The sequence below is a fragment of the Castor canadensis genome, chromosome 1, assembly GCF_047511655.1.
Source record: "Castor canadensis chromosome 1, mCasCan1.hap1v2, whole genome shotgun sequence".
Lineage (NCBI taxonomy): Eukaryota > Metazoa > Chordata > Mammalia > Rodentia > Castoridae > Castor > Castor canadensis.
The window spans coordinates 190,858,175-190,930,263 of NC_133386.1; the positions used below are offsets into that span (position 1 = coordinate 190,858,175).

At 36.5% G+C, this 72,089-nt stretch overlaps 2 protein-coding genes and 1 pseudogene across 2 annotated transcripts; all 3 read right to left on the reverse strand.

Annotated features, from left to right (window-relative positions):
- Window positions 1-28,371: 28,371 nt before the first annotated feature.
- LOC109676024 (olfactory receptor 5AR1-like) lies at window positions 28,372-29,311 on the reverse strand. Its single transcript, XM_020152560.1, is given in 2 exon segments — window positions 28,372-28,803; window positions 28,805-29,311. Coding segments are annotated over 2 exon segments (939 nt in total).
- Window positions 29,312-41,361: 12,050 nt separating this feature from the next.
- LOC109676789 (olfactory receptor 5W2-like) lies at window positions 41,362-42,295 on the reverse strand (annotated as a pseudogene).
- Window positions 42,296-51,606: 9,311 nt separating this feature from the next.
- On the reverse strand, window positions 51,607-55,926 carry LOC109676382 (olfactory receptor-like protein OLF2). Its single transcript, XM_074056203.1, has 2 exons — window positions 55,888-55,926; window positions 51,607-52,530 (listed from the first exon to the last, which is right to left on the reverse strand). The coding sequence occupies exons 1-2, from the start codon at window positions 55,924-55,926 to the stop codon at window positions 51,607-51,609; spliced, it is 963 nt and encodes a 320-aa protein (XP_073912304.1).
- Window positions 55,927-72,089: the final 16,163 nt, after the last annotated feature.

A 72,089-nucleotide genomic window follows, 5' to 3' on the forward strand; every position in this document is an offset into this window, starting at 1 on the left:
TAGCATCCCCAATCCACGTTAAATGGAAAAACAAGGAGGGCTTCCGTGCTGCAAGATGTCAGTTCCTAACCTGCTTGGAGACCACCAGGTGAGCAAATAAGTGGCATGCAGTACTCCCTGGGACAAATCAGAAATGAGACAAAGATGCTCACTATCCTCACTCCTATTCAACATAGGAAGAGCAATTAGGCAAGAAGAGGGAATAAAAGGAATACAAATAGGTAAAGAAACTATCAAAATATCCTTATTTGCAGATAATATGATCCTATACCTTACAGACCCAAAAAACTCTACTCAAAACCTTCTTGACACCATCAACAGCTATAGCAAGTTAGCAGAATATAAAATCAACATAGAAAAATCATTAGCATTTCTATACACTAATAATGAACAAACTGAGAAAGAATATATGAAAACAATTCCATTTACAATAGCCTCAAAGTAAATAAAATACCTAGGAGTAAACTTAACAAAGGATGTGAATGACCTCTACTAGGATAACTATAAACTCGTGAAGAAAGAGATTGAGGACGACTGTAGAAAGTGGAGATCTCCCATGTGCATAGATTGGTAGAATCAACATAATAAAAATGGCTATAGTCCCAAAAGCAATCTACATGTTTAATGCAATTCTTATAAAAATCCCAATGACATTCATCAAAGAGATTGAAAAATCTACTGTTAAATTTATTTGGAAACACAAGAGACCACGAATAGCCAAGGCAATAGTCAGTAAAAAGAACAACTCTGGAGGTATCACAATTACTGACTTCAAAGTATATTACAAAGCAATAGCAATAAAAACAGCATGGTACTGGCACAAAAACACACATGAAGACCAGTGGAACAGAATAGAGGACCCAGATGTGAAGCCACACAACTATAACCAATTTGTCTTTGACAAAGGCACTAAAAATATACCATGGAGAATAGCAGCCACTTCAACAAAAACTGCTGGGAAACTGGTTAGCAATCTGCAAAAAACTGAAACTAGATCCATGTTTATCACCCTATACCAGTATTAACTCAAATGGATCAAAGACCTTAATATCAGACTCCCAACTCTAAAATTGGTAAAGGAAAGAGTAGGAAATTCTTTGAAAGTAATAGGTATAGGCAAGGACTTTCTCAATGGAAACTCAGAAGCTCAGCAACTAAGAGATAGCACGGACAAATGGGACTTCATAAAACTAAAAAGATTCAGCTCAACAAAAGAAATGGTCTCTAAACTGAAGAGAACACCAACAGAGTGGAAGAAAATATTTGCCAGCTACACATCAGACAAAGGACTGATAACCAGGATATATAGGGAACTTAAAAAACTAAATTCTCCCCAAATTAATGAACCAATAAAGAAATGGGCAAGTGAACTAAACAGAACTTTCTCAAAAGAAGAAATTCAAATAGCCAAAAACACATGAAAAAAATGCTCACCATCTCTGACCATTAAGGAATGAAAACAACACTAAGATTCCACCTCACCCCTGTTAGAATACCCATCATTAGAAACACCAACAACAACAGGTGTTGGTGAGGATGTGGGGAAAAAGGAACCCTTATACACTGCTTGTGGGAATGTAAACTAGTACAACCATTCTGGAAAAAAATTTGGAGACTTTTTAAAAATCTAAACATAGATCTGCCATATGATCTATCAATATCATTCTTGGGGACATACCCAAAGAATATGACACAGGTTACTCCAAAGGCACTGCACATCCATGTTTATTGCATACTACTCACAATAGCCAAGTTATGGAAATATCCAAGATGCCCCACTATTGAGGAATGGATCAACAACATGTGGTATTTATACACAATGGAATATTACTCAGCCATGAAGAAGAATGAAATCTTATCATTTGCTGGTAAATGGATGGAACTGGAGAACATCACCCTGAGCAAATTTATACAGGCCCAGAAGATCAAAAGTCATACGTTCTCCCTCATATGTGGACATTAGATCAAGGGCAAACACAACAAGGGGATTAGACTTTTATCACATGATGAAGCGAGAGCACACAAGGGAGGTATGAGGATAGGCAAGAAAACAAAAAAAACAAGATAGCAGTTGATGTCCTCAATGCAAAGAAACTAATGCAGAAACTTTAAAATGACAGAGGGCAATAGAAGGTGACCACAAACTAGAGAAAAAGTTAGTTTGAGAAGAATTAATTTAGAAGGCAACACACATGCACAGGAAAGCAATGCGAGTCAACTCCTTGTATAGCTATCCTTATCTCAACTAGCAAAAATCCCTGGTCCTTATTATTGGTTATACTCTCTCTTCAACAAAATTAGAGGTAAGGAAAAAATAGATAGGGGGTAAGGGGAAGAGAGAAGTGGTGGGGGAAAGACCCAAACATTTTATGCACATATGAATAAAAGAAATTTTTTAAAAAAGGGGTTATTTAGTTGTGTTTCATGTAGATATCTGAAGTCCATCAACCGTATACCTTCACCTTTATATTCTTCTTTCATCTCCCCCACTCCCATTGGTACCCCTTCACACACACTGTGCCTATTTTTCAGTCCTGATTTTCATAATTAATATTTAAGTTGATGTTCAAGGGGTGTCTCCATATGTGCCCTCTGTGGTTGTGTTTTACTTTGGTCTGTTCAATGCCTTTGAATACTCTCCCTTACCCTTTTACCTCCCTCCTCTTGATTTTCAGCAATTTTCAGTACACATTCTTATATCCTCTACCTTTACATTTTGTGGTATGTGATATTACTGATGCTGTATCTTTTTTTTTCTTTCCCTGAGTTCCATAGAGTAGTTACACTGTTACAAACATGTCCTACATCTGAGTTTGTATATGATCATGTGTGTTTTTGTGTATATGTTTATCTTTGTATCTATCCTTCCCATATGAGGAAAAACATGCATCCTTTGTTTCTGATCCTGGCTAGCTTCACTTAGCATGGTGTCCTCCATTTGCATCCGTTTACCTTCAAACCCCATATCATTATTCATTTTGGCTGAGTAATACCCCATTATGTATGTGTACCACAATTTCATGATACATTGATCAGTTGTACAGCATCTGGATTGTTTCCAGAGCTTAGCTCTTATGAATAGGGCTGCAATGAACATCAGTGTACAGGTGTCTCCACTGTGTTCTGTTTTATGTTCTTTTAGATAGGTTCCCTGGAGTGATATCACTGGATCATGTGGCATTTCTATCTAGTTTTTTGAGGAATCTTCATACTTCTTTTCATAGTAGTTACACTAACTTGCATTCCCACCAGCAGTGTATAAAGTTTCCTGTTTCACCACATCCTCACCAGCATTCATTGTTCTTACCCTTGATTATGGCCTTTTAATTGGGTAAGATGAAATCTAAGTGTAGTTTTGATTTTCATCTCTTTTATAACCATTGAACACTTCTTCATGTATTTACTGGCCATCTGTATCTCCTCCTTTGAGAATTCCCTGTTTAATTCATCTGCCCATTTCTTCATTGGGATGTTGAATCTTTGGGAGCTGGATTTTTTGATTTCCCTATAGATTCTTGTTATTAGGCCCTTATCAGATGAGTAGTTGGTAAAGATTTTTTTTCCATTCTGTGGACTTTTCTTGATTCTGGTGACCGTTTCCTTTACTGAGCAGATGCTCTTTGGTTTGATGAAGTCCCATTTGTCCATTGTTTCTCTTGGATGCTGAGACTTTTGAATTCTGTTTAGGAAGTTGTTCCCTATACCTATCTGTTCCAGTGTATTTCCTACTGCTTCTTGGAGTTGTTTCAAAGTTATATGTTTTTAAAGTATTCCCATATGGTCTTCTGAAATTCAGTGGTGTTTGTTGTAATATTCCCATCCTCATCTCTGATTTTATCAATTAAGATTTTCTCCTTTTATTTTTCAGTTAATTTGGCCAGAGGTTTTTGAATGTTTTTTTCAAGAACCAGTCTTTAGTTTCATTGATTCATAGTTATATTTTTTCATTCTCAAATTCATGAATTTATACCATGATTTTTATCTCTTTCCATCTGTTCCTAGCTTTTCTATGTTCATCAGTTCCTTTTTTGAGCTTTATTCCTTTCCTACCTCTAGTATTCTTCCATGTGAATCATTCCTTTGAGTATGCTTTGTAATTACAGAATTCATGGACTTGAAATGTTTTAGCTTGTCCTTGTCTAGAAAGGTCTTTGTTTCCCCACCCAGGTTGAAGGACTGTGTTCTGGAGGTTTCATTCCAGGGATGCAAGGGTGGTACAACATAAGCAAATCAAAAGATGTAATACAACACATAAACAAAACAAAGAAAAAAGCAACATCATCATATGAATAGATGCAGAAAAAGCCTGCAACAAAATTCAACATCCTTTCATGGTAAAAGCTCTGAGAAAACTGTAATTAGAAGGAATATTCCTCAACATAATAAGTGCTATATATGGCAAACCTAAAATGAATGTCATACTAAATGGAGAAAAACTGAAACCATTTCTTTTAAAATCAGAAATGAGGAAAGGGTGTCTACTCTTCCCACTCTTATTCAACAAACTGCTGGAATTCCCTTCCAGAGCAATAAGACAGGAGAAAGAAATACAAGGGATTTGAATAGGAAAGAAAGAAGTCAAATTGTCCCTATTTGTAGACGATATGATCCTATACCTGAAAGATCCTAAAAATTCAACCTAATAACTCTTCGATCTCATAAACGTATTCAGAAAAGTAGGAATATATAAAATCAATACACAAAGATATGTAACATTTTTGTACACAAACTATCAACAATCTGAAAAAGAGATCAGGGAAACAACACCTTTCAGAATAGCTTCAAAAAATTAAAATATCCAGAAATAAATATAATGAAGGATGTGATTGATCTACACAATGAAAATTATAAGTCACTAAAGAAAAATATATCAGTGAAGACATCAGAAGATGCAAGGACATTACCATATTCATGGATAAGCAGAATAAATACTGTGAATATAACTATATCACCAAAAATGTTCTATACATTCAATGCAATCCCTATCAAAATTCCAATTACATTATTTGATAGAACAATAATGTTCCCATTTTGTGAATCAGACAAAATGGCAGCCCTGACCTTAAACAAATTCCTGTGCTCTAAGACAGCCCCACCCCTACCAGAGACTACTGCACCTGAACTAACTTCCTTACCCTCCCCTTTCTATAAAAGCCACTGCTTGCCCATGCTCAGGGATGCACCATCTTTTCCCCAGCCAGCCTGGCAGTTTGGGCCTGCCATTAAACTTTGCTGTATTGACGTGAGTTTTCTCATGAGCTTTCTTTGAGAGCGATGTTTTTCCTAACATTTGTTGGTGAAACCCAGGATCGGGTTGAGTTCCCGTCACTGACCTTGCTCTCCCGGCTTTCCTCTAGGATCTGAGCTGCTTTACTGGGACCCCTGATCCTAGAAAGTGCCACTCTCTCACTAGCTCACAGGGAAGTTCCTCCACCCCAGTGTGCCTCCAACCGCCATCCACCACCAGCCAATCTTCCCTTAAGGTCCTCTCTCCCTCGGTGAGTCCTCCTCGTACGCTGAGCTGTGGTCTCTCTCTCATTTCCTTGAAAACCCTATTGCTAGGTTGCAGCTCATTCTCTTCCCAGGGAACTGGGTTCCCCACTTGGGACTGTGGACATCCCCGTGGTCAAGATGTTCCCTCTGGGGGTTGTTTTCCACATTTCTCTCTCTCTCTCTCCCTCCTGAGGACCTGATATTTCGGGGATGCCCGCCATATCTCTCCTCACATCAGGCCTTCACCATGGGAATTGGACCATCCCAAATTCCTTCAGACTCCCCAATGGGATGTCTCCTGGCCAAACTTGGGCCCCTCCGCCTAACGCCTGATCTTAAGCCACGAAAGCTCATTTTTCTCTGTAATTGGGCCTGGACCCAATATCCATTGGACAATGCCTCCAAATGGCCAATTAACAGCACTTTCAATCCCAATATTTTAAGGGATTTATGCAAGCTCTGTGAGCGCACTGGTAAATGGAAGGAAATTTCCTACGTCCAATCCTATCTCTATCTCTGCATCAAACCCTCCTTCTGTACTTTCTGTCACCCTGCACAGATTCTATTAGCCTGTAAACCAGTTTCTAAATCAGCCAATTCCTCTCCCAAACCTCCTCCTTCCCCATGTAAGCAGACTTCTTGCACTGCTTACCATAGCTATCTACTCCTATCTTCCTGAAAAACTTTCCCAGTCATGGAGTTACACAAGCCACTGCTTGCCAATTCTGGCCTCAATGTGGTTCCAGCTCTGGAGAGCTCATGCTCCCTTCCTGTTTGCTGAGACAAAGCCCCAGATTTATTTGGCAACCAGAGAGTGGAGGTTTCATTTTGCTGAAAGCCTGCCAGTGCCAATCAATGGAAGCAACCTAGAGACACAGGTGATGGCTAATCCCTCAGGCCTGTGTCATGCCTCCAGGCTCTGCCTTCCCCTCCCTTACCTAAGGTGTCAGCACAACTATCTGCCTCCTCCATGGTCCCACCATGTGTCTTTTGTCTCTGTCTGCTTTCCCCTCCCTGGGCTTACTGGGACCCTGCCTCCCATGAAAAACCTGTAGCATGGTACCTTATGACTTAAGTTATTCCAAGTAGTTTGCCAGGCCTCTCAGTCTAAAGTAACTGTAAATCAGCAGCGTTACAAAAGCGTTTACAAAAAACTGTAGCTGCCACGCTTATGCTCTAACTCCGTCCCCACAAGGGGAGGAGGGGAAGCAAACAGGCGCACCTGTGCATTGAACAAATTAATACAGCTAGCCATGTCTTTATGTCTGGGACCTTACTAACAGGAGAGAAAAAGATAAGAGACACCATGGCCTCATGCTGCTCTCAGAGAGGGCCCCACCTGACTGGGGCCTGTATCCTGAACTTGCTACCGTGGTGGACAGGAGGGGCACTTCTGCAGAGAATGCTTAAGGGGGGACAGCCCGGGAGACAGCCCTGCCCCCAACCGGGACCCTGCCCTCTGCAAGGTAACCACTGGAGGTCTAAGTGCCCCTGTCACCAGATGGAAGACAAGGTGCCACCTTCCTATGGATTGATGGGTCCAAGCCTCCTGGCCACACTCCACTTCTTGGTATCAATGTTGAGGAGCCATATGGCAGAAAAACAAAAGGTCATTTTCCTCATAGACAGTGGAGACCGTTTCTCTGTTTTACCTTTTTCTCCTGGTCCCTGGTCCAATGACAAAGTTATCATTCGGGGCACATCTGCCTAGCCCCTAGAACACTAATTTACCTGGCCTCTGGCCTGCTCTTGGGGAGACCTCTTCTTCTGTCACTCTTTCCTCATAGTACTTAAAACTCTAGTGTCCCTGCTGGGACAGGATTTGCTATCTCAATTAAAAGCTCAAATTCTCCTCCCCCCAGGCAGCTATCTCTGCTGCCACCTCCTTCAGGAACAAAGAGATTCCACAGTGTGAACTGATGAGACTAGTGTAGGGTGAGCCAGGACCGCCCTCCCTATTCGAATAAGGCTTAAAAATCCCTCACAGTTTCCACACCTAAAACAATATCCCCTCAAGCCTGATGAGGACTTATGCTTATTCCTAATAAATTTAAAATTCTTATAAAAGTTAATTTTAAAATACAAGTTACAAAGTAAACAACTGGATAGGTAATAAATATACTTTTTCAGAAGTTAAAGGAATTGCAAAGAAGGCAAGTTAAAGTTGAATACAATCTAAGAGTTACCTAAAAGAGTTTTAGGGTCATGTCAAACTAAAATCAAATCTTCTATGTCTATAAAATAACAAGGTTATCTTAATATTGTTCTGCTCTGAGTAACATCTACAAAAACCATTACAGAGAAAGATTTTATCAAAGAAATTATTTGTGTTTTCTGCTGATCTTGGCAAGTTTTTAAGTACTACTAAGTCAGAGTTCATTTATATATTTGCTTATGTGTCTTAAATGACCACCTTGTAACAGTGTTATGTTATACTTTATCTAAATATGGTACAAACATTTAAAAAGTTAAAAGTGTCAATTTATATAAAACAATGAGAATGCCAGAATTTATGTCTCTTATGATACTCACTCTATAAAAAACAAAAAACAAATGACAAATAATGTGAATAAACATGGTACAAGAGATCTATATAGACATTTCTTATAGAAAAAGACATGAAAATTTCCAGTATTTCAAGTATTTGAAAAAAAAAGTTTAACATCATTAATCTTTGGAGAAAAGCGTATCACATTCGACTCTCCATTTTTCCTTTCATTTGGGATTTCTTATGCTTCCAAAAGCCTTTTACATGCCCAACTAGGGATGTCCAATATAACTTCTTTGTGTAGAAAGCTTTCTTCTCCCTAACACCGCTCCATTGCTTCTTATACTAATTGTTTGTGTCTGAAATTGAATGTTATCATTTGATGTGGGGAGCAGATTATGAGAAGCCTATGAGAACTTGACATTAGCATACCTATGCTCAATAATCTGCAGGCTGAGTTTTGCACAGCCCCAGATACAAAAGAGAGTGAGGGCAAAATGCAGCAAAGCTGCTTTTTCTAAGATGTTTACATTCAGAGAGTAGCCTCACAGGTCTCTCCTGTTACAATGTCATGCCTGGGTCCAGGAACTGTGGCTTCACCTCCTTGTTTGCTACTGTATATAAAAGACTCACTGAAAGAGGATGCAGGGGGCTGCTCAGAAAGCTGGCTTCTTGTGAGGTGGCTGATGCAAATGAGCCTCAGGATAGCTGCCTGCTTGCGAGGGGGTTTGATGCTTGTGAGGTTGGCTATTGCTGCTGATGATGCTGGCTGCTGCTGTTATATGTCTGTAAGTCTAAGGACTGAGAGTTTAAAGAATAGAAAAGAAGTAAGATTTTAAAGAATAGAGAAAAGATGTAAGGTTTTAACGAATAGAGAAAAGAAGCAAAGTAAAAGAAGAGAAGTAAAAAAGAAGTAATGAGGCTGTCTTGCATCTCCATCTGAGTGGCCAGGAAACCTGACCCCAACTTTGTGCATGTTCTGTATTCTATCTTTTGTCTTTTCTGCATCTCTAGTCTCCCTCAATTAGGTCAGTAAGACAAGAGCTCACATGGCTCAAGAGAATTTAATACAATATTTTCTCCTTTTCAGTATGTATTTAGTCATTTCCCTTGCACATATTTGTCCTGCATTTTGACCCTTCACTCATTAATCTATGTCTCATATTCTTAGGCTTCATTTACATTTTTGAGAATTACTTCCAGTAATGGATATGATGGATGCAAAATAATCTCATTTCTGTCAAAAATAATAACTGTAATTCACAAATTTTTTTCCATTCATTTGATTTCCATGTAATTATGTGAAACTATACTTTATATGTACAAATCCTAATCATATTAAAAACCTCCCTCAAATACTAACACCAGTGTATTTTTCTATAAAGTCCCCTTTAATCTGTGTCTGAAACTCTATTCATGAAGCAGAATAGTAGTACTGTGATGTATTTTAATACCTCACTCTTATAAATAAAGAATCCTCGGGAAAAAAAGATTCTAGTTATTATCAACAATTACTTTGTCCAGATATCCAAACAATTCTCAAAAGACATTTGTTGTTTTCCATTTTGTAGACATTTTCTTGCACTCTGTAATAGAGAAGCATAGTTACATGTGAACGGTGGGTAATGAAAACCCATTCTCAGTCCCTTGTCTTATAAACTGTAGCAGGAGGTGCTAGACAGAGACCTTCTTCCTTATTGCATTCTTATACTTCCCTATTAGTTTCAAAGGTTCTATATAGCTTCAATAATAGCTTTGTATCTCATTGTCAGTAGGATGTAGATCTACTGGAGGCAGAGGGACAATGGTCTGCATAAGCAATAAGCCTGAACACTAAGACAGCAATATGGCAAGCTCACCTTTCTCACCTTCAAAGCTGCAGCTGTTCAGGTTTATAAAGAAAATTCGAACCAAATTTCAGAGATGCAGGTATAGTAGGTGGCACAAGAGGTCATAAAGGATTATGACTTCCTATGTAATATTCACATGATATCTTCACAGCAGATGAAATGTATATAAAAGTTATTACAAAGTTCAAATGTCCACCATCTCATATACTCATAGGCATTTTTTGAACTTCAATGCTTATTCCACTTCCCTCAAATACTTCACAATCTTTAATGTTTTTTTTTTCCCTATTTTTTGACATACCAGTTAAATCTGCTGACCTGTGATTAGATAGGACTTGTAGTCCTTTGGGAGTCCAACTGAAGTAAAAATCTCAAAACATATTCTACTCAAACATCTTGTAGCATGTTATGGATATTACCCTCTAATATGAATATGCATGAAAAGTGGTGTTGAAGTTAGTTAAACAAAAATGATATCTGAAAAATAATTTTGTGATCAATATATACGTGTCCAAGTCTTGGCATGAAATCATTTAAATTTCTCTTGCAGTCATCATAGTTATAAAAATAATGATTTATTTTTCAATATATGAATATTTAAAAATATATAAAAGTACAATTAGGAGATAAAAGGTCAGGTAGAGATGAATCAACTCAGGTTGTAACACACTCATGCATGGAAGCAATACTAGGAATCTCTCTGTAGAGCTATCCTTATTTCAACTAGCAAAAACACTTTGTGTTTCTTATTATTGCTTATGTCTTCTCTTCAACAAAATTGGACAAAAGGGCAGAACAGGTTCTGCCTGGAATCAAGGAGGGTGAGGGGGAGCAGGAGGAGGGGGGAAAAATGACCCAAACAATGTATGCACATATGAATATATGAATAAAGAAAAACATTTTGAGAAAAAAATGAGAAATTGCATCTGACCATCAAAATAAGCCAGTGAAATTCATTTATTGTATTTCTTGCAATAGCACAATTTATGCATAAATTTTAAAATAGTTATTTGTAAAATAATTAAAATAAGTGTTTGAATTAAGTTTCACCATCTCATTGGTTACAATATGCTTTTAGTTCAAAGATGATAATTAAAGAAATAGTCAATAATTGTCAGATAAAGCAGGAAACAATTTTATGACCTGTTCCAGAAATACCAATGTCTTTATTGGATGCAAAACCCACAGAACAAGCATTCAGCATGGTCTTATTATTGACCTAGGTTATGTTATCTCTGTGCTTCGTGCCTAGGTGTTGAATACTTGGTCTCTCAGGAATAGTGACAGGTATGAAAAAAAATATTATTTAATGTCTGACTTTCTATTTATTGAAAAAGATGTGCTGAATATTTTTCCATTCCTTTCTGCTTTAATGCAGATTTGTATCACAATAGCACCAGTAAAATCACAGTAATTATACATCACTCACTGCTTCCAACTCAACAATCCCTGAGTAGCATTTTTAATCCTGTAAAATGAAAAACTAATACATGCTACACAATATCATAGACATACATGATTTAGTATTGTTCCTGAAACATACTCATAAATAAAAAATTACTAAAGATAGCAAAAATGAGCAAGTAGCACACTGCCTAGAGATAACTATAGTTATTATAAATAATGTTGGATTACTAATTTCTAAATAAAAATGAGGTCAAAATAATATATTTTGTATATAATAAATTTTATGATTATAGACAATGCATCTCTTTTTGTTATAATAATTTTTGAATCTATCCTTTTAAGGCAGTTTGGCTTATATGCAATTTGTGTATCATAAAATGTCTGGATATGAGGGAAATCATGTTTGCACAATTGATCATATCCAATGAATTTTTGAAGAAAATCCTACAAAATAATTCATGTGAGTAAGTAGATTTGGTCTTAATCAATTTTAGACTTATTACATGTAGGCAAGCTTCATATATTATCTAAATATCATATATTTTTACACTACATCATCTATCCTGAATTGTCCTAACCGATCTTATTCCATGTTGCAGAATTTGAAATGCAGAGGTGAAGAGTCAATTTGTATTATCTCATAAACATGAGGTTTTGGTGAATTCATAGAAGTTACTCAAAATAGATTTCTGAATGAAGTGCAATGGAATAGATTTTCTTAAAAAATAAATCACATCATCTCACAGAAAATTATAGTGTGTTATATGAAAGAAATGTTTGACACTTTACAAAATTAATGACCCACATTATCCTCAAAAATTATTGAATTCAACTTATAAATCAAAGTTAGATCCCAGCAATGATGGAAGTTACCATCATTGGAAGGGCTGCCACAATAGCAAGTAATCTGTTTATTTATAGCAAAATGGCTCTAGATCATTACTAATATTAACATTAATAGAATTTGATTGGGAGGGTATTGCATTGTACAAATTATAGAAACCAAAAATACATTAAATATATTGGCCCTGAAATTGTACAATTTGCCCACCGTGTTGTTGGCAATCTTCTGGATGTGCCTTTATGATGTGTGAGTCATGGAAATGCACACCCAAGCATAGGTTGCTAGGTGAAACCTAAATGTCTTCTGATAGTTCAAGAAAATGTGCAGTGATCATTTATATTTAACTGAACATACTTGAATCCTGTATGTGATAAATTTAATTGCCAAATAACCCCTATGTGAAGCATGTACAAACAAAAAACCAATAAGAAGTTCAAGAAATGTACCAATTTCTGCACTGATATTTCAAGTAGTTTCACTTTTCTTCTAAAACCCACTTAGAGTACACAGTCATAGGTGGTTTTTTTATTCATTAATTTGTTTGTCTTATGTGTCATAATGTATTATTTGCTAAGCTGTGTAAAAAGAGAATATTCATGAGGTGAATTTCAATAACAGTAATGTATTTTAATTATAATAAAAATTATTCTAAGTCACATATGAATGTATTTTCATGTTGCATTCTCAGGTTTGTATGATTACAATAGTAAAATCCCAAATGTACCTCTGTAGGAAATAGTGAGGAAGAGCTCAGTTGTAAGTAATTGCAAATAATTTTCCAATAGACTGAGTAATGTGTTGATTTCCCAAGAGTGTTTCTATTTTTTTTTTTTTTTTTTGCATTCTGAAACTGAATCATATTTAGGTACTTTTGTCTGGTTTCTTTCTAAACTGAAGAGTTGTTTTTCTTTCTTTAAAGTGTTTCTTTCTCTCCAGTAATGAGTCATTTCTTCAGGCTATCCTGCATTTACAAAGGATTAAAATTTTAACTTCATAAACATAGCTGCTCTTCCAGTACATGTAGCAAAATTCCCACTTTCCATGAATGGAAAATTGTGGTAGCAATATGTTGCTAAAAATTTGTTAACTTAAATAAAAAATGTGTTTTAATAGAGAAAGCCTTATTCTAATGAAGTGAAAGTGGTGATTTAAAGTAGAGTTAAAGGCATCAGAGAGAAACAATTGAGAAAAAATGAAGTAAAAAAACTTCTCTATCTAACTGCCATTTCTGGGGTCAGTAGTGACCAGAAACATGATAATCACAGACAACAGTCTACTGACAATGTCCTTCCTTCAGAAGGAGGATGCATGATCCTGGCCTTTACCAAATATGTTCAAGGAAATTTCCAAGGGAAACCAGGCTCACGAATTTCCATTATATAAACTAGTTGCTGTAATTCTAGTAATGAAATCTATCTTACTCAATGACTTACTCAATGAATTTCATGCTTCATTTATTTTGTCAGCATAGTTTGAAATTATACAGAGTAAAGGAAACTTCTAAACATACAAAAACTAATAACTAAATCCTGCAATTGCCTGAGCTCTGACATTAAATAGTGTTTCCTTTTGGGAAAACTTATAAAGGCATTTATAACTGAAAAGAAATAAACATTAAGTGGATATTCAGAAACCAACATAGACATATACCCAGAAACTAGAAGAAAAACCACAATATCGCTGGGATTACAAACATTGGGAGCAAATTCTAAAGTAAATTGACACTCAGGTCTGTATGTTTCAAAACCATAGAAAAGTAAGATCACATTTATTGCAGGGCTATTCTTAATAGCCAAGTTATGGAAACAACCAAAATGCCCCACTACTGACGAATGCATCAAGAAAATGTAGTATCTATACACAATGGAATTTTACTCAGCCATGAAGAAGAATGAAATCTTATCATTCACAAGTAAATGGATGGAACTGGAGAACATCATTCTAAGTGAGGTTAGCCAGGCTCAGAAGACAAAAAATCGTATGTTCTCCCTCATATGTGGACTTTAGATCTAGGGCAAATACAGCAATGTTGTTGGACTTGGGTCATATGATAAGGGGAGAGCACATATGGGAGGCATGGGGATAGGTAGCATGAAAGCATTTGATGTCCCCACTGCAGAGGAACTAATACAGAAACTTTAAGGCAACAGAGGTCAACATGAGAAGGGGATCAGGAACCAGTAAAGATCAGTTAGAGATAAATCAACTTGGGTTGTAACACATTTGTACATGAAAGCAATGCTAGGAAACTCTCTGTGTAGCTACCCTTATCTCAACTAACAAAAGTGCTTTGTGTTTCGGATTATGCCTATGTCTTCTCTTCAACAAAATTAGAGATAAAGGTAGAACAGGTTCTATCTGGAAGTGAGGCGGGTATGGGGAGGGGGGAGAAATGGCCCAAACAATGTATGCACATGTGAATAAATGAATAAAAAAAACCTCAAAATGCAAAAATAAAAAAAGGTCTTCCTGTTTCTGATCTTTAGTTTTTGAATTCACTCATTTTATCAGCTATTCCTCCTTATATTGTAAGAGTTCATACTTTAATTAGTTTTCTTGCTGTGCTACTTGCTGATAAACATACTTTATGCCATTTATTGAACTCAAAACAATATTATGATTTTCATAAGCCTAGAGTATAGACATGTATTACTTTATATTGTGTATAAAGTAAAAAATTGGATTTTTGGCTCTCAAGGAATGGTTATGTCCAGCTATAATATACTGCCAAATAAATTCAAAATTAAAGGCAATACTAATTCCTAATGCAATGTGTAAGATTTTTAGTTATTGTATATCCAGGAGTATGTGAGATTATGATTTTCAAGCATTTCTAGTTTAGTCTCTTTATGCAATCATAGTGCTGTGCTGATGTTTTACTTTTAATTTATCTGAGTACTGATGATCATGCACCCATGTGTGCAATGAAAATTTTTTATTTTAGAACAGGAGGTCAGTTAAAGAAGTTGTTTAAAGTACATGGCCTTTAGTATCTCACACATTGCCTGATATTATCATCATTATCATTTCAGGTCAAATCTGTCTAGAAAAAAAATGCAGTCCTTTTGAGTAAAAATGAAACTCTACACTATCTTTTACTGTTGGTGCTTTGTTTTTAAAAATATTGCATTAATGTGGCTAGGTTGACACAAATGTAGAATTATTGATATATTGAGACAAAAATCTGTCAAGTAGGCCAGGCCTTGGAAGCCAACCTGGGAAATAGCTCGAGAGACCCTATCTCCAAAACCCATCACAAAGAAAGTTCTGGAGGAGTGGTGCAGTGTGTAGGCCCTGCATTCAAAACCCATAATGACAAAAAAAAAAAAAAATCTTTCAAGTAGAAATTAATTTATAGGTAAGGTAGCATAAGTCTGTCTTTTACAGACAGGAGTTTGATGCCTATGGAGTGAGTCCATAAATATCATAGTGACTTATTGCTAAGCATCTGGCTCATAGAATGTTTATAGAGGGTGAAGTTCAGAGAAGTTATAAAAGTTACTATTTAATACTCTGAATTTGATATGTACCCCCCTCATACTGAGTCATTGATCAGTATCATTGCTATATCTGGAGAAATGTACATGCACAACCTCTCACCAGTGCAGATGTATCTGTACACAGTTTTATACAGGAGACCATTAGTTTTCACACTCCCATTGAGGAAATGATGGATGACAGAGAGGATGAAGTTAACACATTATAAGCACATATGTAAGTAACACAATTTTCCCCTTGTACAGCTATTATACACTAATGCAATTTTTAAAAAATTGCAAATGATCAGGTTGCATAAATTTCTGTACTGAGGATGCTTGATTCATTTTTCCTGTAATAATGTCCAACTTCTGTTAAAGGCATACTACCTTCCATTAAATCTAGAATATTCACTTTATCACTCTAATTAAGCACATTAGTCCCACTTGTCTTGACTTTGCTTCCCATTTTGAACATCCTTTGCTTTTGGGGAGGCATATTTTCACAAAATTATCCACAGGAAAACAGTTGGTATAGTACATGCAGATAACTCCAGACTGCATAATATGGATTCAGGAAATGAAAACTATGTTTTCTGAAATTCCTTTTGATTTCTTAAGACAAAATTTGGACAAGGCTTTGTCAAAACCATCTGTAATAAATGCATGAATAACACAGGCATACTTTACATATATCCAAAACACCATGACTATGTCATTATCATGTTTAGGTATTTCATTGCCAAAACTGAAGGAAAGGATTTAAGATATATTAACATGGGTTGTGTATGTAGTTCAGCTCTGCCACATTTATGCACCATGTTTGAAGTTCTGGTTTTGATATCCAACACCACAAAAAAGAAGAAAAAAACATACCAGAGAATTATGCATACAGTACTAAACTACTCTTCCAGTCATTGGTAATAACATATTTGGGCAATACACTTTTCCATCAATCACTGCTGAATGACTGGGAATGGTGTGGTATAAATAGATGAAGATTGGAAGGGAATCTCCAGTATTGAAGTGGAAAGGCTAGAATGGATCATTGCCTTGTTGTAGCATTTCCCTATCTATGAAGCATTCCAAGATGGAATGGACAGTTCCAGATATCTTCTCACATTCCTACATAGGTCACAAAGCTTCTAATCAATATTCTCAATAAGTGATCTTTCAACTTCTAATTGCAAAATTAAGAGAGATGAAGACTACAGTTGTATTTTTCCACTTTAGATGTCCCTATTTGTGCTTAGTATCCCACATATGTTGGGTTGAAGTTTTTTGCTCCTTAGTCCACAATCACTAGAAATGTCTAAGCAGCCAATAGGCAAATCAAATTAATCTGTGCTTAACAAAACTGTCCTGTGTCATATTAAGAGAAATGATATATTTGTATCTTTGAATTAGAAGCAATTCCCTAACATTTCAATTTACAGGTACTTAGGTAATATTTTAAGCAATGTTTTCTGCCATATTGTGGAGCAAGCTTTTTTTCTTGCTCCTTTGTTACACTAGCTTTCTCTTGCTCCTGGTTATTACTGAACCTAACTGGGGCTAACTGGGGGTGACTGGAGATTCAGAAAAGACACAGGATAGGCAGACAGATAGAAAGTGGATCAGGTGTGTTGGGCACTCAGGTGGAGATGCACAATCCTCATGGCTTTCTCTGTCTTTATTCTCTAAGGCCTTAGTCCTTTACAGTTCTTTAAATCCTTGCTTCTAAAGTCTTCTTTAAAACCTTGCTTAAAACCTCCTTTGAGAAGAATCAACTTAGATTGTAACACATTTGTACATGGAAACAATGCTAGAAATCTCTCTATATATATCTATCCTTATCTCAACTAGCAAAAATGCTTTGTCTTTCTTATTGTTGTTTATACTCTCTCTTCAACAAAATGCAGAATAGTTTCTACCTTGAGTGAGGGGGTGGGGGGGAGAGGGAAGGAGGTGGGGAGAAAGGGAAGGGGGGATAGGAAGGAGAAATGGCCCAAACATTGTATGCAGATATGAATAAATGAAAAAAAAAAACAAACCTCTTTCCTTAGACTTCCTCTGTTCTGTGTTTTCTCTTAAATGTTCTTTAGAGTAATCTCTCAGTCTTTGCCCCCAGACTTGCACTGTCTCTTTAGCTTTCTCTCTATATATATACATACATGTTTTATTGTAACTTTTTTTTAGTATTATTTTTCTCAAGTTCCTGATCCCCTTCTCCTACTGACCTCTGTCACTTTAAAGTTTCTGCATTAGTTCCTCTGCAGGTGCTTAGACTTGCAAACAACAACAGTCTCACCTAAAATCTGCATATGCATAACACTAAAATTCGCAGTCCTCAGACTTGCACTGTCCCATATTTGCTTTAGCTTTTCTTTGGCTTAGCTTTTCTAAAGCCTATGTATAAAATTCTCTTTAGCTTTCTTAAAATCTCAGCCCTCAGGCTTGCTAGCAATTCCCCTTTAGCAATCCTCTTTCAGCAGTTCTCCTTCAGCAATTCTTTTCCTTTCAAAAAGCCTCCCACAAAATGCCAAAAGCCCAAAAGCAAAAGCCTCAAGCAAAAGCCCCAAGACAAAATCCTGGGGCCCTCTTTCAATGAGTCTTTTATACCCAGTGGTAAACAGGGTGGAACTGAGGTTCTAGGAAAGAGGCATGACATTGTAACAGGTAAAACCTGCCTTCCTGCTTCTCTGAAAATAAACAGTTTAGAAGCAGCTGTTCTGCGTTTCCCTCTTCTGTGGCCAGGGCTGTGCCTATATTTGCCTACAGATAATCTTAGGAAAAACAGTTGAGCTGCACCTCAGCTTGCTTATGTCCAGTTCTCATAGGCTTCTCATAACCTGCTGTCCACAATATTGTTGCTCATAAGAAAGAATAAGGAAAGATCATGATTAAATTTAGTACATATGGCACAGGTGGAAAAACTTCAAGATTCTTTTCCAAAATTATCTTTCCTCTCCCCAGATTTTTTTTCTGTCAATTTTTCTATAAACTGTGAAGCTTTCCCACAAATTCCAGTTAGAAAATATGAGGATCCTCTTGATTTTTTCCTACTTTTTGGTATGTTTTCACAGGAGAACATTTAATGTCAAGTAGAATAGCCAAGACAGTCTATTTCTTTGGCTCATACAGTTTTAATGGATTATTGATTGTCATAGTTTCCTCAGTTCTTCATATGTATGGTCATATCAATATTTTCTCAACTAGCTTCTCCCAATATGTTGACATTATAAATTTGAACAGAATCAATGGAGTAGTCAAACATTGATTGTGTATTTAGACAAATGCTCTTTATTAAGTGCCTGTGTAGATACACTACTTACTAATCTGCATCATGGTTGTTGATGCTATATAATATATATTTAAAGACTATATCATACTCTAGTTAAGTATAATTTCATAGAATATAAACAAACACAATAGCATTGCATGGATTGATTTTCACTTTTTGGTTTTCCACTTTGTGTTTCAGTCATAATTCAGGATAGTACAAAACATGTTATTCTAGAGTAATGAACATTCACAGTCACATATTAGAAGTTATGATTTAATATATAGATCAATAAGTATATAATTATATTTTTTGGTTGTATTAGGGCTTGAACTGAGGCCTCATACTTGCTAGGCAAGTACTCTATCATGTTGGCAGTCCTTTTTTATTATCTTTATTGTTTGGATAAAGTCTTGTACTTTTAGCCGGAATTGATCTTGGACAATGATTCTCCATCATACACCATCCACATAGTAGGGTGCCACCACCCCTACAATGTTTCTTCAAATTAGACCATGCTACCATTTTTTTTTTTGCAGGGGCTGACCTTGAACTGTGATCTTCCTGGTCTTAACCTACTGAGTAGCTGGCATTACAGGCATGAACCATGATGCCTAAATGTAGACTAATTCTTCAGGAGAGTCTTGATGAATTACTAACATGAACCTTTAACCAGGTTTGAGACAGAGTTTGGGAGGAAAAACAGAGTGGAAGGTGCTAGAGAGAATATTAGCACAACAATGGACTTTACTGGGTCACTTACTTGAGATTTTGTTGTACTTTATTCATTCATTTCAAAACAGTACTGGGGTTTTGAACTCAGTGCCTCATGCTTGTCATGCAAGAGCTCTGTGTTTTTATCCATGTCCATAATGCATTGTTTTTGCTTTAATTATTTTTTTAGATAATTTTTCATTTTCCCAGGCTGTCCTAGGACTGTGATCTTCCTACCCCCACCTTCCAAATTAGTGGGGTTATACATGTGTGCCACCTTGCCTAGCACTGTATTTTAATTTTGAATGACATAAACAATCTTTCCAAGACAAAACAATGGTATAGACAACTAGAAATTCAGGAATAGAACTACTTTCAACCCAGGGTTTTTTTCTAAGAGAAAGGAATTCAGTTAATGTGGAGGAATTTGCCTCACACATTATTTGTTCTTCTTCTTCTAAACTTAAGAAAATTGTAAAATGAGACAATAGATTAGGGCTTCTTTTCTGGATATCCCAAAAATTATTATTCATAAGAAAGAAAATAATTTCATTCTGTAAAACATGTTCTTTAGCCTGTGTGTGCGTGTGTGTGTGTGTGTGTGTAAACTCATGAATGTGTCACTTTTAAAGAAATATTCAGGTTAAAAAAAAGGAATTTGATGGAGTTTTTGGTGTGTGTGTGTGTGTGTGTGTGTGTGTGTGTGTGTGTGTGTAAACTCAGGGCTCTCTGCTGGCTAAGCAAGTACTCTACCACTTAACTCATACCTCTAGTCCTACTGCTTTTGGTTGCTTTTTCATATAGGATCTCCAACTATCTTTGTGTAGATTGGCTTTAGACTGTTAATCCCCTGCCTCTGCCTCCCAAATAGCCAGAATAACAAGGATGAGTAATCATGCTCAGCTTGTACTTGAAAGAGAACCTCAATAACTTTTGGCATAACTGACCTCAAATTATAATCCTGTTTCCTTTCTTCTGTCCTTTTTTTGTCAGTACTGGAGTTTGAACTCAGGGCTTCATGCTTGCTATATATTCTCTTTTACTGCTTAAACCACTCTGACAGCCATTTTTTATGACAGTTTTTTTTTTCTTCAAAATAGGCTTTCTAATACTATTTGCCAGGGGCTGAGTTCAAAAAGCCATCCCACTGATCTCTGCCTCCAGAATATCTAGAATTACAGGTGTGAGGTACCAGTGCCCCACTGTTTCCTCTTTTTGATTAGCTGGAATTACAGTTGTTTGCCAGTGCACTCAGGAGTCCATAATTTTATAGATTATGATTGCTATTTAAATTTCTAAGCATGCGTGAAATACAACTTCCTTTTAAAAAACACCGTTAAAATCATCCATTTATACCAAAAATAATGTGTATGTGTTTATATTTAATTGAACAAAGAATCACTTGAGTTTTCATGCAGTTGCACATACGACGACACCATTTATTTAGCAAGGTGTTAAAAATATGTAATTTAATATGATCTCCCTAAGCTACATTTCATTGTATTTATCATAATTCAGTTTCTCAGGAGGGAAATTTTTATTAATATAACCTATATACCCTATATTCCAGTGAAAAGAAGACAATTCACCATTTTCCAATTACTTTATCTACTTTCTTATTTTTTCCATTATTTTCTTTGACTTGCTATTGCTTTTGGAAATGTCTTCTTGCCTCAGCCCCATTTTCTACTAATATTCATGTTACTATTAGGCTGCTATTCCTCATGACCAGTGCAGATATGTCCATTGACCTAACTGGGGGTGACTGAGGATTAAGAAAAAAACAAAAAGACAGACATAGAGAAAGCTGAGATCTGGTGGGCATGACACTCTTGATGAGAGATGTCAGCAACCCCCTCGGCCTCCAGGTGCATTTACTTACACAGCATGAGTGGGAAAGTGGAGTGGAATGAAGGTCCAGTTCTCATGGGTCCAGTCGAGTAGGCAGCAGGAGCAGGGCAGCTATGGTGTGTTGTTATTTAGTACAGACTGTACTGCCCAGGTCAGCATGCCCTGTTTTTCTTGCAAGGCAGCCTTGTTGAACCTTGCTTCCCCTTGGCTGGGTCCGTACCTATCAGCCAAGAGGCTTTTGACATAGCCGTGCTTATGTCAAGGCCTACTTCCACTGCCTCATCTCCCATAGTTATCAATGATGACAATAACTAAAAAAATTTCCCATGAAAAAAACGATGGACAGGTAGGTTCATAATTCTATTAGAAAAATACTTCACTGAGCCAATGAATAAATGCCATCAATTTAACATGAACCCTTGCACAGACTTGAAGCAGGGACATATTCCACCTTCTGCAATGGGGCCACACAGTCTTGATCTTAGGATTGGAGAATATGCAGGGACTCACCAAGGCCAATGTGGCTTCAGTCTTCCTTCTGCTCTTCAGTCCTGAGTACTAAACCTGAAAATGTGGATTCTAACAGTACACCTGAATCACATATTTCTGGTATGGGAGTAGCCCAGCTACTCCCATACTAAGTACATGCAGTGCTTCCATCATGGAAGTGCTATCATTCCCATATTCCAGATGATGAACTGAAACTTGGTCAGTAATTTTGTGCAAGGTTTAATAGCTACTGATCAAAAAGACTCAGTCCGTGAAATAAGTAATTCAGAATCTTTGCTCTGTTTTTTTATCAGTGGACTTCAAATAACTGAAGGGAGTTCCTTAGTTTATTATGGGGGAGCTTTATCTCAAAGTGAAAATCACAGGGCTTCTAACCACTTTACAAGGCTTCACCTTCACCTGGAAAAACAAAAATCTTATGTATTGTAGAGATAAACAAAAACACAAAAGGAAGTAGATGCTACTACTAATTAGATGTCTGACAAAACAAATTCATTCTCCACCAAACTTGTACATTGATGATAGATGAGAGAGATAAGTAAATTAAAGGTAAATCCCAGGTTTAGAGTTTTGCAGCCCATAGAATGGTGGTGATGGTAATTTAAATAATAGAGTGGACATACTGATGATTTAATTTCTAGAAAATAGACAATGTGTAGCTATTTACTATTGATGTGCTGTAGATTCAGAGCTATTGTTATATTTATTTAATCACTATTCTCTTTTTATTTTTTATTGTGTCTTGTCCAAATGGGTATGAATACTTAAATTTTGACTCTATCACAAGGTAGAAACTCTGAAGCACTTCAGATTATGAGGTTGGAGGATGGTACTGTGAAGACCATGCTTTTTCCCAAGATTTGTGATCATCACAAATTCCAGAGTACTTTTGCCGTGTTTTTTTTTTTTTTTCCTATCTACTCTATTACCATGATGGGAAATCAAAGGTGACTTTTACTAATCACAAACATTTCCCACTTTCACACCCCAGTGTACTTTTCTCTCTGCATGCTGTCCTTCAAGATACATGCTACTCTTCTATCATTGTCTCCAAGTTGCTTTTCAACTTGATTTCTGAAAAAAAGACCATCTCTTGTAATGGTTGTGCTGCTTGTTTATGTTTTTATTCTCTTTGGCTGACACAAAATTTTTCCTCTTGGCTACAATGGCTTATGCAACATAGTGCTTTACACCATTATTATGTGCAAGATGATTTGTTGCCAGTTTGCACATGCAGTATTACATATGTGTGTGGAGGGAATTGCTGAGTCAATTTTTCACATAATTAATATTTTCCATCTAGCATTCTGCTCCTAAAACATTTGCCACAACTTTGTGAAATCTCTCTGATCCTCTGTCCTGATCTGACACTTAAATGCATGACATCATTGTAATTTATTTTCATGAGTATTGGTGGAAATTACCTCTTGCGATGTTGGTCCTCTTTTATGTCTGTATTATAGCAACTTCCTCAGAACAGGTTCTGAAGAGGAAAGAAAAAAACAGTTCTATACTTGTGATTCCTATTTATTGTGGCACACTGGTCTTCAGTTATCTATGCCCCAAAACAGATCACTCTATCAATATTATTAAAGTGACTTCAGTGTCTGCTACCCTAATTAATGCTATGATGAACCTCCTAATATATAACTCAAATAACAAGGGTGTCAAAAATGCCTATTGATAAATATTTAGCTAAAATTTGTTTCTCAGCTTAAGATGAAATGAATCTGATCATTTCAACAATATCTAATATTTGAGTTAGCTCTTTTTGTTATAAAAGACAATTTAATATAGATATACTCTAAGATTACCTATGGATAATAAGTCCCCATCACAGAATAGGGCCAGAGCTTAACACTAGTGTTAAGATCTTCACAGATCATTTATATTGTGGCAATTTTTTTGTTATTTTTTAAAGTAAAAACTATATTAAGCATTTACATCAGGGGAACAGTTACCTTTCACTTATTCTCTGATGTCTAATAACCTTAGTTAATTTTTCTCTTTATTCTTTATGTGTCTTTTAGACTTACTCTCAGTAATGGATGTCATGGACACAGCATACCCCCCTGTCTGTCTGTCAAAGAAAATCATTGTAATTCAGGAAGACATTTTATCAATAAAATTGATTTCCATATAACTATGTAAGATTATAGTTTACCTGTCCAAATCCTACTCATTCTAAAAGTATTCCTCAAATACTAACTCCTGTATTTTTTCTGACACTTCCTCCAGTTTCTGAATATAACATATTCCCTCTGTCTCTCCCTGTTTCTCTCTCTCTCTCTCTCTCTCTCCAGTTTTACATTTGACAAGGGATTAATAACAAGAATATATAGGTACCTCAAAAAACTAAACTCCAAAAGAATAAGCAACAGTAAGTAGGCAAATTCACTGAACAGGCAATTCTCAAAACAAGAAGGTCATATATATTTTAAATAAATGAAGAAATGCCCAATATTCTGGACCACAAGAAATGTTCAACATCCTTAGCCATAAAGAAAATACAAATCAAAATGAATTTTTACCTCATTCGAGTCAAAATAGCTCTTATTAACAGCACAAACAATAAATGCTGGCAAAGGTGCAGGAGGAAAGAAGGAACCTTTGTACACTGTTTTTGTGAATGTAAATTAGTGAAAACCCTATGGAAAACAGTATGGAGTTTCCTTAGAAAACTAAAAACGGACCTATCATTTGATCCAGTGATATCAGATCCTGGTATATATTCAAAGGAATGTAAATCAGGATACCGTATAGATATTTGCACACCCATGTTTACTAGTTCACTAGTCACAATAGACAAGCTATGGAAAAAGCCCAGATGCTGTCTTGATAAATTAAGAATATATGGTGTGTTGACTCAATATAGTATTTTTCAGCCATAAAACACAAATGACATTTGCAGGTAAGTTGATGAAACTGATCATCATGCTACAAGAAGAAAGGCAGGTTCAGAAGAAAAAGGTCACATGTTTCTCTCATAATTGGGAGATAGACCTATAAGATAAATGTCTATATAAATGTATACTTTTTTGGAATACTGGAGCTGCTTGAGAGGAGTAGGAAGAGCTAGAAGAAGACAAGAGAGGGTAGAGAATAGATAATATCAAAATACACTGCATTACTAAGAAGATGGTTTAATGAAATAGATGGAAAGCTGTTGAATATTTAGGTTGTGGGGGGGCAGTGAAAGAGAGAGTAATAGAGGGATTAAACTAAATAAAGTACCATATATTCATGTGTGAAATATTATGACAAAAGTCCTTTGAGCAATCAATATGGAGGGGATACAATAAATACCTCCATAAAGTAATATATGCCAATAAAGACCCTTAAAATGATGTTTTTTATAGAGAACAACAGTATAATAGCGCCACAGCCAATGAAATAATTCAAGATGAAAACAGAAACGGTGTCTTGGGATTGATCAAAATGAAGTACTTTAGCCTGAATAGGAAGCAGGAAATATATGTGCACATTCACCAAAATAGATGTTGATTCTTTGTAGCTAATTATGCTATTTCAGCCATGAGCCTTGGCACAGTACCACTGAGGATAATAAAAAATGAGGCACTGTTGAATTAATTATCTAAACTCACTTCCTGGAAATGTGGGGTCTGGGACTTAGTTCAATAGTGTAGTTTCACCACCTGGCATGAGTTGAGGAGTGGTGTTCCAGCACAGGTAGCCATGAAGAAGTCTCTACTGAACTCAGGTTTAACCAAGGATGAAGGCAGAGACAGGACAAAAAAAGCCAGAGATAGACAGACATATCCTTGGCAAGAACCTGCAAGTGTTGTCTGACAAGCTAGATCAGCAGGCTCCATTGAGGACAGGAACAAGAGCCTGGAGACTGTTTCATATAGTGTTATGAACTGAAACATCCCTTCATTTCTCAGTAAGAAATAAGTCCCTAGGAGTCAGTTGAGTGTGATCACAGGACTCTAATAACCAATATCAGATATATCATGTTAGTGATAGAGATGTATAGATATAATCTTAAAATGATTATATTAAATTCTGTTGAACAGGAAAACAATATCACCTTGAGACTTCAGTACAGTCACATAGCTCATAGTTTATTATGACATAAATTCATAGACATGTCTGCCTCACTTCTAAGTCCTAATCCTTTTCTAAAATCTCTCTGATCTTTATAATTTTCTTAAAATGAAAACAAAACAAAGTAATCCCCCAAACCATGGATTCCTGCACAAGAATAAAAGGTATTAAATTAGTGTCTTTAAAGAAAAACTAAAGAACATATATGTGGAAGGTGAGGCAATTTTAATTACAAATGTGTTTAGTTTCTGATAATATAAATGCAATTTTTAATATTAAAAGCATGCATATAGAATAATTTATTTGGACAAGTACACTGAATGGATAGTATCAATGTAATTAATGTTAATTAAATATCTTAATTTGGGTAGATAATCAACAGTGACTAAAATCCTATGATTTGCATTTTATGAACAAGTATGTCATTTCAAATTAGAGAGAACAAATACTGAAAAGACAGGGAAATATTTATTTCTTACAAACACTTTTAATTCTGAAATGCAACAAAAATATCCTGCTGAAATTTCATCCTTTTTAAAATTGGTTTGTTCTTATGATATTTGGAAGAATATAATATTTAGCACATTTCGCAGCTGAAAGATATATGAAATTCAGGAAGAGGATTTAAATGGAAAACTGTGCAACCATGCATGTTCTGAAAATAAAATGAATGCACATGAGAAGGTGAAAATGGGTTATATTTTAATGATAGGATTCATTATTCAGTTGAATACACATATGATTAACTACATTGGACCTTAGAATATACTATGACATCATCTAACATACAACCACTCAGAGATGATCACTATTAATATTTGGTTGAGAATCATTTTTATACAATATGCATATTTTTCATATGCAAGAATATACAAAATAAATTTACCTGTAGCAATTGAGCATTTCAGTTAAAATTTAAACTAATATTCAATAATATTATAGAATTGTGCTATGAGGTCATTGAGGGAGACTGACGCCTCTTTCCAGAGACTTTCTCTATCTGCTTCTGTTGCACAGTTGTGGTCCAGTTGTCAATAGCAACCTATGTGTCTTCCAGAGTGAAGGCAAGAAAGAAAGTACATGAGCACACTGTGAGGTGCCTTGAAGAACTAATGAGGATTTCAGAATCTTAGTATGAAACTTCTTTCCTTCCACTGACACTATTCCTCCTACCAGATTTTGTTTGTTTGTTTGTTTCTTGAGATATGGTCTTTTTTTTTTCATTTTTCTTTTATTATTCATATGTGCATACAAGGCTTGGTTCATTTCTCCCCCCTGCCCCCATCCCCTCCCTTACCACCCACTCCGCCCCCTCCCTCTCCCCCCCAATACCCAGCAGAAACTATTTTGCCCTTATTTCTAATTTTGTTGTAGAGAGAGTATAAGCAATAATAGGAAGGAACAAGGGTTTTTTCTGGTTGAGATAAGGATAGCTATACAGGGCATTGACTCACATTGATTTCCTGTGCGTCCTCCTACCAGATTTCATCATAGTCTAAAGTCAAGATCTGGAGTTAGATCTCTTATAAAGAGAACACAGTGCAGTGAAATGAAAGGAAGGGAGAGAGGATATATTTTTTCTGTTAAATTTTTAAGTGGTCCTTTTTGCACTGGTGTTGCTGGGAACAACACTTTGCTTGTTTAATAATTGTTTGAATGGATCCTGCAGCACAACATAGTAAATAGCAAAGCAGAGCAATGAAAGAAAGAGGCAAGCTCATTGTTTTTATGAATTTTGAGTCTTAAATTGAAAATTTGTTCATCCTTATTTATTTATTAACTATTTATTTACTTATGTTATGATGGAAATTTAAGAATAATAGTATATAGAAAAAATACAACAAGATCTAATCTTACTCTCTAAAGTTATCTTTTGAATCAGTAACTATACTTGTTACAATAGTTTTTATTAACTTACAAAGAACAGGTTGATTGTCTTACAAGAAGAGATGCTATACCTTATGACATGTCCTTGAGACCTTGATTATCTGTGAAGAAGGGAGGGATAAAAGACTCTTCTGTTTTGGGACAAGATGAATATCAATAATTACTACTCCTTGTATTCAACTCAGGTAACAAAGTAAGAAATGAAAAATTCCTTCAAAGTTTCATTGGTGAGAACCTATGTGAAAATACTGGAACTTTACTCCCAGAATCATCAATCATTTGGGACAAAATCCATGCTTTCACCTAGAACAAAATTTAGTGCTCATGAATTTTTCCAGAGCACCCTAAACATTCTTTTTTAGAGAGAAGGGAAAGCCAGTAATTGCTGAGCCTTATACTCAAGTTGTGTGCACTCAAAAAGAATGGAAAATATCATGAAGGTTGTTTGGGTGATGACCAATATCAACATACCAGCACATATTCTCAGAATATTCAAGAAGTTTTGAATGGAAAACAAAGTTTTACCAAAAGCAGAATTTGTTGCTGATTGCTTTTCTCAGAGCACCCTTCACATCCTTATTTCTTAAGCTATAGATAAGTGGGTTTAACATAGGGATCACAACTGTGTAGAAAACAGAGGACATCTTGTCTGTGTCCATTGAATAGCTAGAGCTGGGACGCAAATACATGAACAAGAGTGTACCATGAAATATGGCCACAGCTGTTAGGTGGGAACCACATGTAGAGAAGGCTTTTTGCCTGCCCTCTCCTGAGATCATCCTAAAGATGGTAACTAGGATGTAGCTGTAGGAGAAGAGGACAGTGAGAATACTGCACCCCAAAATAAAGACACCAAAAGTGAACATCACTATCTCATTGACGGATGTATCTGAGCAGGAGAGGGCTAGCAAGGGAGGGATGTCACAGAAAAAGTGATTGATAACATTCAACTTTGCAGAAGGACAATTGAAATGTGAAGGAGGTGTGGATTGCTGAATCCACCAAGCCTACAATATAGGCAGCAGCCACTATCTGTGTACAGATCCTCTGGGACATTGCAATTGTATTAAGAAGAGGATTGCAAAGGGCCACATAACGATCACAGGCCATGAGAGCGAACATGAGACACTCCACATCTGCAAAGGCTCCAAAAAAGTACATTTGAATGGCACATAAATTATATGGAATCCTCTTTTGCTCAGATAAGAAATCAGCCAACATCTTGGGAGAAACAGTGGAGGAATAGCAGACATCACAGAAGGATAAATTACTCAGGAAATAGTACATAGGTATGTGAAGTCTGGTGTCCATGTAGATCAGCAGAATCATCCCAAGATTGGCAATCAAAATTGTACCATAAACAAGTAGGAAAACCACAAAGAGCCCCTGTTGCACGTCCTGTCTTTCAGGAAGTCCTGAGAATACAAAGTCAGTAAAGTCAGTGTAATTCTCAACTGTCATCTCTCAGATCTGGAAATTCCTGAGTGGGAAAAAGGAAATGAAGTGAGGATTCATCATAACCATACTGTGTTCATACTTCAACTGGTGGTCTTTTGTTGCACAAATTTAAAACAGGATAATGCTGTAATTGCTGAATTTAAGCTGATTCTACTGAAAACACACCTAACTAAAAGCCAATAAGATGATAATGATATGCAACATGTATATGGACGTTGATACAGAGATTGTAGCACACAGTCATCTAAATTAAATCAAGCTGTTCCCATAAATGCAATGTAGTATTTTAATTAATTTTAGTGCCTCTTTCTAATAGATTAAGAAGTTAATGTGACCCAAACAGTGTATGCACATGTGAATAAATGAATAATAAAAAATTTTTAAAAATAAGTTAATATCTTCAAGCTGAACATGACTTGGTCTTTGCTCTTGTACTGTCTGGGAGGAAGATGAACTTATGGATGAAATTCCCCAATGCTACAGGGTAACGATGAAGATATAAACGAAGACTTATAGACCTTCATCTACAGTGTTTAATTTATAGCTGTGTTTTATAGAAAACAGAAAAGATCATGTCTGTATTCAAAACAATTTTGTTTCTCCTTATTTAAGTTAATAAAATAGTAGCTTTGTTATGGTTGGACTTCTCCTACAAGTCTAAAGGCAAAAAAAAAAAATGCTGGTCTGTAGCTTCAATTACTTAACATCCAGAATATTTATTTTTATTTGAGTTTGGTGAGTGATTCAAAGTTAATATGATAATATTTTTGAAACTGCCAGACTAAGGTAGGATTTCAGAGCAGAGTGATTTACTCTCAGGGAAATTTTGGGCTATTTTCAGAGGTCACTTAGAAGGAATTGTGCAGAAAATGTTTACATACCCCAACATTATTTTTTATTCAGATTATTATACTATTATCACATTATGAAAAAGTGAGTAAATCATGAAAAAATAAGATGTGTGTGTGTGTTATTGTAAGTGGTTAAATATGGCAGATGTGGTAGAATTGCCTAACTTTTTAAATTAATTACATACACTGAATTATAAATCAGAGTTCAATTTGTTTTATGGAAAATGAGATTCAAATTTATTCTCACAGCAAAGTATAAAAATAAGACAGAGGAAACTGTAAGCAATTGGAAAATTTGTGAAAGAATTAGTAAATCATAAGAGTCGAAAGAATCGTTTTGCAAAAAAAAATCAGCTCCATGGAGAGCAACACGTGTACCTTGATCCTCCTAGCCTCCTACAAGTCCTCGGACTAGAACGCTAATTCTAATAGCTTCATAGACCTTTGTGTGACTTCTTATCTCCAGAATGAGATATTTCACATATGTTTTTTTTAATAAAAATGTATTTTTAAACTTGAAAAAATGGAATTTAATATCTCCAAAAATAAAAGTGAGAGATGTTACAAATAGTTGTTCCACACAATTATGGAAAGTTATGTGACATTTTCAGTTTTGTAGAAATGTTCTTGCACCCTTCAGTAGACAAGCATAGTTAAGTCAGAACTGCAGGTAATGAATACCTAGTCTCCAGACCTCATCTAAAATTGTGGAGCAGTGAAGGAGATATTCTCACGGATGGCATTCTTATATTTTCCTCTTAACTGACTAGATCCTATCCAGCTTCAATATTAGACTTGCATCCCATTGTCACTAGACTATGGACAACTATGTTAAAGATCCAATAGAGTAAGGTTTGTGGCTCCTGGAGGCAGAGGTAGAAGAGCCTGCATAAGCTGTAAGACTGAGCAATTAGACAACAATTTGCAGAGCTCATGACATGGACCTTCAAAAGTTAATCTTGTTGTCAGGATTCTGAAGAAAAATTTACACTGCATTTCATAGATGCTAGTAGAACAGATAGAAGAAAGAGTAGAAAAGGATTATGATATGCTTCATGTGATTTCCTGCTCTAATCAACCAGTATCCAATGGTCTTGTCACAGCAAATCAGATGTAGATAACACATGATACAAAGCTCTCACGTACTCCTTTCCATACCCCAGAGACATTGCTTCTGAACTGAACTCATTCCAACTCTCCCAACATTTTTATAGAGTTTCAATGTTTTCTTGGTCCCTATATTTATACCAGTAAATTCTCTAACTTTTGGTTAAAAATAATTTGTAGTCCTAGGGAAGACAACTGAATTATAGGGCCCACTGATGTATTCTATTCAAAATAGACCTGTTGTTTCACGAATGGCCCCTATGAAGTGGAGATATAAGAAGAGTGGAATTGAATGTCACTGAACAAAAAAGGATAAAATGTGAAAAAAATTAGAGATCAGTGTGTAGGTAGTCACTTTTGACATAAATTCATTTAAAAATCTCTCCCAATAGATAGATCTTAAAAGTAACGATTTGGGTGTCAATATGAAAACATTTTAAAACCATTGAAACTGAAATTAAGTGATAGAAGTGGTAAACGATTTCTAACCATATAGATAAGCTATGTTAGGGTTTATCTGTTCCATATTTTCTAGTTATAAATATTAAAATACCCAAAAGTACAATAACTAAAGCAAATATTTGGATTAAATTTCATAGTCTCATTTGGATTCATACGTACTTTTAGTTTTAAAATAATAAAGTATTACATAATATAAATGAAAAGAACAGTAAACAATTTCATTACCTGACCCAGAATTACTCACTTTTTTACAGGATTTAGCAACATTTGCAGTGTTCAGCATTCTCTCATTACTGACCTGGATTATAACCATCTCTTTACCTGGTCCCTGTGTGTGGAAATTTTGGTCTCTCAGGACTAAGTGATGGCTCTGAAAACAATATGATTTAACATCCAGTATTTCACACAAGTAGAGTAGGGAGTTTGAAATGCAGAATATTTCTCTCCCTTCCTGTCTGATAAATGCCCCAATTTGTATCACATTAGCATGAATGTAATGATATCAGTCTACCAGCAGCCACTTCACCAAAGACTGAATAACATTTTTAAATGTCATAAAGCAAAAAAAAAAACCATACCCACACACTTAGACACAGACACACAAATATCATGCCAGAAACAGTCACAACATAAGTATTAAAGGTATTTTGCTTATTAAAGGTAACAAATAGCATAATGCAAAGAATTGGTTGCCTATAATATTGGATTTTTAATTTTTAAATTTAAAATGTGTTCAGAAAAAATATACTTGTGCTATTTTGTGTATTATGATTAGAAGCAAAGCACTCTCCTCTATTAATACCTTATTTTATCTATTTTACAGTGGCCATTTGGCTTGTATTATTTTTTGTAAAGTGTATGTGTATGAAATAATACATCCATAATTTATGATAGCCAAGAATTTCTTTGAAGTAAATTGATATAGTGAATGAATTTCTAGCATGTCATAGACAGTGGTTATGTTGAATCCATAGAAACCACTCATAAAAGATCTCTGAATGAAGAACAATAAAACAGATTTTATCTTTAAAAAACTTTTTTAATTTATGTAAACTGTCCCTTGGGCATTATTAATATTGGTGTTAATAAAAATTGAATTCAGGTTACATTTCATTGTACATGAATAAGCACAATGAAAATTCAATTGTTGCCCCCTGAAATTGCACAAAATGCCAGCCCTGGGTTGGCAGTCTTCTGAGTGTTACTTTATAGTGTGTGAATCATTGCACTCCACACACAAGCACAACTTTCTATGTGATATTTAAATGAATACTCTTCATTGATCTATCAAGAAAATGTACAATGATCATATATAATTAGCTGAACATCATGAGTCTTAGCATGGTTAATCTAAGACCACAAATTCTGTATCTGAAAAGGAATGTAACAATTTCTGAGATCTACTATTCCAAGTACTTTCATTTTACTTTTGAAAATTCAGAGTACAAGGTTATGGCTTTTAAGCAGGTATTTTGTTTGCCTGTCATATTTATTTTTATGGACATTTCCCCTGGCTTTTTTCAAAGGTTGAATACTCATGAGATGAAATTACATAACACTAATATTTTTAAGTTTGAGAAAAGTGATTTTTAGTCAAGTATTAATTTTAAATATTTCATTCTCATTTGTGTATGAGGTTTCCAACACAAAAATATCAAATGTACACCTGCAGGAAATAGTGAGGCAAAGTTCAATCCTAATTTATTGCAAATCATTTTCCTCTAAACTAACTTAATATTGAATAAAGTAGTTTATTGTCTTCCCAAAAGGATTCGTATTTCTCTTAGTCTTATTTGGAGACAATAGAGCCATATGTAGGTACTTTCTTCTCACTTCTTTCCAAGTTCAATTTTTTTTTTTCTTAAATTGCTTTCCTGCGTCCAGGGATGTCTCATTTTTTCAGGTTACTGTGTATTTTGACAGGATTGGAATTTCAATTCACTTCCTGTCAATGCAAGAGTTTAGGTAAAAATATGTTGATGGGAGTTGGTTAATGTAATTTATATCACAAATGAATCTATTTTAATAGAAAAAAGGCTTTTTCTAGTAGTGGACAGGAAAGACTCAAGGTAGAGTGAAGGACATCACAGACAAACAAATGAAGAAAACAAAATACAAAAACATCTTCAATATTAGTCATCCCTGGTGTCACAGCATCCCTGGTGTCACTAGTGCCCAAAACATAATCATCAAAAGCAATTATCTATTCATAATGTCAGTCCTTCAGAAGATAGCTCTATGGACGTGTCATTGGCCTTTGTCAAATAATTTCAAAGAATGGTACCAAGGAAAACCAGGCTCACTAATCTCTGTTGTCTGAGCACAGCAGTGTAATTTCAGTAATATAAATATTTACATAGTAAACTATTCTACTAGACTATTATTCTGTATTAAATTTGCAAGCATAGCTTGAAAATATGTTCTGTAGGAGAAACAGGAAAAATTTAAAGAATAAATAACAAAATCCTGTAGTTGTCTGAGCTCTAGAAATAAATAGTATTTGCTTTTTGAAAATTTATTGAAGTATCCATAATTAAAATGATGTAAACACTAAGTAGATTACAGAAATGAAAATGTTCTTGCATCCAGAAAATTGGTCTAAAACCTCAATATAACCAGCAATTCAGAGATTACAATTATGAAACCCTGTTTTGCACAGTTAACATGCACTAGTTGAAATGAAGAGAAAGAAACTATTCAACACGGTGTAGGAAAAGAATTCCTGACGTGGTGCTGAGTTTAATAAAACCAACAATAGTGAGTATCACTGAATCCTATACCAGTATTGTTGCAGGAGGTTGCTAGCTGAGATATGAGACACTGAGGCAACTTAGCAGGAAGCAACTCATGTCCAAAGGCTGAGCCCTAAGAACAAAGAGGGTGTCACCTTATGTACCCTTGCAAGCAGGTTACCGAAGCAATTTAAAAAAATAAAAACACAAGGTTTAACCATATATGGTTACATGTAATTCTATAGGTCACTTCACCCTAGTTATTTAGTGGCCCCTAGCCCTAATGCTATGTGACCCTCTTCACCTTTGAATTCTTTAGGCTTTATCTCTCTGCTATGCCATCCCTTCCTCCCTGCTACCTTATCATAACACAGGCCTAGTTTATTTTCTTCTGATCCTCCTCCACAGAAACATAAACAACATATAAATATTGTGTGTATCAAAGCATCAGCCATTCCCACCAGCTAAACTCCAGCCATGTGCAAGGAGCTCGCCCTGCTGCTAGTGTAGTCTCTATAGGGCAAGAGTTGCCAATGGCCTTGTACTGGTCAGAATCCATCACTGCTAACAGCATGAACTCAACATCTGTAAGATAGAGATGAGGAAGAACTGCAGCACATAGCCAGCAGAGGGAATTACTTCGCTTTTTGGAAAGAAGGTCCACTAATTTCTTGGTATCAATTGCCGTGGAAGAGCAAATTTCAGACAAAAAGCTGTTACTGAGCAAAAAGAACATTGTAATGTGAAGCTGAGAACCCATTTGATTAGAATGAGCATTCTGGGATTTTCCAAGACAATAATGAGATAAGTAACTAGAAATGCAGTGAATAAGACCCATTTATATCATAGAGTTACTGGTAATTCCCCAAAAGAAGACTTCAATTAATGATGAGAAATTTGTCTTGTGCATCTGTGTTTGTTCTTTTTATAAAGTGTTACAGAAGTTATATAAAAGGATATATTTGGATTTTTCATTACACAAGACATCCTAAAATGTTATTCAGAGGAACATAATTTCTTTCTGTGAATTATTTTCTCACCCTGAGAAAAAAATTCTTGTTAGAGAAATATTATCACTAAAAGAAAAAAAAAAGCCTGAAAATTTCCAGTGTAAGAAGTTGATAAGTAAAAACAAAAAAAAGAGAAGTTGATAAGTTTGGATTCTAATCCTAGATGTAATTCCTGAAGTCTGTGACTTGTCTTGGTCTCTATCACCCATTCTCATGCAGTACATTTGAATAATCTACAAATGAAATCAATCTACAAATGAATAAATGCTACAAAGGAAATATCAATGCAAGTCAGACAAGCCAGAAGAATCAAGACTTAACATCTCATATGTTGTTTTACAGAAAGTACTATATTTATTATATTATTCAGGTAACCCAAGTAATTTTATCCCTGAAAATAACATTGTACATCAGTTAATAAATGAAAATTGTTACAATACTGTTTTTGATATTAGGATTAACTGAAAAAATGAAATGTTACATTGAATGATTGTAGCACCATCACCACTAGTTTGCCACAAGTTTTAAAATCCTTTTGTGTAAATAACGTGAATCCCTGTAATAGCCAAAGAGCAGTGATAAACAAACATGTAGGAACAAGACTATAACAAATATATTTGCTTTCATTGGCTCTTAAAATGAGCTTTTAATTAAACTGAAAATGGTGAGGCAAACTATAAATGGTTCTGAGGTATATAGGCTTCTGGTGGTTTTGTCCATGTTTTCATTTACTTATGTATGTTGGGGTGTTAGTATGTCTGCCATTTATTTCTTGACATATGGAAATTGAAAATGTATTATTGTTATTTCCTCTGTATGAAATATTATGTCATATGGTCAATTTGTACTTTAATTCAATATTAGTGTTTGCAACATGTTATATCTATTATTATTATTTGAATAAAACCAGAACAAATGTTAAATTTAAATATGACATATCACTTTCAGAGTTCTTTGTTTTTGTGGTAATGGGGTATGAACTCAGTGTCTCATATTTTCTAGGCTCTGTACCACTTGAATCACTACCCCAGCCTTTTTTTTTTTTTTTTTTTTTGCTTTAGTTACTTTTTTAGATAAAGTCTCATGCTTTTTGCCTAAAGCAGGCTTTGACAGTGATCCTCCTACTTACAAACCACCATGCCCAGCTTGAGGAATGATATATAAAATGAATGTTTTACTTATGGGTTTTGATTAAAATATTCATGAACAAATCTTTATAATCCTTATAAAAGTGAAGTTACTCAAATTCACCCAGGTCCAAGAAGAAAATATCGTTATGTGTTATATTGCAGTTTATTTAACTTAGTGAATATGTATAAAATCATTCATCTATGAGTTCCATAGTACTTTACTCCACTTTTCCAAATTAAGTAAAGTTTCATTTGTACTACATTCTTTAAATATAAGAAACCTACTACTACTCAAGTTTCCTGAAATGGGAATGTAGATCACATTTTATTTTCACATATTGACTGTTGAGGTTTGAATCTCTTAAGCCAATCTCTCACTCTTGGAGTTATTCAAACATTATTAATTATATTCCTGACTCAGCATTCCCCCTGAGAATACTGCAATAACTTAATCAAAGCTTGAACTTTCAATTCTTTACTCTTGTTATAAACTGATCAGTGTCAGAAACTGACCAGAATTTATTTAGCAGTATGTTGGCTGGAAATCATGTATCATACCCTCTTCTATGAAAATCAGACATCTAAGGAAATTGAAATAGGTCGTCTACTTCAAGGTGGTCAAGTCTTCATTGGTCATCAAGGGTTTCATCCCTCTCTGAAAAAAAATCTCCTTCATTTCTAATTTAGACATTATGGTAATTAAACAAACTGCTTTTTTTATTAATCATTGTATAATTCTTTTCCCTCAACTTTATACCTAATACCCTCAGTTCAATCGTTTTATGGCTGTAAGATCTCTACAATACTTACTGCACAGTCTGGGATTTTTACTATCTGAACATATATGTGTAGTTCTGCTTTCCAACATTCTGTAGCATAGAGACCTGCATGAGTAAGGATCAACAGAGGTGTGTTGTTAAATGCATTTAGGCTTTCAGACTGGTAAATGTTTAAGAAAAATAGAAATCAGCAATATTGAAATCTGTTGCTACTTTTATAGTTCATATATATGCATATATATATAAAATTTATAACCATGTATACTTTAGGTGTGTTTGGATAAGTTCTATTCATTTTCAAAATAGCTTTTTTTGTAGTGTTATATAGTAGTTCTTGATAATTCAGAGGTGTCAGATTTGAATTTTGCGTCTAGCCCTATCTCCTACAGCTACAAATGACCTTTATACTTTCTAGTCTGATTGGACTAGAATAGTCATTGAAGTTGTTCATGGCAAAGAGATATGTATTCACATTCTTCTGCACATAAGGATGGATCTACCTTCCTTCCATAAAGAGGCTTTTTCAGTGCCTCTTTATTCAACACTGCACTTGTGAGAGTGAGGAGTATGAATGTAAATATAAACTATTGTTGCTTTATTACCAAATTTTATGTTTTATAAATTAATTTAACTGATCTCCATAGATACTATCATTATCACATATTTCAAATATTAACTTTTGATTCCATCTCTATCAACCTGATTAATCCAATAGAAAAGTGAGATCCAGAAGTAACCAGTAAAGTTGTATAATCTCATAAGTATAGGGAAATATACTTAAGAAATATTAAATATAGTCTGTTTTTGTATCATAGCTGGACACTTTGATTTCCTTTAACTTAAGTGTAAAAAGATCTATTGTATCATATAATTCCAGGAAGTACATAGAAAATGAATAAAATAGTCCTCTAGAGGTTTGTGAAGCATACAAGCCTTGGAAGGAACTTTTTGTATTGATCGTGTCCTGAGGTATATTTTATACTATATATATCATTGAAGAGCACCTAGTTCTTCAACTGTGTGTTAATACAGTTAATTTACTCTTTTAACCTCAAAACATGTAAATAAAAAATTTACTTGTGCAAAAAATAACAACCAAGATCAAAAACTGAAATATATACACAAAAAATACAGGTAATTTATGTGTCTTACCTAACCTTGTCTGGAGGAAGAAAGGGGTATTGGTCTTTTCTCAAAATCCTTTTAAGGCTTAACTATATCTTAAGCTAAAATTGGGAATACAATCTTTATTAAGGGAATTGTTTCCTTAGTGATCTATTACAACTCCTTATCATGTTTTATGGTCTGCATTTAGGTGACTTTGTTGATATCAAGATAGTAAATTTACTATTATATAACTCATTGCTGAAGGAAGCCCAAACTAAGTGATTATGATAATTTACTACCAATTAAAATGAAGACACCAATGTGTTTGTGTTACCTAAGAGCTTTGCTACTTTTATCTACATTTCTAATACATACTAGAGGGACTGGGAATTATCTTTGGTCTAAACAAATTTACTCATTAGGCAATTACCTCTTTCCAGGGAATAATCCTTTACAGGTTACACTCTGTTTAGGCAGAAATTAAATTTATCTTCTTAAACATGCCTGTGTTTTCAAACCATTATGTCTGACTTAATAATATTTTCCATTGGTTATTGCTTGACATTAAGGAATGATGTGATTTCGAGAGACTAAAGAGGACATGACATGGTAAGAATTGAAATATACATTATAGGATACAGCAAAGTCTTTGAGGCTGTGTTCCAGATTTATGTAGAAGAGTAACACAGAAGATTATAGGCCATCTGCCATTTCATTTTAATCATAATTTCATAAAAGTGATTCCAAACAGACAAGCGTTGGCCTTGTAAACTCAGCATAATAAAGCTCACAATCAAATCACTTTATTGTATTTTAGTACATCATTGCATAGGATTTTAATTTTTAGTCTTTTTTATTTTACCTAACTGTGGACATGAAGCAGTGAAAAGGCTAATTTTTCTTCTCTTTAGCTTATACATACATGTGATAAAAGGAACAAATAGATAGCTCAAATCACCATTTAAATGTTGCAAAACAAGTGAAAATATGAGGAGATAGGTTTGTTGAAGAAAAATTAGTGTCCTCCAAATTAATGAAAATCCATTGCTATAACACTTTGCGTTTTTAATACCATTCAAATATTTTCTGCTGTGTTGCTGCTTTTCCTACTGTGTTTGAGTTACTATAAAAGTATCATAGACTTGGTGGGTTATAAATAACATCAAAAACCCATCTCACAATTCTTGAAAATTCCAAATAATGGCTTGGGTAGATTTGATGTATAGTAAAAAGCCACTTTTTGGTTCATAGGCAATACAATATTCACTGTCTTATTGTCCCTCTTGGCAGAAGGGACCAAGGAACTCTCAAGTGAATATTAAAAATGCACTGATGCAATTTCTGAGCACTATGTCTTTTGAAATTTATTATGTCCCAAGTGCTTCATGTCTTACTACCAATATTTTGGTGGTTCAGATTTTAACATGAGGAAACAAACCATAGCTATTATCATAGGTCACAACTGGAAAAGATTAGGGATTAACAGAGGAAATATGGTTCAGGTGGAATTGCAGGTAGCTTTTTACACAAGTCAAGAATCATTCATAGGTATTTTTTCACCATGATATCTTCTAACTTGTTCTAGTGTGCCACAACCTGCCACTGTGAAAGCAGAGGAACTCCTTAGGATTTACTTCTATTCTGAAATGTTTCAGAAAGGGTTTTTCCATGCTAGCAGTTGTGAAACTTGAGAGGCCCGGTGAAACCTCACTTTTCATTAATAGAAAAATTGGTAGCACTGCTGTATCTTGAATGGGCTTTCAAACTTAGACCCAGAGTCATACATTTTCAAGATTGTCATTCAGTGGTTTAACCATCACAAATATGTATCAGAAAAGGATAAAAAAGAAATATATCAGGAATATACTCACATGGATGCTGTTTACATTTAGAACTTAATATCTATTTCTTTATAGATTTACTATATTTAAGTCCATAACCATTTTATGTATTTTCTCAAAAGCTGTATTTTGTGTGTGCATGTTATTTTAATCTCAGTTATATTGGTTTTACCAAATTCTGATGAGCACTCCAAAATGGCATTTTATTTGGAACTTTATTATTTGTTTGTTTTCCCATTTGTTTCCATGCTTCATGCAAGTGCTTTAGACAACAGGTATTGAATGTTCAAACTTTAACTAAAAATATACTAATGTTTTAAGGAAGAAAGTATTTGTAGCCAAGAGGGGGATTTATCTATATGGATAGTAACAGGGCCATTCAATTTACTCTTTGTATCTTAACATGGTAGACGTATTTTGCTTCTATATATGAGACTGTCCACTGAAGGCTTCTCTAAATAATGAAGCCTTGCATAGAAAGTGTCCTCTTTTTGATTAGCATCATTTTTGATCACAGAATCAATATTTCCATCCAGAGAAGTCTTTGCCCTGGATTTAAACATTTTGCTCTGGAGTTTAGACAATCATTTTTATTTATTCATTTATTTTTGTCTCGGGATTGTTGGAGCTCCTTAGAGTGCAAAGTTAAGGTCCATATTTCACTACAATACAAAATTCACCAGTGAATAAACTACTGGAAATCCTGTGAAAAACAAAGCACGTAAATGTGTTAAAAGGCAACTAGCAAACAATCTTTAATCATACAGAAAATTCAATTAAATGAAAAAATAAACTTTAGCACAAATTAAACTGTCAGAATAATTTCCATAGAAAATGAGAACCACATATTAAATAAACATAATTATTAATGACAGATTTGGATATTCATGAATTTTTTTTACAGTTGCATGAGAGTACAAATATTTCCTTTAGTAAACTCTGTGATATAATTTTTTCTTGTGTGTCATGCAATATGATATAACAGAAACAACACCCACTGTGAATATGTGTGTATGATTACATCAGAAAATTAGTTAAAACCACCTTTTATTTTTTAGTTTTTGCAAGGCATCTTTCACATCCTTGTTCCGTAGGCTATAAATTAGGGGGTTCAACATGGGAATCACAATGGTATAAAACAGTGAGTTCATTTTGTCTTGATCTAGAGAGTGGGAAGAACTTGGCTGGAAATACATGAAGAGCATATTTCCCTGGAAAATTGCAACTGCAGTTAAGTGGGAGGCACAGGTGGAGAAAGCTTTGAATCTGCTCTCAGCAGAGCAGATCTTTAAAACTAATAAAATGATATAACAATAGGAGACAAGAACTCCTGAAATGGTACTTAGCTCAATAAAACCAAAAATTGTGAAGATTGCTAATTCATTGGCCTGTGTATCAGAGCAAGAGAGTAATAGCAGAGGAGGGACATCACAGAAGAAATGGTTAATCTCATTAGACCCACAGAAACACAAGCGGAATGTCAATGTCGTATGTATCAAAGCATCTGCCTTTGCCACCAGGTAAACCCCAGCCATGAGCAAGGCACACACCCTGCTGGATATGTTCACTGCATAGAGCAAGGGGTTGCTGATGGCCTTGTACTAGTCAAAAGCCATCACTCAGCATGCACTCAGCATCTGCAAATATACAGAAGGTCAAGAACTGCAGAGCACAGGCAACAATAGGAATCGATTTGTTGTTAGCAAGTAGGTCCACCATCATCTTGGGTCCAACTGCACTGGAATACCAGAGGTCACAGAAAGAGAGGTTGCTGAGGAAAAAGTACATTGGTGTGTGAAGCTGGGAATCTACTCTAATTAAAATGATCATTCCAACATTCCCGAGAAGATTAATGAGATAAACAAGTAGAAATACAACAAATAGCGCCAATTTCATCTCAGGGTTATTAGTAATTCCCAAGAAAATAAGCTCATTCAAGGACGAGCAATTTCCCTTGTCCATTCTCCTTTGTTCTTGCGTAAACTTAAAAAACAGTCAATAAAATAAAAGATACAAGATTAGTTATTCTGTGAGTCAATATCATATCTATAAGACATAACATTATTAAACCTCTAATTTTCTTTTTCATTCTCTGAAAAATACCCAGTCTCATTTTACTCTTTAAATAGGATGTATTTGACAAAAATAATAATAATAATAATAAAAATTTTCCATTGCAGTTAAGAAACTCTTAGCAAAATCTAGTAGTCATTCATGTGGGAAGAAGTGTCTTCTTAAAAGAATTTTAAAAGTTTTCTGGGCCTCATGCTCCTTATTTTTGGAAAAATATTTTTAATGTGCTGAAATCTCAGTACAAATTAAAACAATATGAAATAAATGCCAGATTTAGAGATACTAGGATTAAAAATATCGAGGTATGAAATTTGCTCTTCTTTAAAATATTCTTGCACGTGTTATTTTGATGTTTCTCAAAAATCATGATTAGTTAAATAAACACTGTGTTAGTTCTAAAAGCAGTGGACATATCCTTCAATAATATTTGCTGTTTACTTGTGATAAGACAAAAAGAAAATACCATTAACTTTTTCTACAAGAAATGTATTATGATTTGTCACAATGCTCATTGCCTATTTGTTGGGTTATCCCGAAATCAAAATGGGAGACTCCAGATAATTCAAAGAGAAAATAGAATGAAGAAAAAAAACACCATAGCATAGCATATAAATATACATACCAGACTTTAAGTGGAATTTTATATTTAGAAGATAAAAACAATGTAAGAGATAAGGAGTTTTGAAGTACATAGTTTTCTTATAAATGTATATATATATATATATATACACACAAATATACAATGTGTGTATGTATGTACATGTGTGTATAGTTATATCTGTTTTCATGAATTTCCATGTGTATGATTTTGTTGATATGTGAGAATTAGAATGCAGGACATGGATATTTGTGGCATTTTGGCCTAGGTCACCATGGAATGTGGTTCTCATGGAATTGAAATTTCACAAATTGTATTTTTAATGTATATCTGTCAACACCTCAAAAAAACAAAATTGATTCCCTGAATTCATGTACTTGCCTACACAATGACATAATGAGTTAAGGCTTTTGTATGAATCTAGATTAGAAGAACATCATCAAGACATTATTCTGTGCATACTAACAAGTTCAAAGGGTAAAAATAAAGCATTATTCTGTAGGTATTAACACGTTCAGGCAATGTTCTAGTTCTCAGCTCAAAATCTCATTTTTCATCATTAGATTTCAAATGTGCAGAACTAAGTTAACTTCAAAAGTCATTCATTTTCATATATCTCATTTGTTTTTCAAAATAGTACGCAATTTAACCTAGTATGTTTAAATTCGGAAACTCAAGAACTTACCTAAGATGAGAGGTTCTTTGTTAGGTGAACACGGGGCAGATGGTGTTTTATTATACTGGGAAACAGACTGGAGTTAAATCTCCAACTCTACATCCCTCAGGCTTTGATGTTAGGCGAGCATGTAATTAGCAAAACTCATTTTTCTGTATTTCCCCTGGGAATACATGAACATCTGTAGCAAAGTTTGAGTTTTAATTCTTACTGATTTGTTGCCAAATTAATCAATGCCAGGGGGAAACTGCAATGTAAATTTATGTCATCAGAAAACAGCATATATACTTACTTTATAGTATAAAGTGTAATCTTCCTTATTAACAGCTTTGTTAGCATATAGTAGTTGCAACAGGGGGACTCATGTCACATTTCCATATGTGTTCACAATGCGCCTTGGTTAGATTCACTCTTCCCATCATTCTCCTTTCCCCTACTTAAAATAATTTCAACAGGTTTCCTCATTTTATTTTCATACACATGTATAAAGTGTATAAATATAAATATACATTTTTATTTATGTATACATTACACATTTATCTTCTGGGTCCGTCTTCCACATATGAGAGAAAAATATTCAACCTTTGTCTTTTTGAAACTGCCTGACTTTGCCTAAGTTGATAATCTCCAGTTCTATCCATTTACCTACAAAGGACACAATTTCATTCTTCTTTATGTTTGAATAACATGACATTTTATTCATTCATTTCATCTCTTTTAGGACATCTGGGCTATATCCATAGCTTGGATATAGTGAATAGTGCTGCAAAAACAGGGTGTGAAAATGTCTTTATTTTACCCAGATTTACATTCCTTTGTATATATGCTCAGGAGTGCTATTGTTGGATCCTTTGCTGGTTCTATTTTAGTTGTTTGTGGAACCTCCATACTATATCCGTAGTTGTACTATGGAAAGTACTATGGTTGTACTAATTTACATTATCCCCCCAAGGTGTATAAGGTTTCCTTTTATATTGCATCCTTGCCAGTGTTTATTGTTGTTTATGTTCTTGATGACAGTCATTCTGAATAGAATGAGAGGAAGTCTCAAAGTTGCTTTGATTTGCATTTTCTATATAGTCAAGGGTGTTGAGCATTTCTTTGTGTATTTAATGTCCATTTGTACTTCTTTCTTTAAAATTTTTCTGTTCAGTTCACTTTGCCATGTATTACTGAGTTGCTGATCCTTTGGAAGTTTAGATGTTTTGCTCCTTATACATTTTGTTTTCAGATGTATAACTTGAAAATATTTTCGTGTATTTGTAGGTTGTAATTTCAGTCTAGTGGCTATTTCCTTAAGTATAAAGAAACTTTTTAGTTTATTACAGTCCTGTTTGTTCAACCTATCTCTTATTTGTTGAGTTATTGGAGTTCTCTTATGGAAAATATTCCATATGGCTATATCTTCCAGTTTGTCTCAACTCTTCCTTATACATGTCAAAAGTTCAGGTCTTACATTAATTTTTAATGCACTTCAAATTGATATTAGAACAGGGTGAGAGACAGGGATCTAGTTTCAGTCTCCTATATGTGGCTATCCAGTTTTCCCAGTACCATTTATTGAACAGACTGTCTTTTCTTCAACTTAAGTTCTGGGCATCTTTGTCAAAAACTAAATGACTTCAGCTGCTAGCACTTATCTCTGGGTCTTCTATATTGTTCCCTTGCTCTATGTATCTGTTTTTGTGCCAATACCATGCTGTTTTAACTGCTATGGATTTGAAGTATAATTTGATTTTGTATTATGCAAACATACTCCCAGATAGACTGCAATGAAAATCGTCCTATTCCTTGAACCTTGGTCTACCACTGTGATATTTAATTTGACAGGGATACTTCAAAAGGATCCAGAGATAACCCTGCTTCTACAATGGATTGATTAAAATGTCTGTGATTTACCTTGCTGCTCAAGTACTGGTTTATTTACTTTCTGTGCTAGGGGTATGCACAGTAAAAGAAGAAAAAGAGATCACACATATAATCAAATATGTACCTAAAATGTTAAAATCTAAGAAAAAAGAATTTGGAAAGAAAAATTTCAGAATCTACAATGGGATAATGATATTTTGGCTGACAAAGGTAAATGCACACCTTTGGATACATTTTCCTTTGACACACAATACCAATTTATTTTACCTTTGAAATTTTGCTCTCATTTATTTGTTTTTACCAACAGATCTTTCATAAGGTAAGAGAAAATTGAAGAAACATCATGGAAACATAATAACGTTCATCATGTAATTGCAGAATAGTGAATTGTGTTTCTTTCAACTGATACATCGGGTAGATTGATTAGATTACTAAGAAAGAGCACTCCCTTGGCAATTTGAATATACAATATAGAAAAGTAATATAATGTTGAATTATTTATTTAGGAGGTATTCTTATTTAATTACATATTTTTAGCACGTAGTGAGTTTAGAGATGTGATTTCTAAGTGGGAGTGAATTGAAATTCAAGCAGATGTTTCTGTATAAAGAGATATATAAATGTTAATTTTTGAATAAGTGCATGAATCTTAATAACATTTAAATAATATCATTCTATGCTGGGGGTGATCCGTGGCACTGAGTGATCCCATATATACTGGTCCATGTCTCATCCCCACTTGCAATTACACAAAGCTGGTCTTGCTCTTGTTACCCAATGTTTGGATGCTGTTCTCAAATGGAGTTTTTCTCCACTTCCTCTGAAGCACTGTCTGCACTTCCCAACAAGTAGTCCTGAGTTCCTGTATCTCTGTCCATGTCATGACCAGTTTTCTGGGAGCACAAGAATCCTTGAGGGGGTTATTCACTTAGCCAGTGAAGAAGAGAGGCCTTTGTAGCTTGGAGATATAAGAATGCAGGAGCTTCTGCTGCCACTAGCCAAAGGTTAGGCAATAAGGTCTCTCTTAAAATGGCACTCAACTATGAAACAAGTAACTAAGCTATAAAGTACAGGTTCTTCTTCTGTAGAGACTACTTGCTGCACAGATTGCTTATCTCCTGTCTTAAAGTGTGCTTTTTTCAGACTGCACCTGTGATGCTGGCTGAGGGTTTTCTTTTCTCCTCACTTAAATCCCCATAGAGGGGGATTCTTTCCCTTCCCCATTGTGTTGCATAGTGTGTAGTGTTGGGGTCCTTTGTCTCTTTCACCAATCTGAAGCTCAATATTTCTGGATTTCCCTTGGTCTCTCTCTACTGTTGACTGTTGTACCTGTGCCTTTCATCACCACTCATCTTTCCCTGCAGCCCTGAAACTTATGATCTGTCAGTCTACTGCAGATACAGGAAATTACTCAGTGAATCTAGCTCATCATCTTCTTATAATGTTTTAAAATATAAAACACAAAGCACATTTTATACATAAAAGGATATATAAAGTCAGGGGAAATAATTTAAATGGAAAACTCTATAAAACCACTCACGTTTCTTTCATAACAGCAACCTAAAATGAGATGAATATATTAGACAGTGTGAAATTGTTCCATTTTTCATGACTGGTGTGTGATCCCTGGAAAAAGTAGGACATGAAATACCTAGATGTCCCTAAAATGTCAGTTGCCAAGGTTCTTGACAAATAAAAATAGAGAATGAGAGTAGGCTAAGAATGAAATACCTCAATAAATGCTCTGTGAATGAACATCAAATCTGTACATGCAACACTGGGAACTGAGCAAACTATTATTGTCTGTAAAGAGAACTTTGTTTCCTTTGTACACTAAGTGAGCCTTTCCTTTTAGTGCTGCTCATACAAAGGAAAGAACAAGCTGATGATGCCATTGCTTATGTAATTTATCTAATAAAACCTGAATATCTATTGCATCCATCTATAGGACACTCTGGCACAAAGATAGGTGCCAGAGTGCCATGAAGAGCATAAAATCACTTGTCCAGGTCGCTGGCACTTAGTTTTCTGTCAGGTGCTGAAGAAGATAGGTGGTTGTTATCATTGGTAAAGCACTGTGGATGGCATAAGTGCTGTTAGTCCATCTGTCCAACACTGGACATTTGACCTTCTTACCAGTGTTGTGCTCCTCTTAGACTCTTTGCTGTTAGTTAGCTTATCTCTCCTGAAAGTTTATCTCCCCTGTTAGAAAGGTTCAATAAACCTGATACCTCACATACAACCTCCAATTATTATCGTTGGTCTCTCTGGAATCTATTCTTCGTACTCTAATGTTCTAGCAAGACAAACTCTGAACACTATCCATGGTGAGCTAAGCAAAAGCCCCAAGAAATCCCTGCAGACTCCAAGATTATAGCAATTAAAAGGGGTAGAAAAGTCAGTAGAGAACTCCTAGGATGGAAATGGTTTTTTACCTCTGTGGGAAATGGTATCAGAGGAAGCTGTTACAGATGTGTGGTAGACACCATGTGTGTGGGGGGGCAGATGCCCCAAGGAATAGAGGAAGCATTATACTCGTGGATAACAATATAGTTTAAAGCAAAGGAAATACCTGTGTAAGATTGCAGTGGCCATAAGGTAGTTCCTTTTTTTTGTGGTAATAGGGTATGAACTCAAGAGTTTTGTACTTCCAAAATAGGACTCACCATTTGAGACACACATCCAGTCCACTTTGCTCTGATTATTTTGGCAACAGGATTTCACAAACTATTTGCCCAGGCTGTTCATGAGCCACAATCCCCCTAATGTCAGCCTCCAAAGCAGCTAGGATCATAGGCATGAGCCACTGAAGTCTAGATGAAAGTCCCTTTGTATGCCAGCATGGGCAACAATGGAGACAGAGCTCCAAACACAGGCCTATGCCAAGTGATTGCAGGAGGAAGAAGAGAAATTAAAATAAGGACATCCAGGACCAGCAGGAATAGGTGTCCTATAAAAATGGAGGTGAGGAACCCAGAACCTGAGCCAGTGTATGGAATGGGTCAGGTGGCACTGCTGCATCTTGAGTGAAAGGAGAAGCTTTCCTGTGTTGGTTCCTGACTTGTGTCTCAGGATGACAAAGTGTGGGACACAACTGCCTTGTATATCATAATATCTAAATGTAGAACTAATGATTCATTGGAAAAGAAACTATAAAAGGCATATTCAGGCAGAAAGGAACCAGTACATAACAGGAAGAGAGAGACATGAAGAAAGTCATGGGAAGAGAATATTGTTTGAAGAAAGGATTTTTTAATGTGAAAATAGGATTTTGTCCTAAAGCAAAATGACTGGATTGTTTCAAAATAAAAATAGAAAGATAATGGCAAAATCACAAAATTAAAGTAATTCATTGGGAGATTTTGTGGAGGGTGAAATTGATGAAAGAAAATTTGTGTGATTAAGTTGTCTATGATTAAAATTACTTGAAGAGTTTTCTCAAACTAAAATTTGGCTAGTAAATGTAAAAAAGTTATAAAATTAAAAAGAGAATATAAAAAGATGTCATATTGAAAAAAAGAAAGGAGTAAAAAAATTTTGTTGCACCAATTTAAAACCAAAATATAATTCTCTATGTTTATACCAATAAGCTTTTCTTAAGACATTGATTTGCTTTTAGTATAATTTAGACAAACTGGCTGAGGAAGGAAAGGTTTTGTATTTTTTCAAGATAATTTATTGCATGTTCTGAAGTACTTACTAGGATTTTGATTACTTGGGAAAGCTGAGTCTTAAAAGAATTAAGATTTGTCTAACTTTAAATCTTTCAAATAAGTACTTTATAACTCTGGTCAAGTGAAACTTTAAACATTTTTGCTCTAAATGTCTAAATATAGCACAGGGAAATAGTTGTACCCTCATTAAAAGAGAAAGTTTTATGCATACCACTGATAATTTTCCCAGTGTGCCTTTAGATCTGTGTGACTTCTATTTTCACATGTTTGCAATCTCTTTCTGCTACCTGGAGAAATGTTTCATTTGGTCTGCTTGCTTTGTTAGTAGGGCTGTCATAATCTATTGCTCTCATATTGTTCTTGTAGAATTTGGTTGCTATCTACATTTTGGTATGCCACCCCAGCAACATTGGAGAAGGATTTTCAGTCACATAAGAAGTGTAAAAATGTTTCCTGAGAAAAGTAGAACATCAAATGAAAAAATGCTCTTTTCCATTAACAAGGCTCTTGCCAAGTTACAAAAAGGAAAATGAGGGTGGCTGAGACTGGAATGTCCCCAATAAATACTATCTAAAAGAATAGTAGTTCCCCATATGAAACCTGCCAACTGGTCAGACTAGTGTTAGGAGAAGGTGCTTTCAGTAAGTGTCTATCCAGCTATCCCGGTAGCCTTCACAGGACTTTCTGGCTAGCAATGTGGAGGATAAATGTTTGCCACTGGAAGAAAAGCACTGTGGAGAGGACAAGAGCCATTAGTCCATTCAGCCACCACTGAACCATTGATGAATATGAGCATTGCTCTTCCCATACATGTTCATGTTAGAAACTGTGGATTACTAAGTTTATTTCCCCTGTTAGCCTCCTTGTTAATAAGTATACTTCCTGGGTTCATGTCCCTGTCAGCAACTTCCAATAAAACTCACATCCTGCATGTCTGTCTAGGTATTTTATTCAATCTCTTAGCAACTTAACCCTCTGTTCTAGTGCAGCTATGCTGTAGACACTACGATGGGGTTTGTCAATAAGTTAATACATTGTGAACAACACATGCATGAAGTAAATTGAATATTGCAATATATTATAGCATTCAATGATTCAAAGATGACTATTATTAATTTTCTTTAGAATCATTTTGTTAAAATTAGTTTATTTTTCAGATATACCCAAAACAATATGAATCATTATAAATGAATGTTAATGTAAACAATTTATTCCTTTTCTCACTGAATATATATTTATATTAAAATTCCTCCTTTACAAATTAAACTCTGAAGATCTGGCATTTCAGTTGTTTATACTTTACCTATCATTTAATAATAACATTGTATAATGCTGTGAACTCATTCAGAAAGATTTAGACCCCTTTACCAGTGACCTTTGAAGAGAGTCCATGCCTTTCACCACCAGCTTTCATTTGTGCAGTTGCCATATGGTTGTCAACAGCATCATATCTCTTCTCCATTGTGAGAAAAAGAAGGAAAGTCAACAGATTCTCAGAAATTTAGTAGTAGTAAAATACTGGAGCTGCTGGTCATGAGGATCTGACTAATGCAGTTGAGACAGAATGACAGGAGTTTAGGATCTGAGAAGTGAGGTTATTTATATCAATCGATACTTGTGCTTACTATTTTGTCTCATCCTAAGGTAAAGATAAGAGGGAAATTTTATCCCTCTTATTTTATTTTAGTGAAAGTCAGGGAGATTTTTTTTCCTGTTAAATTTGTAAATCCTGCTTGTCACATTAGTTTTGCAAGGGACACTGCTTTATTTTTTCAATAGCTATTTTTCAATGCCATCCTGTAGCTCCATATGATAAATAGCAAAAGAAAAAATAATGTTCAACCAGACAAACAAAGGCATTACATTTTCATACTGAGAGTTTTAAAGCAAGAAGTATTTTGTTCATTCTTATTTATTTATTTGGTACTTATTTAATTCTATATGCTGTTATGGACATGTATAGGGTGGTATCAGTGCATAAGAAAAACACAAACGATACCTATTTTGACTACCTAAAATTACCTTTCAATTCATCAACTGTATTTATAAACCTATTTTGTAACTGAAAACTAAAGGAGATCATGTTGAGTTGTTAAGTGGGAAAAGCTTGCTAAATCCCATTGTCTGTCATTGGGACCTAATTACCCTTGAAAAAGAGAAGCACAGAAGGATATTCTCAACAAAGTACAAACTGATCTTCTTTCTACTGTTATTGATGCTCTGTTTAGGGAAAGACAAGGACCAATAAGGGCCAATCCTTACACTCAATTTAGGCACACTGAGGAGGAATGGGAAATATCTTGAAGGTTGTGTGGGAGAGAACCTCTGTCAATGTATTAGAGAACTTATTCTCAGAATCATCAAATAGTTTTGAAGGGGAAACAAAATTTTACCCAGAGCAGAATTTATTGATTGCTTTTTTCAGAGCACCCTTCACATCCTTATTTCTTAAGCTGTAGATCAGTGGATTTAACATAGGGATCACAACTGTGTAGAAAACAGAGGCCATTTTATCTGTGTCCATCGAATAACTTGAGCTGGGTCTGAAATACATGAACAATAGTGTACCATGAAATATGGCCACAACTGTTAGGTGGGAGGCACATGTAGAGAAGGCTTTATATCTGCCCTCAGCTGAGTTCATCTTAAAGATGGTAGCTAAGATACAGCTGTAGGAAAGAAGAACAGTGACAATGCTAACCCCGACAACACAACCAATGAAAGTGAACATCACTATCTCATTGTTGGATGTATCTGAACAGGAAAGAGCTAGCAAAGGAGGGATGTCACAGAAAAAGTGATTGATGACATTTGACTTACAGAAGGGCAATTGAAATGTGAAGCAGGTGTGGATTGCTGAATCCACCAAGCCTACAGCATAGACAGCAGCCACTAGCTGAGTACAGATCCTCTGGGACATTGCAATTGTATAAAGAAGGGGACTGTAAGTGGCCATGTAACGATCATAGGTCATAACAGCCAACATGAGACACTCCACATCTGCATAGGCTCCAAAAAAGTACATTTGAATGGCACATAAATTATATGGAATCCTCTTTTGCTCAGATAAGAAATCAGCCAGCATCTTGGGAGAAACAGTGGAGGAATAGCAGACATCACAGAAAGATAAATTACTTAGGAAATGGTACATGGGTGTGTGAAGTCTGGTGTCCATGTGGATCAGTAGGATCATCCCTAGGTTGGCAATCATAGTTATACCATAAACAAAGAGGAAAAGCATAAAAAGCCCCCGTTGCACATCCTGTCTGACAGAAAATCCTAAGAATACAAAGTCAGTAAATGTAGTATAGTTCTGAACAGCCGTCACTCAGTTCTGGAAATTCCTGGATGAGACAAAAAGGAAATGGAAATGAAGAATTAAAAATACGGCTGGGTTCATAGGTAAACTCCTGGTTCTTTCCTTTTTTTCTGTATTTAATAGTAGACAATGCTGCCACTATTTAAATTTATCTGGACCTACTATAAATTTATCCAGTTTAATGTTATTCAATAAGATGATAAAGGTATCTCTTAAATTTACTTATCTGAGTACAGAAACCAAAGTAAGAATTCCTAAAGTTAGTTGGTTCAAATAACCCTCACCTTCAGACAACTTTATTGTTTATTTTCTTTCAGTCTTGTAGAAAGGTAACATCTTGTAATAGAGAATCAGTTAAGTGTGAAGAGTAGATAATGAATATATGTCATGCTCATTCTATCATATAAAAGTGTTTAACAAACAAAGCTCTGGCAGAGCTATCCCTCAATGTAAATTTCGTATAGCATCCATATCCCTTTGAATCATTCAGTTCCTCTCCAGCTTTAAATATAGGCTTGCCTCCTACTGTAACTGGAATGGAGATAGTCCGTGGCTCAGGACCCACTGTAGTAAGGTAGGTTGTTGTTGTTAAAGGAAGTGAAAGGAACAATAAACCCAACTAGACAGACAGGAATATGCCAGAGCTACCATTTGCTCTTTTAAAAGCTGCTGTTACTCAGTGAGATTCTGAAATACATTTTGAACCTAAATTGCAGAGTTGCTGGTAATGCATTTGAGAGAAAGACCGGAAAAGGCTAAGGTCCGCTAACTGAGTTCCTCGAATCAACTAGAATCTGCATTATCTCTTCACTTTAGATCAGATTGTACAATAGATAATAACAATCTCCCAAAACCTGAGAGATTTGTTTTTTAATGAACAGTGGGCCCTATGCTAAATCCCCAAAAGTTATTATATTCATTATTGTTTCCTTTGATCCCTCTTTCTTACGTAAAACAGTTGAATACTCTGGTTTGGTTTTAAAAAGTTAGTAATCCTTGGGAGGTTAATTGAATTCTAAGCTCTTCTGTTTATTCTACTCAGTACATGTTGTCTCGTACGTATATATAAAACACAAGTGTATCCCCTTCAAATACATAGCTGTATGAAAAATGTCCATTTGAAGATAGATAAAAAGAATGAAGAAAATTTAATTAATAGTACAGTGATCAAGATGTGGTCACCAAACATTGTGTAAACTCATTTAAATTTCTGCCCAATAGACACATTTTTAAAGATAATGATTTCATTAAAAATATAAGATTTTTAATATTATAAAAATTAATGATACAATATTATAGATCACAAATGATATTTGACCACTGCAAAAAGCCATGTTAGCATTTTCTGTCTTCCATGCTATTTTTACATAAATATTTAAAATTCTAAATCTGGAAAGTAATTAAAATAAAATGTTTGCACTATGTTTCATAGTCTCATTTTGTTTTACCACATGCTTTTAGTGAAAAATAGATACAAGAACTAAGGAATGATGTAATATATATCAGAAAGCCAGCATAAAATGTTAATACCTGATACATTTCACTGCTGTAGCTCTACTTGCAAGAGACTTCAGCACTGTCTCTTCCACCACTTGTATTATAACCATCTCTATGTCTGGTCCCTGGGTGCTGAACATGTAGTCTCTCAGGAATAAGTCATCAGTATAAAAATATGGCTAAATGTCTGGCATTTCATGGTTGAGAAAGAAAAGGAGTCGTTTTTATTTCTTGTTATGTTATTATGTAGTTTGATTAGCCAAGTTATATCATATTGTCCTTAGAAAATGACACCATTAAATCTGAACTTATTACTCCCAGTTTACTGATCCCCATAGAGACATTTTGTTGCTGTTACTTACTTTTGGTTTTTGACCAGACTGGCTTCCAACTCATGATCTTCTTAACTCAGCCTCCCTAATGCTGGGATTATAGCATTTCATGTTAATAGTGTAAAGTACAAAACTATTAAGTACCTACACATATACTCGGGCATATATTTACACATACTCTTCATTAAACACACTCAGAAATTAGAGATTTTGTAAAGGCAACAATAATTAACACACAGCCTACTACCCAGGGTAAATTAGATGTTGTTATCTATACTAAGGAATTTTTAATTTTTAAACAAAAATGATGTGAGAACAAACACTCTACACATAAATAAAAATTTCATTAGCTACAATGTATTCCTATTACACTAAAGCCATTATATATAATTTTTCATATAATTCATTTTCCATACAATAAAATGTCTAGTTATGAGCAAAACCTTGTATACACAGCTTACCATATCTAGGTGGCTCTTTGACATAAACTTTAAAAATAGCCCACAAGATAAAAAGATTTGGTCTTATCATAGTCAAGCATCTTAAATCATCTATGTATTACCAAATATTATATCGTACCATTATCAGAAAGTTTAGGACTGGTGTATATGGTTAACACTCTTATGCCCAACCAGAGAATAACTCAGGCAAGACACAAAAATGTACTAAAATAATAGTAAAGTTTTTAAGGAAAGGAATCTAGTATAACAAGATAAAAATGGGGAGAAATGGGAAGTGGGAAGAGATCAAAATTTCCTGCTCCCCATCCCTAGTATTATACTTTCTGATTTGGGAGATACACAAGGTCAATAAGATATTGGATTAGTTCCCAGAGAAGGGGATCAGGAATTAGAGAAAAGGTCAGTTCAAGAAGAATGAACTTAGAATGTAACACATTTGTACATGGAAGCAGTGCTAGGAATCTCCCTGTATAGCTATTCTTATCTCAACTAGCAAAAATTCTTTGTCCTTCTTATTATTGTATATACTCTCTCTTCAACAAAATTAGAGATAAGGGCAGAACAGTTTCTGCCTGGAAGCAAGGGGGTGGGGCGAAGAGGAAGCGGGCAGGAGGGACAGGGAGGGGGCAGGGAGAAGTGGGAGTAGGCAGAGTGTAGGGGGAAGAAATGACTCAAACATTGTATGCACATATGAATAAATGGAAAAAAATTTTTTTAAATAATAATAAAATATTGGATCTGGGTGGCAAAGATGGGTGCTGGAGGCATCATCCAGGCCTATTCAAATCACAGAGAACATCGGCATACTTTAAAACTTCTTTTTGTTACACAGCCTTTCATTCTTTTGCCCTTCCTCATTTAAGGAGCCTTGAAGCTTGTTAACATGTCAAAACGGAAGGCACATGTAGATAGCTGTATCTTTCCCTGTTCTTTTAACTTCGCATTTAGGAAAAATTGGAAGGGTTGCCTAGCTGCTCTGGCTTTTAGTTTTTACCTTCTAGTTTAAAAATCTGTGTCTGGTTATTTTACTATTAACAAAAATAATGTAATTTCCCTGCCACCTCATCTACTGATGCTTTCTCATCCATCACATCATTCATGGTTATTAGTTGCTATCTAACTGTATTTTATACATTCCACATATATCCTGCATTGTCTTAACAGCCTTATTACATGATACCTGTTAGAAATAAAACACTGGAGACCAGAAATTGAAAACATGGAAAGGTAGATTATCTCAACAAGGCAATTTACTTTTGTGCAGAAGAGTGAACACATGCACTTGGAGCTAGCAGAGAGGCACACAGAGCATGCAGTCCACCCTGGTTCTTATCCTTAACAAGGAACAAACTGCCACTTTTCCCTGATTGGCTAGGGTAAGGGTTCACACTGTTGTCAAGATTGGCTAATGTTACTTTTGTAGTTTGAGGTGGGGTAGGTAGTAATTTCAGCTCAAAAATGGAGCTCAGTGAACAAGAATCCAGAACTGCAAGCAGGTAAGATGGCAACACACTTTGATAGAAAAGACTGCTTCCTTCACAGTTCCCCCTCTTTTTATTTTCCATTCTTTTCTTCAAACTCATTTAGCATTATTTGCCTTTTTGTTTTAGCTGTACTCAACAACAAATTGGTAAGATACAGGAGTTTGTTTGGTTAGGGCAGTTTCTATGAGTCTAAGAGTTAGTCCCCATAAGCAGGGTATGAACAGCATTTGACCAAGATCATTGCTCCTACTACAAAAAGAGAGATCAGCATGGAGGTCATCACTCTTTTCTATTTTTTTTTTAACTATTGTTTTATTAAGTTGGTGAAAGGGTCATCTATTCCCAAACTTTTTTACCATCTTGTTTGTTCAGGTTGTTAGATCTTGGAAGGCTTTAGTTATAGTCCCCTCTGGTGTGGTATTATTTGGGCTAAAAAGTGCAGCATTGGCCTTCAATCATGATGCATACTCCTTCCTGCCTTGTTTTTTAGCTAAGATCATATCTAAAGCAATCCAATTTTCCCAGGCCACCTGACTGGTAGGGTCTAACTGATAGAATAACAATGTTACCATTTGTAAATCAGTGGCCATTTTATCCTCAGACCTCACTTGAGAAACACTCAAGAACAGCCCCACCCTTAACAGAAATTCCCATGCTCTAAGACAGCCCCACCCCTATCAGAGACTACCGCACATGTGCTGACTTCCTTAACCTCCCCCTAATATAAAAGCCACACCTGGCCCAGAATCTGTGCTGTGCCATCTTTCCCCAGCCAGCCTGGCAGTTCAAGCTTGCCATTAAACTTTGCCCTTGGACATGAGACTTTTCTCGTGAGCTTTCTTTGTGAGAGGCATTTTTGCTAACATTTTGGTGCCATGACACAGATTGGGTGTGCTCCCGGCACTGACCTTGCTCTCCCGGCCTTCCCCACCCCATCCTGCTCTCTCTCTGTCTCAACTCCCATTCCCTTCCTCCATGATCTGAGCTGCTTTGCTGGAACCCCCAATACTAGAAAACACCACTCTATCACAGCTCACAGGGAATTTCCTCCTGCCAGCGCATCTCCAATTGCCATCCACCACTGGCCAATCTTCCCTCAAGGTCCTCTCTGAGTGAGTCGTTCTCATACGTAGAGCTGTGATCTTTCTCTCTCATTTACTTTTTTTTTTTTCATTTTTCTTTTATTATTCATATGTGCATACAAGGCTTGGTTCATTTCTCCCCCCTGCCCCCACCCCCTCCCTTACCACCCACTCTGCCCCCTCCATCTCCCCCCACTCAATACCCAGCAGAAACTATTTTGCTCTTATTTCTAATTTTGTTGTAGAGAGAGTATAAGCAATAATAGGAAGGAACAAGGGTTTTTGCTGGTTGAGATAAGGATAGCTACACAGGGCATTGACTCACATTGATTTCCTGTGCGTGTGTGTTACCTTCTAGGTTAATTCTTTTTGATCTAACCTTTTCTCTAGTACCTGTTCCCCTTTTCCTATTGGCCTCAGTTGCTTTAAGGTATCTGCTTTAGTTTCTCTGTGTTAAGGGCAAGAAATACTAGCTACTTTTTTAGGTGTCTTACCTATCCTCACCCCTTCCTTGTGTGCTCTTGCTTTTATCATGTGCTCATAGTCCAATCCCCTTGTTGTGTTTGCCCTTGATCTAATGTCCACACATGAGGGAGAACATACAATTTTTGGTCTTTTGGGCTAGGCTAACCTCACTCAGAATGATGTTCTCCAATTCCATCCATTTACCAGTGAATGATAACATTTCGTTCTTCTTCATGGCTGCATAAAATTCCATTGTGTATAGATACCACATTTTCTTAATCCATTGGTCAGTGGTGGGGCATCTTGGCTGTTTCCATAACTTGGCTATTGTGAATAGTGCCGCGATAAACATGGATGTGCGGGTGCCTCTGGAGTAACAGTATTTTGGGTATATCCCCAAGAGTGGTATTGCTGGATCAAATGGTAGATTGATGTCCAGCTTTTTAAGTAGCCTCCAAATTTTTTTCCAGAGTGGTTGTACTAGTCTACATTCCCACCAACAGTGTAAGAGGGTTCCTTTTTCCCCACATCCTCGCCAACACCTGTTGTTGGTGGTGTTGCTGATGATGGCTATTCTAACAGGGGTGAGGTGGAATCTTAGCGTGGTTTTAATTTGCATTTCCTTTATTGCTAGAGATGGTGAGCATTTTTTCATGTGTTTTCTGGCCATTTGAATTTCTTCTTTTGAGAAAGTTCTGTTTAGTTCACGTGCCCATTTCTTTATTGGTTCATTAGTTTTGGGAGAATTTAGTTTTTTAAGTTCCCTGTATATTCTGGTTATCAGTCCTTTGTCTGATGTACAGTTGGCAAATATTTTCTCCCACTCTGTGGGTGTTCTCTTCAGTTTAGAGACCATTTCTTTTGATGAACAGAAGCTTTTTAGTTTTATGAAGTCCCATTTATCTATGCTATCTCTTAGTTGCTGTGCTGCTGGGGTTTCATTGAGAAAGTTCTTACCTATACCTACTAACTCCAGAGTATTTCCTACTCTTTCTTGTATCAACTTAAGAGTTTGGGGTCTGATATTAAGATCCTTGATCCATTTTGAGTTAATCTTGGTATAGGGTGATATACATGGATCTAGTTTCAGTTTTTTGCAGACTGCTAACCAGTTTTCCCAGCAGTTTTTGTTGAAGAGGCTGCTATTTCTCCATTGTATATTTTTAGCTCCTTTGTCAAAGATAAGTTGCTTATAGTTGTGTGGCTTCATATCTGGGTCCTCTATTCTGTTCCACTGGTCTTCATGTCTGTTTTTTGTGCCAGTACCATGCTGTTTTTATTGTTATTGCTTTGTAATATAGTTTGAAGTCAGGTATTGTGATACCTCCTGCATTGTTCTTTTGACTGAGTGTTGCCTTGGCTATTCGTGGCCTCTTGTGTTTCCATATAAATTTAACAGTAGATTTTGAATCTCTTTAATGAATGTCTTTGGAATTTTGATGGGAATTGCATTAAACATGTAGATTACTTTGGGGAGTATTGACATTTTTACTATGTTGATTCTACCAATCCATGAGCATGGGAGATCTCTCCACTTTCTATAGTCTTCCTCAATCTCTTTCTTCAGAAGTGTATAGCTTTCCTTGTAGAGGTCTTTCACATCTTTTGTTAGGTTTACACCTAGGCATTTGATTTTTTTTGAGGCTATTGTAAATGGAATTGTTTTCATACATTCTTTTTCTGTTTGCTCATTGTTAGTGTATAGCAATGCTAATGATTTTTCTATGTTGATTTTATATCATTTCCTTGAAATCCTAGTGCTAGGTCTTGGCTCACTCCTGTCCGTGGGAACCGGGTTCCCTACTAGGGACTTTGGATCCCCTTAAGGAAGATGATCCTCCCGGGTGCTCCACATCTACTTTCTCTGTCCTGAGGACCTGATATTTCGGGGTTGCCCACTATATCTCTCCTCAGGTCAGGCCTCACCATAGGAGTTGGACCATCCCAAATTCCTTCAGACTCCCCATTGGGATGTCTCCTGGCCAACCTTGGGCCCCTCTGCCTAATGCCTGATCTTAAGCTACAAAAGCTCATTTTTCTCTATAATCAGGCATAGCCCCAATACCTACTAGATAATGTCTCCAAATGGCCACTTAAAGGCACTTTCAATCCCAATATTTTAAGGGATTTATACAATTTCTGTGAGTGTGCTGGTCAATGGAAGGAACTTCCTTATGCCCAATTCTTTTCCTATCTCTGCACCAAATCCTCCCTGTGTACTTCCTGTTCCCCTGTGCAAGTTCTATTAGTCTCTAAAGGAGCTTCTAAATGAACCAAATCCTCTCCTGAACCTCCTTCTTCCCCATGTAAGCAGACTTCTTGTGCTGCTTGTCTCTTTCTATCTTCCTCAGGGACTTTCCCATCATGGTGTCAAGCCACTCCTTGCCAACTCTGGCTGCAAGGAGATTCTAGCTCTGGGAGAGCTCATGCTCCCTCCCTGTGGGCTGAGACCAAGCCTGGGGTTTATTCAGGTATGCCTCATGCTACCTTGGGGGAGTGCTGTTTGATTATGATATCTGATGACTGCTTCCATCACACCCAACTAATGCCCCTTTTTCCTGGGACAGCAACTGGAGAGTGGAGGTTTCATGTTGATGAAAGTGTTCGAGTACCAGTCAATGGGAGCAACCTAGAGGCACAGGTGATGGCTAATCCCTCTGACATGTGTTATGCCTATAAATTCTGCCTTCCCATCCCTTACCTAAGATGTCAAGACACCTTTTTTGCTTCCTCCATGGTCTCACCACATGTCCTCTATCTCTGTCTTCCTTCCCATCCCTGGGCTTACTGGGACCCTGTCTCCCATGAAAAACTTGTAGCATGGTACATTATGACTTAAGTTATTCCAACTAGCTTGCCAGGGTTCTCAGTCTAAAGTAACTTTAAGTCAGCTGCTAGGTAAAAGTGCTTACAAAAAAACTGTGGCTGCCACACTAATGCCCTAACTCCATCCGCAAAAGGGGAGGAGGGAAAGCAAATAAGTGCACTCATGCACAGTGGGAATGTCTGGCACAGCTAAGAGAATCCATAGGCCAACCCAACAGACATCCTAGGCCACCAGCAGCACATTGTGGTGGCTGTGGCCCACCGTGACTTCCCCTAGAATATACACAAACACATGCAGAGTACACAGGAAGGGGCGAGGGGCAACAGGCCAGAGGATCAGGCCTAGGCAGTCAGGCTTGGGTGTGTGTGGAGGGTGTCGGTGCCTTTTGCATGCCCTGCTCCTAGCCCCACCTCACACCTTGGGGCAGCAGACCCAGCCCTTGTAAGCCAATTGTTAGCTCAAGGTTATAGTCCCAGAAATCGCAAAATGGACAATATGGTACTTTTATTGGCCTGGGATGCCTTCTGAATGCCCTTCTCTAACTTTACAGATGATTTATTACTTTCTTAAAAAAGTAGCCTTTATTAAAGAGGCTGCCTACTGTTAACTAGCAGACAGGATCCTAGCATTTTTTCTTTCTAGATGGGACCTGCACCTTCCAGTCTTCTGTCTTATAGATATTGGAAGCTTTTTACTGAGGCCTGGCCTCAGTAAGCCTTGGGTGACTAAGAGAAGTGTACTTCACAGGGCTCCTTAAATTACAATACCATACTCCAATTAGACCTTTTCTATAAAAGGGAAAAAAGTGAACGAGGTCCCCTATACAAATTTTCTTTCATCTCAGATTGGCTCCACAATTGCTATTTAGGCACTCAAATGTTGGCCATTCTTTGTAAGACACAGGATAAACATGGAAAGGAGAACCAGAAAAGCCCCTATCAATGAAAAGCCCACCCCTACTGCTCCACCCTCTGCCCTACCTTCTAAGCCACCCAATATTCAGGGGTTCTTCCCCCTTCAATAGATAATGGTAGGAAGAGGGCAAGTCTATGTCCCTTTCCAGCTATCAGATCTAAGGGAAATTTAAAAACATCTGGACAGCTATACTGATGCCCAGACAAATACATTCAAGCCTTTATCTTTGTGATCTAAACCTTTCAACTGACATGAAATGATATTATGCTTCTACTGGACCAGACTCTTTCCTCATTAGAAATGTAATGGGCTCTGGCCCAGGCCTCTCAGGTTGGAAATGATTACCATTTACAATGAGTCCCAATACTAGTGGCACCTGGAAATGAGGGAATAAATGTGCCTACCTATAGGAGCACAGGCAGCTCCCTTGACAGATCCACACCAAAAGGGGCTAATGATATATCTCAGCAGTGAAGTGCCACTTTACAGGCATAAAGTCCTGGGTTCAAGGCCCAATATAGCCAAAGGAAAGAGGTAAAATATTTGGGGATAAGCACATAACTCAGTGGGACAGTGTCTGCCCAGCATGTGTAAGGCCCTGGGTTCAATTCCCCAGCATTGCTAAATCAAAAAAAAAAGGTAAGGAAGATAAGTGGCCTTAATGTCACTTCAGCCATCTCATGGTGGAAGAAAGTAGTTTAACCTAAACCAGATTTGTCATTCTTCAACTGAGGAAACTGAGGCCCAGAACAGTTCAGAGACCTGCTCTCCAGAGTATCAGGTGTCAATGTGAAAAAACAACTTTTGTTTACAGCAACGTCCTGAAGGAAATCCCCTTACCTTTCTGCAGCATCTTAAGGACACTATCATAAAGCATACCACAATGGACCCAGAGTCACAGATGAGAGAGGTTCTCCTCAAAGATAAATTTCTAACAGTCAGCCCCAGATATTTGTAGAAAACTCAGTCTGTGGCTGAAGGTTAAAAGTCAATGAACCAAGTAATACAGCTAGCCATGTCTGTATGTATACATATGTCTGTATGTCTGGAACCTTATTAACAGGAGATAAAAAGATAAGGGACACCATGGCGTCATTGCTGCTCTCAGAGAGTACCCACCTGACTGGGGCCTGTATCCTGAACCTGCTACCACAGTGGACAGGAGGGGCATTTCTGCAGAGAATGCTTGAAAGGGGGGATAGCTTAGGAGACAGCCCCACCCCCAACTGGGACCCTATTCTCTCTGCAAAGGTAACCACTGGAGGTCTAAGTGCCCCCGCCTCCAGATGGAAGGTGAGGTGCCACCTCTTATGGATTGATGGGTCCCGGCCCCTGTCCACACTCCAGTTCTTGGCATCAGTGTTGAGGAGCCTTGGGGTAGCCATGATGCAGAAAAACAAAAGATCATTTTCCTCCTAGACAGTGGAGCTCATTTCTCTGTTTTACCTTTCTCTCCCAGTCCCAGGTCCAATGACAAAAGTTATTATTCAGGGCAAATCTGGTCAGCCCCTAGAAAGCTAGTTTACCTGGCCTCTGCCCTGCTCTTGGGGAGACCTCCTCTTCTGTCATTCTTTCCTTATAGTTCTTGAAACTCCAGTGCCTCTGCTGGGATGGGATTTACTATCTTAAGTAAATGCTCAAATTGTCCTCCCCCCAGGCAGCAATTTCTGCTGCCCCTTCCTTCAGGAGCAACTAGATGTCACAGCATGGACTGATGACATGTAGGGTGAGCCAGGCTGGCCCTCCCTATTCAAATAAAACTAAAAAATCCTTCACAATTTCCACACCCAAAACAATATCCCCTTAATCCTGAGGGACAATGAGGCCTTAAGCCTATCATAAATTCCTTAAAATAACAAAGACTACTAATTATTTACTTCAGCCCCTATAATAAATCTAAAATTTTTATAAAAGTTAATTTTAAAATACAAGTTACAAAGTAAACAACTGGAAAGGATATAGATAGGTAGGTAGTACATGTATTTTTTGAGAAGTTAAAGGAGAAAGAATGTTTTTGGATGAGAAAGGATTTTTTAAAGAAGGGTTTGTCCTAACGATTGTTTCAAATAGGAGGGATAAGGACAAGCCATCAAAGGGTTTACTATATTATATAAAGGTCTGAGCTTATAATAAAATGCCTAGGTGTGTGATAAATTTAAAGTTGACTATAATCTAAGAGTTGCCTAAAAGATTTTCAGGGTCATGTCAAACTAAAATCAAATTCTCTATGTTTATAAAATAACAAATTTATTAAAACCATTACAGAGAAAGATTTTATCAAAGAAATTATCTAAATATGGTACAAACATTTACAAAGTTATACAAAAATGAGCTAGAGCTCTCTTTTATCCAAGAGTGCTACACTTAACCTAAATTCTGACAGCCTCCCACAGGTCACCTACCTAGGTGTAGCCATAAAGGGACAGACTCACTCCCTGAGTCAGGAGTACATCAACCCAATCTTCTGTTTCCCACTCCCCCATACCATAAGGCAGCTTGGAGCTTTCTTGGGAGTTACAGGATTTTGCAGATTCTGTATCCCTAGGTATGCAGTCCTTTAGCAGAAAACTTTTATGCTCCTTCCAATAAATGTGCCTTCAACAGAACCTGCTCCTCTGGCTGACTATCTACCTTACCTTAACCTTCTCAAGGAACTTTTCAGAGAGCATGCAGACCAGATCCTGCCCCACCCTATAACAATTTTGTTAAACCAGGGGATCTTGTTCTCCTAAATGATCTTTTACCCTCTCTATTGGGACTTCGGTGGACCAGCCCTCATCTGACCATTCTCAGAACACCCACTGCTGTTAAGCTCAATGGGATCCCCCAGTGGTGACACCTCTCAAGAAACAGAAAAATGGAGAAGGGAGGTGGAGGACTCTTGGAATCTTCTAGGGAACAACATTTCATAGTGGTTCTCCTGGCTAATGCCCATCATAATGCCTATGTTTCTTGCCCTCCTATTCTTAAGCTTCCTCCCTTGTATCATAACCAGTTGTACCTCCAGGGATATCAAACTCTTCAAAACCATCCAGAGGACTGCTATGAGGGCCCCTACCAGGATGCCATAGGAGTCTGAGGATCTCACCCCATACAACTCTCCTTGCCCACAGGAAGTAGCTAAGAGACTGATGCTTGGCCCCAGTTCCCAATCCTCAGCCCCTACCCTCATCATTATTAAAGAAAAAATAGGGGAATGATAGAATAATAATGTCACCATTTGTAAATTGGTAGTCATTTTACCCTCAGACCTCACTTGAGAAACTCCCAAGGACATCCCCGCCCTTAACAGAAATTCCCATGCTCTAAGACAGCCGCACCCCTACCAGAGACTACTGTGTGTGCACTAACTTCTTTAACCTCCCTTTTCTATAAAAGCCACACCTGGCCCAGAATTGGTGCTGTGCCATCTTTCCCTGGTCAGGTGGTTTGAGCCTTCCATTAAACTTTGCTCTTGGATGTGAGACTTTTCTCATGAGCTTGCTTTGTGAGCAGTGTTTTTCCTAATACTAACTGTTTGGCTATTCCTTTTATTGTATCCCTGGTATTCTTGACAAACCTCTGTTGATTATAATAAACATAATTAATTTAATTAGCATTTTTGTTTATAGTAGACCACCCAAAATAGAACTGACTTGAATCCTGCAGCAATCTGGTTCCCAGCTTTTAACACATTAGAAACTCCCCAGGGGACTTCAAGTGAATCAATATAAATGTGAGAGCCAAATGACCCACCAAGGGACTAATGTCTCATTTTTGTCTCTTGTTACCTGGGGACAGTTCAGGGTGTGTAAAGGATGGCCAGTTGGACATCCTTTTGATGTACAAGTCCCACTTCACTTGGCTTCACTTGGCTGGAAAAGTCTCAAGTAAAGATCCACCACAATACCCCAAGACATCTGCTTGGGCAACAGTCAGAGCAGACTTACTACTTAACTTTTCAAAGGATCAGCCTTCACTGCATGAAAACGCCATTCCCTAGGAACTCTAATTTCTCCCACTACATGGAGAGGCATGAGATGTAGTTAGTTTTAGGATGTGGGTCTAACTGACTGGCATAATGTTTGCCCCCCAGAAACTTTGACCATGGGAACACTAATGACAAGGCTGTACAAGACCCATTCCCCTAAGCCATGGCTTCTTGGAAGAGTGTTATTATACAGTCCATTTCAGTAGAGTGTGAGGTCCATCCCAGTGAGAAAGGGACAACTTAAGGCTCTGGGCCTTCCTGTCACACTGGCGTAGGAGTTGTTTTTGTTTAAGGTGTGTACAGAATATTTAAGTCATTTAAATCAGGCAATAGTTTCTCCATAACTAGTTTTAATAACCATGATCTGACTTAAATCCTTAACCTCTATTACAGTTACCTTAGCTTGGTCACTAAAAGGTTTGAGGGATGGCATTGAAGATAGAGGCCTATTGTCAGAAGGCAATGTTATTATAAGTATTTTTAACTAATCTTAAAAGGAATATACCTATAGGGTCTCTTTTTGAGACATTGGCTTGTAGTCCATGCTGCCTCAAGATGGAAAGTTCTATGGTCACGGTATGTGGGTCATCTATGACCAAAAACAGGGTGTTGCATCAGTAGAGCTGACAACTAGGGAGAGAGAGAGCTCTACTAGTCTGGATCTTACTTTGTAATTGTTTCCACTTTCCCTTCCCATAGGTTGACAAGATCCAGCCCTTATACTGTGTAGTCCATCCCACATCTGATTAGTCCACACATGGCCTATTAAGTTCTTATCAGTGAAAAAGGGAAAATGGTCCCACTATAGTCTTTTGAAAGCTACTTTGGTGTTGCCAGACTCTGAAGATTCAGTCCATTTTTTCCCTGGTAGGGACCTTTTTTCCCAAGTACAGTGAGTCCATCCCCTATTAGCTGTATGCACTGCCATTTCAGTGATGAGGAGCACCTGGTAGAGTCCCTCCCAGGCTGCTTTTAGTTTTTCTTAGCTCCAAGTCTTGACTAGGATGTAATCTCCAGGTTGGTGAGGGGGTACCAAGAACTCTGGTGGTGTTATTTGAGCCAGCAAACCTTGTTGCCCGAGAGATGATAAGTCAGAAGAGAGACCAAGCATATAATTAATTTTCTTTTTATGAGAAATTGATCTTTGGTTTTAAAAGAGGAGAGGTCAGAGGGCCAGCCTAAATAAGATAACCTATACAACATTTTATAGGGGGAAATTCTGATAACTTTACACAGAGCTATTTTAATTCCTAATAAGGCCGAGGGAAGACACTTCACTCAAGGCAGCCTAGTTTTTTAAAAAAAACACTTACTTAACTGTCTCTTTAAGTTTTGATTTATGTATTTATTTTTTCAAAGAAGGAGGATGCCAGAGGATGTGATATTCCTATTTTATGTCTAATACCTTTGTTGGTTCCTTGATTACATTAGCCATGAAGTGACTCCAATTGTCAGAATCTATATTTTTAATAAGCCTGAAACAAGGGATGATACTCTCTAGGAGTACTTTAACTATCCTATTGGCAGTGGCATTGGGAAAGTGTATGGCTTTAATCCAGTTAATTAGGTAATCTGCCACAACTAGTAAATATTTTAAACTGCCCACCTGAGGAAGCTCAATGTAGTCTATTTGGATACTTTGGAAGGTTCTTAAGCATGGAGTTCTCCCTCCTGAGAGTTGTTTTTTCAAGGCTTGTTTTGACTTTTCTTCAGATTAAGCAGCCCTCCATAACCTGTTTTGCTTGTGTATATATTCCGGGGCATAAATAGACTCTGAGGACAGCATCAGACATAGGCTCGGGTCCCCAATGGCTTTGTTGATGCAACTGAGCTAGTATCTCCATCATGATGGATTTGGAAAGCATTTTTCTCCCATCTGTGAAGAGCCAGTTTCATTTTGTGGTGAGAAGCACCCAACTTCTTTAGTTGGTCTTCCTCTGGGGGAGGGTGGGTAAAAGAAGGAACCAAAGGAGAAGCCCAAAGGACAAGAGTGACATGGAACATTGGGACTTACAAATGTAAAGTAGAGTCCTGAGCCACCTCATCAGTCAAATTATGTTTTCATGCCTTAGGGGAGTAGCCTGTTGATGCCCTAGAACATGAACTATTGCGATCTCTTTGGGCAGCATAAAATTTTTTGACACTCTAATGATCAACTCCTTGTGTACTAAATTTTGTCCTTTATTATTGATTAAGTCCCTTTTAGCCCATATCTTTTCAAAGGTATGTACTACCCCAAATGCATACTTAGTGTCAGTATATATATTGTCATTTAAGAGTTTTAAGGCTGGGTTTAGAGTGAATAACTCACAAGTCTAAGTTGACCAATTGTTAAGCAATCTTCCTGTCTCAATGACCTATAGTTTGTCTCCATCTACTATTGAATATTCATTCTGTCATTTCCATGGATTACCCTAGATGAGCCATCCATGAACAGTTTATGCCCATCTAGGAAAGGGGTTTCCTTAAGGTTTGCCCTGATCTTAGTTTGGAATTTAATGAAGTCCAGGAAGCAGTGTTCCATAGGGTCCTGAGCCCTTTCTCCTATTAGGAACTCTGCTGGGTTTAAGTAATTTTCTGCAATAAGATTTAAGTCATTTCTCTCCAATAGGATAGCCTCATATTTTAGTATTCTAGAGTCAGTTAATCTGCTTTTTGTTGGAGAATGGTCCTGACCTGGTGGGGTGTGATAACTCTAAGGGACCCTCTGAAAGTCAGCTTTCCACTTTTCTCTATTAATAGAGCTGTGTCGCCCACAGCTTGGATACATTCTGGCTACCCTCGAGTCACAGGATCAAGAAGTTTTGACAGGTAGGCTACAGGTTGCTTTTTCCCATGTTCCTGAGTAAGAACCCTGGGGGCTGTCCTTTTATCTGTATTAAAAAACAAGTGGAAAGGTTTTTTAAAGTAAGGCAAAGCTAAAACAGGAACCGTGATCAAGGATTGTTTGAGGCTTTCTGCCATCTGGAATGCTTCTAACCTCCAAAGCAAGGTGTTAGGTTGCACTTTTAAAAGTTTAGAATAAAGATCTTTAGTTTTGAGGGCATACATTTTATTTCCAAAACCTGAAATACCCCACTAATTCCAAATACTTTTGGAGTTCCCTCCTTGTAGCTGGTAAAGGCACACCAGTAATTCCCTCAATCTGTTCAGAACCCAATTTATGTTTTCCTTTACTGATATAATATCTAGAGTATTTTACTTCTTTTTTAACAAATTATAATTTAGGTTTTGAAACTCTTAATTCCTGTTGACCCCCCCAAATTAGGAGGCTGATGATAGTGTCAGTTACTTCCTTTTTAGTAAGTCCAGATAGTAGATGGTTATCTGTATACTGCAGGAGACTCATTTGAGGAGGCAGGATGAATCCCTCTAACACTTGTTCTAATGTCTGTCCAAACAAATTGGGGGAATTGCTAAAACTTTGGGGAAGGACTATCCATCTATATTGTTGCTTTCTCCCTGTTTGTGCATCTTCCCATTCGAAAGCAAAGACATGGCTGCTATCCTCCACTAGGGGTATGCCCAGAATATGTCTTTAAGTCTACTACACTAAATCATTGGTGATCTTTGTGTATTTTCTGAGGAGAGTTTATGGATTTGGAAAAACTGTCTGTCTGATTGGGACTATCTGATTGATTGCCCTTCAATCCTGCACTAATCAGTGAGATCCCTTTGAGTTTCTAACTGGCAGTATCAGAGTGTTAAAAGAGGACATACAAGTCTCCAGCAGTCCATCCCTTAGTAATCCCTCAATTAAGGGTTTTAAACCTACTCTCCCTTCCAAAGGAATGGGGTTCTGTTTTCTTCTTATCATTTTCCTAGGGTTTTCAGGTAAATGTAAATTGGTGTAATTTTTATTCTTCCCTGGTTTCCATCTTTAGTCCACACCTCAAGGAGGATCTGGTTCTCACCCTGGGGTGTCATTAAGTTTAATGAAGCCTTGACTTTCTCTTTAATAATCCTTATCCTTATTCCCAGTTTCAGGGGAAATATATTTGTAGGACTCTGTCTCCAAAAGTGAGAATAGTCAGTCTCTTCCCGAATCCCTGGACTTTTATTATTAACATATTTAATGAGTGATTGACAGACCCAGTCATCACCTTACCCAAATTTCAGCCAAAAAAACCCTTTGATAATAGGTCCCTGAGTATAGAAAAAACAGCAATATTTAATCATTGTTTCTTTTTGTATTTGGGCCAAAGGCTATGTATGTATGTATTTTAACATACACCCTAACAGACTGTCTGATGGAATCCTATATTTAATTTATTTATTTATTAGAGCTCTTTTGACTTTGATTGTTTCCCATCCCATGCTACCTAGTTGGAGAGGTTATTTAGTAGAGACTCATCCCCCTGTTCTTAGAGGTTTCTTGCACTCCACTCCATGTGTTTGTCCATCTCTGACCAATTCCCTTACTGGACCATATCTGGATGGTGGTGCTACTGAGTAATAAGCAGGTCAGTATAAACCCCCAACTAGGTCCAAATAGACTGCTGATGAGCTGTATGTAGTCACCAGGATATCTGCAGAACTTCAGATCAGGATTCCACTATCACCTTGTATCTCAGACACATCTCATTCACTCTCACATAACCTCCAGAATGTTCCTGACCACCAACGAAGTACTTTGCCACCTACTAGTGTTTCTTACCTTAGTCCATGTGTGGAATTACCTGGTCACCACAGTGTTTGCGAGGGCCCTTTTTCCCTGTATTGTTGAGAAAATCCAGGTCTGGAAATAAATTTCCATTCCAGGAGCACTGGGTGCCCAATGCTCTGAGAGCACCTCAATGAGGCAGAGGGATGCATCTCCCTTGGGAAAGGGGGCTTCCCAGTAGCTTCTCCTGGATGGAATTGTCCTGGGATGAGCCCCAAAATTTTTAGAAACAAAACCATTACAGACCACTGGTGGATTATCTCAACAAGGTGATTTACTTCTGCACAGAAGGGTGCACAAGCACACTTGGAACAAGCAGGCAGGCACACAGTGCCCTGGTTCTTACCCCTGATATGGAAAGAACTGCTTCTTTTCCCTGATTGGTTAGGGTAAGGGTTTATACACTTGTCATGATTGGCTAATGTTACACTTGGAGCCTGGGGGTGGGATAAGTAGTAATTTGGGCATGAAAATAGAGCTAGTGAACAAGAACCCAGAACAAAAACCTGGAACTGCTAGGAGTTAAGATGGCAGCACACTTTTATAGAAAAGACTTCTTCTCTCACATATCTATTCTGAAACTCATAGATTATAAGTCAAAGTTTAGATTCTCATACACATTTTCTTTGGAACCACAATAGATCCCTGAATCAAGTGAAATGGAACAGATTTGTTTAAAAAATTACTATATTAAATCCTCTCATAGAATATTATAAGAATATGACAGTGTGCTTATAGTAAAGCAATATTTAAAACTTATAAAATTAGTGATTCTTAGTGTTCCCAGAACATATTCAATTCTACCTGTAAACTAAGGTCAGATCCAAACAGTGGTTGATAAAATAAGGCAACAAATAAGTAGGGCTGCCACACTACTGGTAGTTTGTATTATTTATATCAACCAGACATTCAAGGATTACTAATGTTGGTGATTATATTGTACATGTATGAGAAACAAAAAGAAAATGAAGTAGCTGCCCCTTGAAAGTGTACCACCAAGGCTGGAAGTGTGGTTCAAGTAGAGTTCAAATCCAAGTCTCATCAAAAAAAGAAAAAAGAAGTGTACCAACTGATAGCTTTGGGGCATATTTTTTCCATTGGAAATCTGTAATTTTATTTGTGAATCATTGTGGTGCACTTGTGTCACTAGCAGGCAACAGTGTGAAGTTGACAGTCAGTGAGGTGCTAAATAAATTAACATAGGCAAGAACTAAGTTGCTCATTCACACACTTTATTGCAGGGAGTTGCAACTTCACTGGATAGCACCTCAGCCTTCCCCAAGCTGAGCTCACCTTATGAGCTGATCTTAGTCAGCCAGCAGCTGGCTCCAAATTGGTCCTGGCTAGTTCTCAGTTTTCATATGCCTCCAGGATGCCCAGGGAATCTGACGGGCTGTGCTGAGAGTCTGGTCCACCTTATCCAGTTCTGCTCTCAACCGGCATGATGTGTGTTGCCAATCTGGAGGAAATGGCAATGGTCTTGTGGGGAGTGGAGTTTAAATAGCTGTAAAGGAGCGGTTTATCAGAGCCAGATTAGGGTTGCTTCATCTGCATATGGGCACCAGTTTAGGGTTGACTGATGTGTATATTGGGCACCATGTAGTATGTATTTACATCATAGGGCTTTCAAGTGCACACAATATTATTTTCACATAGGCTTTACAATGTATTGTATTTTTATGTAATTTTAATATGCTTAATGCAAACTAAACATAATACTCATAACTACTTATTTATTAGCTACATACTTTGATACTTAATGTGGTTCATTCTATGGAAATAAACCTCATACTTGATAATGTTTGCAAGTAGAAAAGTCATTAAGAGAAGAGTACAGGAAATGTGCCAGCTTATGTT

Coding starts and splice junctions, on each gene's coding strand:
- LOC109676382 (XM_074056203.1), bottom strand. CDS start 55,926: ATGAATGATGTGATGGATGAGAAAGCATCAGTAGATGAG. Junction 52,531..55,887: donor AGAAAGCATCAGTAGATGAG/GTGGCAGGGAAA, acceptor ACGGCTGTTCAG/AACTATACTACATTTACTGA.